Source organism: Gymnoscopelus braueri (genome assembly GCF_963280865.1).
Source record: "Gymnoscopelus braueri genome assembly, chromosome: 16".
Lineage (NCBI taxonomy): Eukaryota > Metazoa > Chordata > Actinopteri > Myctophiformes > Myctophidae > Gymnoscopelus > Gymnoscopelus braueri.
In genome coordinates, this window is record NC_137616.1 from 10,646,213 (window position 1) to 10,718,301 (window position 72,089).

A 72,089-nucleotide genomic window follows, 5' to 3' on the forward strand; every position below is an offset into this window, starting at 1 on the left:
TTTGGTGACCTTTACTCTGTAGCTCTGTACGCAGTGTGCAGACATCATGTCAAAGTGATGGATACTGTACCATAGCAGTTGTTGCGTCCATCTCCTCTGAGCCCCATCATGGCACACTGGCAGTAGTAATGTTTTCCAACTCCCGGCACACACAGAGCCTTGGGGTCACGGTAGTGACTTCCTCCACGTCATGGGTTTACCCAGCCAGGGTCCAGGAGCCCCGCTAGGGATACAAGAAAAGCCACAATGTTCGCTTTTCTGTTCAATACAGCAGGTTCCCACACAAGCTTTTCTAATATATTTTTGAGTGTTCGTTCATTACGAACATTATATCTTGAATGTAAATGCGGAACATTTTTGAGTGTTATGTTCATTATGAATATTGCAATTGCTATATGTTCAACCGACATGTATGAAGGATAGGCATAAATAAGCTTTGAGCTTCAGCCTACGCCTTTTCGATCAACCAGAAAGAAATGTTGGATTGCAGTGTGTAATGTTTTGTGATACTGTTGATGAGGATCAAAATAAACAATCTAAACAAAACTAACTCGTACTATAACACAATAACTTCTTTAAATGACTGCTTTTGTAATAAAACGCTTTACGTAGAAATTTGATGTTTTTTGTGTTGTATGTAATGGCATTAGCTTACTGTAATAACCTGTGTATTCATAATGATAATAATAATAATAATAATAATCTCACAGGTGTACTGTAAGTTCACAGTAGTTCTGTGTTAGAATGTGATTAAATTAATTCATAATATAATTGCAAATAATAATTTTACACTTTGTGCCCATATTGTGTCAATATTACACCATTACAAGCACAGAACTGAAACTATCACTCTGGAATAAGACATAAAGACCTAAAGGTTAATAAGGAACCATACCTCCAACAGGTCCCACCGTGCTGACAATGGAGTATCTCAAGGCCTGTCCCTCTTTGAAATACATCGCCAGAACCCGCTCTGCGTTCAGCTCTTGGTACTCTGGACTGGCCTGTGGTGGGTCATGTCTGCATCCCTGGAATGTGATGCGCTGCCGCAGCCGATAAGAGAACTGCTCTAATCCCCCGTTCTCAGACACCACAGAGTACACCCTGAGGGAGTTGGAGGTCACCGCTGGAAAATATGAATGCTGTCTTATCCATGGATGTATTAAAATAACGTGCTGTATTTATTATCAGTTGGGGCAAGAGGCACTGCAGACAACAGGAAACGTGATATTATCACCTATTCAGCCTGTAACGACCTTATGGGTCTTTACACTCATGGTATCACGACGACTAAACAATACAAAAATCGCTGGCGAGTATTTCTTATGGTAGAGTTTGTCAATTCAATAAAACTAACACAACTGTGGTGTTTTTTGGTGCTCGTTTTTGGCACAATTGTGGCGCTTGTCTGGGGATCAGGGTTCGTATCCTGGATAGCACCTGAATCTTACGGATTGCAGCTTTAAGTTAAGAGGTATTGTATCTGTAACATTAAGTAACCGTGCGGCCTATTGTATATATATTTTACCTGAGTGGTTGAAGTTATATGTTTCCTTGTACGGCTCCAGTTGAACCATGGCACTGGCAGGGAGATGGGGGAGTTCTCCCTGAATAGACACCTCAACCCACAGAGCCTGGTGGTAATCCAGGCCCTTGGACTTGTGGGTAATGTTGAGGTTTTCCTTTCCGGGGGAGAACAACAACTCTGCATGATGTGTGAACTCAGCACCTGACACACAAAGTGCATAATGAACATGCCAGCCCATGCTTAACCACTTCACCACTGACCTACAGTACTTAACCACCTAAACCCACAACTCGCTTATTTATTATGATGGTGTCAATCATAATGCCCATTTTATTGCATTTTGCGAATGTCACAGCTGCTGGTGTCTATTCGGTGTAATGGGTGCATATCCTAGTTTTTCTATGTTATGTCAAACTTAAACAATCGTGGCCCGGACGGTTGGCGTAACCGTCTGGGCACCTAGGCTGGTAATCCAGCCTGACAGTGTGTTGCAGGCTCGGGCCTTTGCTGCATGTCACTCCCCGTCTCTCTCCCCATTTCCTGTCAGCCTACTGTGCTATCAATAAAGGCATAAAAGCCAAAAAAGATATCTTTAAAACTTAAATAAGCGACCTGTCAGCCAAGAGACGTACCAGCGATTCTGAATCCATTATGGTGGTCTTGGCGCTCCAGAGCAAAAATCGGGGACTGACTATCGTCAGAGCCCAGCCTACCAGCTCTGGCACCGGGCCGATGGAGACGTGGGCTCGGCCCTCAGCCACCAGAACATGGCCGTGGAGGTCAACCCCGTTCAGTTTGACCTCTGACCCTCTGACTGAGAGCAGGCCACTCAGCTTCCCTTTCAACCGCTGGGGAACACCTGGGTGCGGAGACGGAGAGGTCTAATGACGGGTGTATTAGCCCATTAAGACCTGAGGCCGATTCTGCAAATGCCTTCTAAACCAGTTCTTCTCACATTTCAAGATCTTTCAAACATTGCAACACATTGCAGCAGAAGGTGACGCGCTGTGAGCTTGTATAGCTGCTATTTTTGAATAGCCAACGCTAAAATCTAAAATGATGCTTTCCCGGTTTTATGGGTTACGGTAATATGTGCACATGTGTGAGAGTGCATGCATACATGCAGGAATACATACTGATAACAATTATGTATTAGTATTTATGTTGTATGTAAGCACATAAGTTAAACACCACAAGTATAGGGCATAAGTAAGTGATGAATCCCTACACCAGATCTCTCCACCAAAAATAGCAGATCTACAAGCTTGCAATGTGTTGTGACCTTGTAAATCTGCGACAAATGTTTGTCTATCACGACATACCCAGAATCAGGAGGCTAGGGTTCATATGGATAGCTAATCTGAGTTCCCAGACGTTTTCGCCAGCTCTCGCATACAAACGGGAGGAGCGAGGAACTTCTGGGCCAGAACCCTGGTATTTGTGGACGGGACGTAACTTACGCTCAGAATCTGAGCGGACACGCCTCTTACCGGTCTGAGAGCTGTGCAACTCGTCTAAACAGTCCGAGGCAAACAGCAGTAGACAACAATGGCGGCCGCAATTTCTCAAGGAGAAATTGCTTCCCGTCGCTCCTATTTACATGCAACACCCACTGCATGTGGATCCCGCCCCCTTTTCTTCGTTGGCTGTTGATTTGAATCAGAACGCAGTGGCTGCGCCCCTGCTGTCCAGGCTCTGAGGCGAAGTCTCCCAGACTAATGGATAGCCAACCTAACCTTGTGACAAGCACTGTCTCCCATTCCCATAGTATCCAGATCTACAGTGGCAGCAGGTTAAATGACAACGGCTGTATTGCAGCTGGACCTAATTTTAACCATAACTTAGTTGAGTTGCAGCAGGTTCCTTGTTTTAAATTATGCTCTTTTTTATGGGGTGTCTAATATACAGTGCACCTGCAAAAGAGCTTTCACTTCTGCCCTTAGGGGTTGCCACAAACATGAGGTAGTTGCGTACAAACTCTATTTCCCCCGCAGCTTCCTCGTGTCCTGACAGCTGGACCCACAACTGCTCTGAAGAGAGCACTTTTCTTGTTAAACGATGTGAAATCATACTTCAGAGTTTTTCTTCGACAGTTATAGCTTTGTCAGCCTGATCGCCAGAGAATTAGTATACATTGCACGGATCCAGTGCACGTCATTCCGTGCATAGTCGCCTAGAAACCCCGAAATTCCGTGCATATGTACGGCGAGTCCCACGGTGGGCGTAACCAGTCGCAACCCGGAAAAACCCGGAAGCAGAGCAGTCCCCACAACAAAATTTACGATTCTGTGCCTATCGGTACATAACTCAAACGGCGCTGAGTAGGCACAAGGGAATGTCGCAACGTTCGGGACGGCAACTCGCTCGCTTTAGCTCGCTCGGTGGCCCCTTACGTGGCGACAATTCCCTTGAGACTGCGCGCCTCCGAAATGGTTTAGTCACAATGGGGGAGATGCGAGGCGGCTATGCACGGAATTTCGGGTTTTCCAGTTGTCTATTCACGGAATTTCAAAAACGTTCAAAGAGAACGTTTCCTCTGGCGATCGGGTTGGCTTTGTCCATGGCACTTACAACTCAGCTTTGTAGTGTTTTGCAGTGGTTTAAGTACATGTACTCAAGTACTGTACTTTACTTTACAATTTTGAAGTACTTGGACTGGAGTACTTCAAAATTTCAATACTTTTGCTTCTACTATGAATGAATGAATGAATTTTATTTGTAAAGCGCTTTTCCAAACAAAGTTACAAAGTGCTTTACATACATGATTAAAAACCGCAAACATCAGCAAGAGAAAGAATAAAATAAGATCTACAGCATTGTGAGCTTGTAGATCTGCTATTTTCAAAAATATTTTCAATATATTTAAAAAAAACATAATGAGTACTTTTACTTTTAGTACTTTGAGTATATTTTGATGGCAAAACTTTTGTACTTTTACTCAACAAAATGTTTAATACTGGACTTTCACTTGTAACAGAGTATTTCTACATGATACTGTTGATACTTTTACCCAAGTAAGAAAAATTGAATTTTTCCACCACCGGTGTTTTGTAGAATATAAAAATACATGTTTATGGGGATGTTGTACTGGTTGGTGGTGTGCAACTGATTGTGATGGGCTGATCTGTGCCAAAAATGCCAGGGCCTATTTTTCATCCCAGTCCACCTGACCTGCACTCAAGATTCAAGAGATTTATTTTCCATTTTTTCCCAAGTACCTACATTGGAATTCTTGAGCATAGCCCACTGAGTCTGTGAGACAGCTTAAAAGTACAGAAGGTATACAGGAAAAAGGCAAGAAAATAAAATAAAATTCAATTACACTGCAGACTAAACACTATTTCAAAAGCATATTGACACAGACCGGTACAATGAGGTGTGGTGTGTGGAATTGTTTTCCTGTCAACAGTGACTGGGACAAACTGTTGAGACAACGTGTAGTCTACTGATGGAGATGCTCTCTGGTCTGTGCTGTCTCAGGTTGTATTCTCCTTCCACATGAGTGTATGGTGTTTTTTGTTTGGAAAAACCAGAGATAAGGGCATAATTCAAAAACATCAGAACTGTGTTTTCCATGTGCCCATGTGTGTCCATTGTGCATCAGGGACTTATTGGTGAGAAAGTGTGTACAGTCATGTTAACCACTATAACCCCAGCATCCGTATTGTGGGGAAAGCTTTCGCTGCGACACGTTGTGAGCTTGTCGATCGGCTATTTTCAGCGAAAGCTTTCCCCACGATAACAGAAAATACCCTATCCACAAGTTTCCTAGGGAATTATGGGCATCAATTCCTGTCGTCAGCCTGTCCAGAATGACTGGAAGTGATGCCCATAATTCCGTCAATGCCCCATATGGGACACTGGAAACTCGTGGATAAAGCCCTGAGGGCTCACAGGCTTTACTCAATAGATGACATATTTCCTTGCTCAAGTGGTGTGTGCTTGTGTTTTATGATAATGATGCTCTTCTTGTGTCAGGATTTATCCTTGCCCTCGACATGCCCCCTAAATGCCCTCTACTTTTGTCATGTAATCTATTATTAGTAGTTTTTTTTAAAAAAGTGTGTTACTTCCACAATGTCTGGTGGTCTAGTGCAGGGAAACCTTTGCGACAGGTACCAACATTGGCACAGGGGAGGGTGATCACTGGCACACTGGCATAAGTGTGAGAGAGAGGTTTTTTCTTTTAAAATGTGATATTCAAAAAAGGTTTAGTCAGTTAAATTAAGTCCCCTCACATCTACAGTATTATACAAAAAATTACATCCTGCGCATAATTCTACATCATACAACCTCCTAACTCTGACTGGGGAGAGAGTCTGGGAGATAGGTGAGGTTATGATCATCATCATTACATCCTGATGTGAAAGAATTCAAAGAAAATATTTCTAAAGAAGAAGAAAACCGTAAAGGTTCTTATGTATCCACAAGTTTCCCAGGGCATTATGGGCATCACTTCCTGTCGATTTGATCAGGTATCAGCTGGGTATCAGGGATCAAATCGACAGGCAGTGATGCCCACCACCCACTAGGAAACTTGTGGATAGCCATATGGACAATCAAAATCAGATGGAAATATTACATTTTGATGTGTCATAATAAAACTTAATGTTGATATGGCACACTGACTTTCAATAAAATGAAAACTTGGCACTTCATGTCAAAAAAGGTTGCCAACCCCTGGTCTAGTGCGTCTTGGTCGAATTCTCTGGTCTTGGTGCGCAAATACTGTACGCACGAACGAGCTTCCCGATCACTTGGTGACTCATGCGTGATATCATCTCATGTACAACCATGTGGTCTTCCCCGGAAGGCACACTCGGCGTGTGTGTGGGCGTGACACCAGGCTACTTATCAGCTGTGTGCCTGTTAATCATGAAACATTTACGCACGTCGCGGTTTTAGAGCTATTGCCCACTGAGCCAGTCCCGGCCGGAGCCCATGCTGGTGGGTTTCCTTCCCAATAGCTACACACATGGAACTAAATTATTCTTCAGATCCCAACAAATGCAACGAGAGACCCAACCTGCATGAGACGGGCAGCCCCATGATGTCTGCGGTCATGTTCTCCGCGGGGGCGGCGGGCAACATCATCGCCCTGGTGCTGCTGGATCTGCGGCGCCGGAGGAGAGGCTCGTCCCTGTTCCAGATCCTACTGACGGCGCTGGTGGTGACGGATCTCCTGGGCACGGTGTCGGTCAGCCCCATAGTGCTGGCCTCTTACGCCTGGAACAGGACGCTGGTGTCGATGAGTCCCGGCGGCGAGGTGTGCAAGTACTTCGGCTTCAGCATGACCTTCTTCAGCCTCTCCACGCTGTCCGTGCTGTGCGCCATGGCCATAGAGCGCTGCGTCTCCATAGGTATGGGCTGTCACGATTCATTCCAAATTTTAAGTGGATGATTAATTGTCACGCAGATAATGGCGATTTTTTTAATAGGCTATAATCACAAATTGCGCTGGGTAGATAATGACAAATAACTTAAATAGTAATATGCAAAGAAATTACTGACATATTTGATAATATAGGCCTACTTTCAAGAAAATGATAAAAAAAAATAGCAGAAATAGCTGATCTACAAGCTTACAACACTTTCTCAAATAATTGCGATTAGACCAGGGGTCTTCAACAGGGGGTCCAGGACCCCTAGGGGGTCCTCAGAGGTAGGCTACTACTACAGGAGGGCTGCCAAATCTTTGTGTGATTTGATTTTTTTTTACATTAACCACTTGAACCCTAGCATCCCTTTTCTGAGGAGAACTTTAGCCAAAAATAGCCAATCTACAAGCTCACAATGCCGAGCCACCGAGGTGTTGTGAGCTTGTAGATCGGCTATATTTTTGGCAAAGAGGTAAAGGTGTAGAGGGAAAAAAGAGCAGACCAAGTATACAAAAAAAGTTTGATCTAAATACAATTTTACACAATATAGAGGGGGTCCCTGCTTCATTTATCTCTCTCTCATCAAACCCCTGCTTATTTAGGTAGGGTTGGATGGCTCAGGGTTGAGGACAGAGTACAACAACTTGCATTGGGCCTGTTCTACAAGATACGACACAACATTGGGATACCAGTACCTGTCCCAAAATACTTCAAAAACGTAAATGAAGTCCACAATCACAACACCAGAGGCAGCTCCACGGATCATGTTCAACCCAGATTTGGCACAACAAAGGGAATGAACTCGTTCTCATGCTATATACAACAAACAACAATACTCACTTTCAAAACTGCCCTAAAGAGACACCTTCAGGAGGTTGCAATTCCAACCTAACCCCCTTAACCTAACCCCCCCCCCCCCTCTTTTCTTGTACATATTTCTTATGTTTCATACCAGTAACCTGTAAGCTGATCGTATGACGTTCTGTATAGTAGTGTATATCTGTCTGTCTCTTATATGTCATCATGATTTGTGTGCGTGGGAACTCATTTTAAACAAGCTTAGTGCTTTTATGAGTTATCCAGTTTAGTAGTACTTCCATGTACTGTTTCTCAATCAATCAATCAACCAATCAATCAATCAATCAATCAGCTAGCGGGTCATTGGCCTTAAAAACGTTGAAGACCGCCTGGATTAGACGATTATGTGTAATAATTGTGACTGGCCTTTATCCATAGGTTCTCCCTACTTCTACGAGAGGCACTTCAACAAGAAGCACTGCGGCCACGTCGCCCTGTCGCTCATCTACGTCACCTGCTTCTTGTTCTGCGTGAGCCCCATCGCGGGCTACGGGTCCTACGTGCAGTACTGCCCCGGGACCTGGTGCTTCCTCAACATGCACCCGCTGTCGGACCGCGCGGCCAAAGTGTACACGGGACTCTACGCGTCCTTCACGCTGATCATGATCTCGGGCACCGTGGGATGCAACATGTCCGTCATCTACTGCCTGGTGAAGATGCACCGGAGGCACAACGCGCAGCGCTGCAGAGGGCGACCGCAGCAGCAGCCGGGGGTCCGCCGCAGGTCCTCCTTGTCGGAGGAAGTGGAGCATCTGTTGCTGATGAGTTTCATCACGGTGGTTTTCATCCTCTGCTCGTTTCCTATTGTGGTAAGAGGTTTTGTTCTGAGTCGAGATTTCATTTCACCTGCAGTTCCTTTAACATCCTTATCATAACCATATAGGCTAAAGATCTGACTTTAATAAGCTTTCCAGAGCTTTTGCAAGGCCATGCAATCAGTGTCTGACAATATACATATGGAAACAATGAAGCATCCTGAATCTTTGGAAAGGGATATGTATTTGGATCAATTTCCAAACCATAATATGAGTAGCCTATTAGAGTTTGGAATTATATTCATTATGTATGAATACAAACTTTTTAGACAAGAGTTCAGAACACCTTACATTTCTATAGGGCTCAATTGGTCATAATAATTGTGATTATGATTATACACAATAATGTGTGCATACAGCCTATGGATGTATGCCATTTGGTTGATATTTCAAGTCCTGTCTTACTGTGTCTGTCTGTCTGTCTCTCCATGCTTATTGAACCAACCCCATAGCTCCGAGTCTACATAAACCTCTGCAGGATGGAAGATCAGCACAAAGGCGATCTACCGGCTCTCCGCCTGCTGTCCTTGAACTCCATCATGAATCCCTGGGTTTTCATCATCCTCAGGCCTTCCGTTCAAAGGTTCATCTGGAAGAAGTTGCCCTGCAGGCGACACAAGTCCAAGCTTCCCCCAAGGATGGCTCTCACTGTTCAGCCAACACTGGCCACTAGGGGCCCACCCGTGCCTCTCCTAAATCAGGCAGGGGACAGGGGATGACACCATGTGCATCGTTCTGGCCTGTCGATGACCTGTGTTATCATCGCACCAAGTGGTGTCCAGGGACCACCAGGAGTCCAAGTGGACCATTACAGCTCTGTAACTCTGAGAGGGTACAAATGGTCCGTTCGGTTCCATTTGCACCCTCTCAGAGATGAAGTAACACTGAGGATTTTACAGTGTAGATTGGGGTCCCAGAGACCGTGGGGGTCCATGGCATAATGCATGTCAAGCTGGGGGTCCTCGAAATGGAAAAAGGTTGAGAATCACTGGTGTAGAAGATCATGGACTCATGGTCTCAGGGTGAATCTTCACAGTGTGGAAGGGAAGGAGATACTCCTTACACTGTGAAGGTGTCCATGTTCAAGCCACGTTGGCATTTTGCTCCGAACTGCTTGATGAGATGCTTTATTTAATTTACTGTTTTATTCATGGTGCTGAAGAACAGTGCAGTGAAATAAGTAATGGATAAGAAAGGACTGTTGCACAGGTGTACTACAGGGGTGGCTATAGCGGTGGAAAGTACATTTACTCAAGTACTGTACTATTTACTCAAGTACTGCACCTATTTAAACTTTGGCTATTTGAAAATAGTCAATCTACAAGCTCCCAACGTGTCGCGATGCGACGCGTTGTGAGCTTGTAGATCTGTTTTTTTTCTCCAAAAGATTTGATACATACTGTACGATACCTTGTGAAACGTAAACAAAATGTTGTACTTTTTTCACCACTGGCCGTAGCTTAGTGGTTCGACTTGCTGTCGGTCTTCGGTTCGTCCACCACGGCCTGCCCAGTATATTTGTCAACGTGTCCTTAAGCAAGACACTAAACCCCTAGTCTCGCATAGCCAGATGATCCGCCTACTGATATGTCTAGTGACATAAAAATTCAATAAATGGGCTAAAACTGGGAGCAGACAGTTTGTGAATTGAAAAAATAGCAGCTTCACAACCAATGCAAAGACATCATGATACGGGTTGGTTTTCAACGCAGTGGGCGTAGATTTGTTACAGCTCGTTTTATCTGCCACCCAAGCCCATTCATTGAATTTAGATATCCCAAGACCTCTATGTGTGAATGTGATGTGCAGTGACTTCCTTGTTGGCGAGATCAGCAAAATGTGTGTAAACATTTGCAAGCTTGTTGTTGAAGCTCAGAGAAACAGCACTCCTTGCTGTTGATAGCTTATTCTGCTCATTTGTACTCAATGTATATATCACTCTGGAAAAGACCTTAAGGAAAATGTATACATTGTAAATGTGATTTATGCATACGACACATGCTGTGTTTATGAAGTTGTCCTGTTTGCATCCCGTTTACTTCAAGCTCTGAAATGCTATGTCCCAGAACGTGAAATGATGCTTAATTTATATTCCGTCGTACTATGGTGTCGCTCACCGAAATAGCAGATCTACAAGCTAAGCTTGTGCATTGGCTATTTTTGGAAAGTGACACACCATGCCACAAAGTAAATTAGTCAGGCTTAATTGAGTCAGTCAGATCAGTGAAAAAGGCCACAAATGCAGGACTAACTGAGAGGTTAGCTGGTCATAGGCCAATTTTTGTCAAGTGGCACTGATTCATGGCATAACACAGTACATCACCTAGCATGGCTTTCCAACTTAAGGATATCCATGAAATTGTATTCATTCAGGATCCCAGAAACTTATTTTTTATCAGCCTGACTGATATATCGTTTGGCAGGCATATCACAGATGCAGAATACCATTATCGTGTACAGAATATGTCCTGATCGATATGCGCTTTTTTACATAATGCAGAAAAAAATGCTTGGGGTAATTCAGAAAGGATTGTGTGTGTTTTAATTTTATTTATAGTTATTTATAAGGATTTAATTGAAGTTTACTGTTTCAGTGCACTGATATCATTTTGAACAATAAAGTGTATTGTTAAACTGTAAAATATTCTGCCCCAGGCTCCATTACATAACTTGGTCATGGTCACAAGTGTTTATATAAAGAATATTGGACAATATATTGATTTTTTACTCCTAGTATCAGTATTGGCATCGCCCCAAAAAAATCCTATACAGTAATACATATTTTTAAGTAATATGACCTTTGTTGGTAATTCATGAGTATATTTAGCTTAAACCGTTTCACCCTTGTTCTTGCATTCAATCCAACAACAGGATGTAACAGACGTCTGTTCACAATGCACCCATTATAGGGGATAGTAGGACTAGTGCCACTTCCTATGGCCTTTCACATGCAGCTGAATCCTCAGGTGGCATACTGGCTTGGAAAAAAGAAAAAGCATAGTAATCTTTACAGATGTCAGAAACTTGACAGAAAACGTATGTGATTGCACCGACATTTTAGCATGTTCTATTAAGTTACGAAACAGACAATGAAAAGCCTGTTTTGTCTACTTTATTTTACCAAATGGACACTCCTATTTGGGTCAATCTCTGAGGATTTTACAATGTACTGCCAGATATTTCTGGTTTACTTAGTCTCAAATCCTTTGCCTGGGAGCATCAGATAGCAACGCCTCTGTGTATCTATAAATATAGACTCCAAAACCGCTTGACGAGAACAGTTTTGATGTTGTAGGATCACACCATGCTCTGACAGTATACTTTGTTGACCCCCCAGGCCAGGGGTCTACTTGGGCCCCTCCTATTTTCCCACTACACCAAATCTTCTGTGTTGAAATTAGCCGATCTACAAGCTCACAATGCGTTGTTACAATGTTGTGACATGTGCTTGTAGATCAACTACTTTCGCTGAATGTTCAGATGTTCTATGGCTGCACTTGAAAATAGCTCTGAATGAGAAAATCTGTGAAATTCCTAAGACGTGAATCTAAGACTGTGACAAACTCAGTGATGGACTCACATGTTTTACTTAAGTAAAAGTATCAATACTGCAATGTAGATTTACTCTGTTACAAGTAAAAGTCCTGTATTAAAAATGTACTTGAGTCAGTAGTACAAAATGATTGGCATCAAAATATACTTAAAATACCAAAGTAGAAGTACTCATTGTGCGGAATGTCCCATTTCACAAGTTAAAAATGTATACAAATCTTTTGAAAATAGCCGATATACAGGCTCACAATCCGTCGCATCGCGACGGATTGTGAGCTTGTGGATTGGCTATTTTCAAATAGCTGTAATATATATAGGGCTGAAGTGGATAATGTATGTTTTGAAATAATGATCAAAATCTACAAAATAACTAGTAACTAGTTTTCATATAATTGCAATGGAGTAAAAAGTACAATATTTGCCTCTGAGGTGTAGTGGAGTAGAAGTAAAAGTATTGAAACATTAAAGTGAAAATACCTCAACATTTTGCTTAAGTACAGTAGCCTACTTGAGTAAATGTTACTATACACCAATGGACAAACTGCCCACATGGAGGGGATAACAATAGATAACTAACTAAATAAATGTCTTAGGATGAACTCCCGCTGGAGTTTTCCTTCTGCACTTCCTCCTACTCAACTTTCAACTACTGGAGGAAAAAAAGACTTACTGAAAGTTTGATATGAGACAAAGCAATTACTGCCATCAATCTATTTAAGTAACAAACAATGTTATTCTTTCTGTTATTACATTGTCACAATGAAAATAAAAAAATAATTCGTTATATTATTGTGTGTGCATGTAAATTGAGGCTTTTTACATAATTCCACTTCGGCCCTATAAATTTCTTAGCAAAAATAGCCTACTTTTATTTTTCACATTATTTTTTTGAAAATGTTCACCTATAATGACATGCAGTGGTGTAAAGTAACTAAGTACATTTACTCAAGTACTGTACTTAAGTACAATTTTGAGGTATTTTTTTTAACCTATTTCCAGTTTTCAGTACTTTTATCTCTACTCCACATCTCAGAGACAAATATTGTACTTTTACTCCACTACAATTATTTGAAAACTTTAGTCACTGGTTACTTTGTAGATTTTGATTATTATTACAAAACTTACATTAACCACTTCAGCCCTATATACATTTCGGCCATTTGAAAATAGCCGATCTACACGACGCATTGTGAGCTTGTAGAACTGCTATTTTCATAGGATATATATTTTTTTTTAAACTTGTGAAATGGAACATTCTCATAACGAGTACTTTTACTTTTGGTACTTAAAATAAATTTTGATGCCAGTTCTTTTGTACTTTTTCTCAAGTACATTTTGAATTCCAGACTTCTACTTGTAACAAAGCATTTCTACATTGCAGTATCGATACTTTTACTTTAGTAAAACGTTTGATTCATCTTTCCACCACTGATGACATGCCCAAAATAGGGACGCCAGATTGAAAGTGGCTACTGAGGGAGCAAGGGTTGCATAACAGTCAGCCACTGCAAGACGGTTTGCATCATCGGGACGTCAGTTCTCTTGCTATCTTGTCTGGGTGAAGAGGCAACATCCTACTAGCTTTGTTCCCAGGCTCTCAGAGAGCACTGGAGGTTTGATGAGAACAAGGTCTTCTTAGTCAACCCCAAAGCAGCTTACTGGAGTATCAACTGATTCAAGTGTTTATGTGACATGACACAGATGGTCTTCCTGGCAGCCCATTACTTATACTTGAGGAGAACGTCCAAAGTGTTGTTATGGATGACCGGGGCTGTTTGTTTTAACTCATTTTCCCAGTTCCTGGGACATGGCTGCGTAGTGGTGGGGTGGGTGGTAAGATAAACAAGGTTGAGATTGAAGTTTCCTTTCGCCCACTTTGTTCGATCCACGACATTTGGAACAATAACACTCATGTTGAAACACACAAGTCTGTCATTCAAATTATTCTACTGACCTTCCCTCTACATTCCTCATCCCTGATGATGTCTTTTCTCCAGAAACATTGCACCTATTCATCAACGGAATGAAATCACCCTGTATTATCTGGCAGAGAGAGAATGGGAGAAAAGAACACTTTCCCAGTGTGCTTTGTGGGTTATGTTTAGTTTCATAGGATGCTATTTTCCACCATAACACAATTGTGCTCCTAACCAAGATCCTATTGGAAAAGTGAGACTGTGAGTTACTACTGTGCAAGTAAGCTATGAATCACATCCATGAGGAAGTGGCCCAAAGTCCCACTTCTCTGTTGTTTCACCTTTTATCCAGTTTCAATGTGACATGTTGTGACCTTATAGATTGGCTATTTTTGCTATTTAAAAATGTTTTGGCTTAGTGGTTAACCTTGACCAATACTCACTTGTGCTAGTGTGATGCCCACTAAAGTGCAATCACATTAGTGCAGATATAGGTAATTAGTTTAGTTTCACTGTGTTTTGAGAGTAATTGTCATTTCTTTTTGCCTTCTGTATTTCTATGGTGATTTATCTTGGTTTCACACCAAAAGAACAGTTTGGTCACTAGGGTGGCAGTAACCATGGTTCATCCGTGATTCACCTTCTGGGACTGGTTCTCAATCTTTTCTGGATCAGGGGCCAGGGCCCTCTTGAAAACCTTGAAAGTGTTTGCGGGCCACGTGCATTTTCAAAGCCTCTTTATTGTAATGATCAATCAATCGATTGTGGCTCCGGCCCACAGGTTGAGAACCATTGGTCTAGACTAGAGCGCAAGCGCCTCTCTTTTCTTCTGAGGAGACTTGGTAAATGAGAGCCACGTTTCCCCTGGCTGTCTCACATTTGTTCACATTTTAACCTGTCTTCCATACTGTAGCTGCCATTAGGTGCTTTAGCCTGGTAGGCTACTTGTAACACTAGCATACAGTAGGCTGGCTGTGTTTCTGTGCAAGTAGAATGTTTTTCCTGTAGTATTATTTTAGGCCTATTTTATCCAGAGCTTTCCAAATGAGAGCACATCATGTCCATGCTGTCACTGTTTGGCAAGTTTGACTGTGTTATGTGCAAAAGGTGGGTTAATGATCAGAGAGGTGGAAAGAAAAGGCAAGGCAAGTTTATTTGTTGCTAGCCTACACCATAGGCTATTACAAAGGCACAATAATCAGTATTTAGGTAGGTTGAAATGTGAATAAAAGACAGTTGGAAACTGTTTTTTGTTTGCTTTTTTTTTTACATTGGTCACCATTTGTTTGACCTCTGGGAACAGTTAGACCATGCAGTCCCACATGATCTGAGACTTCTTCAAGTGTTTTATTTCTTGTGGGTTAAAGACGTAAAAACAAGCCAGAGATGTGTTTTACTTCTTGAGGGTTAAAGCTGTAAAAAAAAGCTGTAACCCCCATTAATGTCTTTGTTCATGACCCTGTCAGACCAACTCATGACCCAGTTTGTTTTTTATATCTATTTATAGCATCCTGGCATATCTCAATAATGAGGAAATACTGTACCAAGGGACATGGTCAGAACATTTGGATTCTTGCAAAAATATTAATTTATTGTTGAAATGACAGTTTTGCTTCACCACTGACTGAGTGGTTTAAATGGTGGTTACAGCAAGATAGCATGTATGCTTTCCAAAACATTATGGCAGGTTTTGTTACATTGGAGTGGACATAATTGTATATCTTACGGTTGTGTCCAATCATCATATACAATACATACTGATGTATTTATTGGGTATATACTGATACCCAAATCCAACCTTTGATGCTGAGTGACAAGCAGTGCACTGGTATGACCCGGCAGGGTATCGAACTCTAACCTCCTAGTCTCAGGGCGGACACTCTAACCACAAGGCTACAGAGTTACTGCTGTAAGCATACATTATTGTTGCCATACTGTATACTTCTGTGATTTTCAGAGGAAATAACATACATTTCTGGAGGTCAGTCTGAGTAGTAGTTGTAGTGGTGGTAATAATAATAATAATAATAATAATAATAATAATAATAATAATAATAATATCATTATTATTATTATTATTATTATTATTATTATTATTATTATTATTATTATTATATAGTAATAATATAAAGTCAACAATTCAGTGTGCTGTCTGAAAAGGATAGACAGTGCGTTTTATATTAGTATAATATCTAAAAACTATACAGACTTGATTAATTTAACTTGACTGTCAAAATTGTAAACAGCAATGTGGGCGGAGACTTCAAGCAAAACACAATGTGACGTCACCAGCGTGCGACCCATCATCATACAGTGCGGCGTCAACATGGCGGTGGTGGTGGCAGACAGCAGGGACAAGGGTCTTCAAGACTACAGGAAGAAACTACTGGAACATAAAGAGATAGACGGGCGGTTAAAAGAACGTAAGAAACCAACTGTGTTCCGATAAGAGGAACAACTTTCAGAACTGTCTTTATTTTTTTCAGAGGACGTGCTGACTGTACGTTATAGCAGCTAGCCGAGGTAGCTATAGCAATTGTGCTTTGTCATGCTAGTGGGCATCTCCATAGAATGAATGGGTCAGCGATGCTAGCTTAATGCTAACGATGACAAGTGCAGCAGCGTTGGTGTGACAATCTTTCTTAAAGGGTAAGACCACTTTAGTAGAGGTTTGGGTTGTGTAGTTACCTTGCCATGATGTAACTCCAAAGTTGGGCAAGAAATAAAAAATAATTGCTCCATTGATTAGAAATTGATAATTCAAAATATGCTCCTCATTGACTTACATTGTACGGTAAAACAGCTCTCAAAGTCACTCTTTTAGCACATAAATGAACCCAAACATAGCTGGTTCAGACAACATAGAGCATCACCAAACCCAGTACTGTTTGTTTTTTTAATAAAAATGTCAACTTCCTGTTGATTTTACTATTTGAAGATCTGGATCCGGATCCGCCGATCCAGTCCGGGTTTTCTACTTATTAAAAATGGCAAAATCAACAGGAAGTTGACATTTTTATTAAAAAAAAAAACTGTACTGGGTTTGGTGATGTTCTATATTGTCTGAATCAACTTTGTTTGCGTTCGTTTTTGTGCTAAAAGAGTGACTTTGAGAGCAGTTTTACCGTACAATGTAAGTCAATGAGGAGCATATTTTGAATTATCAATTTCTAATCAATGGAGCAATTCTTTTTTATTTCTTGCCCAACTTTGGAGTTACATCATGGCAAAGTAAATACACAACCCAAACCTCTACCAAAGTGGTCTTGCCCTTTAAGCCTAAATACAGTAGTTTTCAAACGTTTTGGTTTCAGGGAGAGGACATAAATGGAATTTGGTCCATTTGTACTACGCTCTCAGAGTTACAGACCTGTAAGGGTCCATTTAGAACCCCCTCAAGTAGCCTTGAAACATGACTTGTCATGTGAACCATGGCTACCCCTCAGACAAGTAGCTCAAGTGTCCCACTGGTGGTTCTCAAATTGGGGTCCGGGCCTCTACGGGGACCCCCCAGGGGCCCTTGAGGGGGTTCCAGGGTGTCCCCAGCTAAATGATAGTTAGGAACCAAATGGACCCTTGCTAAATGCCAAATGGGGGTCCGCTTGCTAATGTGTGTCAATGTGGGGGTCCTTGACACGAAAAAGTTTGAGAACCAGTGACTTAAAGAACCAGTGGCCTAATCATTTACCTGTCAGTGTTCTTGTCGGTAAGAGACACTGTCCTATAAAATTGTTAAGTTAGTATTAAAAGGGGTAGGAATAAATAAGCATTGCTTCTTCTGTGAAATTATTGGGTAATGTTGGCATGTTTTGTTGAATTATTAGTTATTGGAATGTTTTTGTTTTAAATAAATGGTATTCTTAAAGTTGTAGTTAAATACATAATAAAGTGTCACTTGCAGTGTCATGTTGATCAGTTCATGCAATGAGATTTTGACTGGTTTATTGGTATATGATTATGTTGCTTTTGTTTTATAGTTAATGTGTTGTGTCTTATAGTGATGTTTAATTCCCTGTATTTGATAGTTTTTTTTAGATTGTTGTTGAAAATTTGCACTTGTGCTAGAACACTCAAGCAATGCATCTGGTCTTTCCAATGCGATTGTGAAATGAAATAAACATTTGACAATTCAATGTTGAAATTCTGTTTACAGTACGAGAACAGCTCAGAGAACAGAACAAGCTGTATGAGAAGTCAGAGAATGACCTGAAAGCTCTTCAAAGTGTTGGACAGGTAAGCCTCCCTATGAAGAGTTAAAATAAGAAAGATATACTAACTCATATTTGATCTCTGTACCGTCTCTGACATTGTCCTCTGTCTTATAGATTGTTGGAGAAGTGCTCAAACAACTGACTGATGAGAAATGTAAGCTTTTGCAACCTTTTTAAAGATGAATATGTTTGGCTTTGGGTTCACTTAGTCCCATCTGTTGACCTCACCTCGGACAGCGTTATCATCCAGGAGTTGCTGGTGGTATAGAGTTTTTTTTTAAAATACCTATTTTCCAACGTATCGCAAATTGGAAGGTGGTGACATCATGACAGGGTTTTTTACAGCCTGTGCAGATGCAGAATTTCCAATAAAAAAAAACTGCTGCTGTTAAATTCTGGATATCCCAATTTAAAAAGCTGTTTCATATCCTATCGTAATATCATTTTACTGACCAGTTGTTGTTACTACAGACATCCGTAGGACCATGTCGGTAGATTCAAATTTGCAATATGACGTTGAAAAATACGTTAAAAGTACCTGTTTGCTCCCGGCACCCCAAGAACTGGAGGCTAATGCTAATGTGACCGAGTCCCGAGCTACAGCAATGGATGAGGCCACAGATGGGGCTAGGGTTCACTGTGCTCTTGTACTGTATATACTGCAGATTGAAACTGAAGGTAAATTGATTGGAAGATGTTGTTTAATCGATGGTTCTCCGTACAGTCATCGTCAAGGCTACAAATGGACCTCGGTATGTGGTTGGATGTCGCAGACAGGTGTGTAGATTAATGGAAGATGTTAGTTCTAAAGTGTTCCTGTTTCTGTACTCGAGGTATTTGTACATTTTCAATGATGCTGTATCTGATCTGATATACTCTTCTTCACAGCTGGATAAGTCACAGCTCAAGCCAGGCACCAGAGTGGCACTGGATATGACTACACTCACTATAATGAGGTAGGTGGGGGGGGGGGGCAACGATAATGTGACACGTTTTACTAACTCTTGCCCATTGGGAACCTGTACAATTGCTTTGAATTGTCATTATGAGCCACAAAGTGATGTGCGAGACTATTGTAGTGTTCTTATTTGATTGCTTTAGGATGGTGTACTCTGCTGTTCTGTACTAGACTCACTGTGCATTACACTTAACTCATTCACTGCCACAATTATTGCTGGCCGCGTTTGCCCACTGCCAGAGATTTTTCATTTAAAAAAAAAAGTACTCAGGAGCCGAGATACAGAATTTTTAAGTTTTAAGTTAACAAGGAAGTGGATGGGAGTGTAGATCTTTAACAAATCATATCTCCTTGGTCTTTGGGTCAAATTTGAAAAAAAAACTAAAAAAGAAAAAAAAAAAAAAAAATTAATTTTTTTCAAAAAAAAAAAATTACGTTTTTTACGTCAGTGGCAGGATTGGTAAACGGGACAAATTACGTTTTTTACGTCAGTGGCAGTGAATGAGTTAAGATGGTTTCAAATTGACAACAATAACAACAGTGAACATTCCTACCCAACTTCTGTTCTGTCTTCTAGATATGAACCTAATTTAAAAAAGATGTCCACCAGTAGTTAATTAGTGAGAAAAAGATGATACTGGAAGAAAAGGCTTCTCCCTTCCCCGACCCTTTCCATTGTTGTCTAACATTATGTTAAAGTGGTTGATGATAGCATTCTCTCTTGATAAGATGACCTTAACCACTTCAGCTCTCTATACTTTGTTGTATGATGAATAGCAAAAATAGCCGTTTGATCTACATGATCACAACGTGTCGCATCATGGTGCGTTTTGAGCTTGTAATGACATGGGTCAAACCGGGACGCCAGGTTGAAATTGGTTAACCAACGGCTGGCCAGATGTGTGTTCAAGGGTTTTGAAGGCAGCTCTCCTACCGGATAATACCGTCAGGAGAAGGCGTGCTCTAGAGTCTTGAGAAGTAGTCTCTTGAGATTAATTGGGTGCAGATTCTTGAGAATACATACAATAAAGGATTATCCGCACTCTCTTCAGTTATATTCTTGATTTATTTTTAAAGATGAACAGCCGCAGCAGGACAGTCTATATAGAGAACGGATGCGTTTCGGCACGTCGGCCTTCCTCAGCGTTTCAAACTAGAATACATCAAACAGGAAGTGACATGTATAGCTATGCGATAGTGTACAGCTGATTCTCATTGGTGAATATAATTCACTTACAGTTCATAATACTATCAATGTTTACATTAAGCATTAAACATAGTATTTTTTTTTTTAAAGATTCTTAAAGTTTCCACATACACCACAACCAAAACAAATGATTCATAGAAAACGCTTCATAAAAAACAATTCAATAATAATTCTTCATTCAATCCCTTTGGGAACTCTGTATTTAGGGAATGGATCCAATAAGCCTCCCTTTGTAATAGAACCCGGTCTCTGTCCCCACCTCTTCTCAGTGGGTTGACTACTTCTAAACCTTGAAATCTCAGTGTACTCCTTATGCTCCGTAATTCTGGTTTTCAATTCTCTTTTGGTCTTTCTACGAAAAAAAGATTTCAAGGTTTTGAATTATATTCACCAATAAGAATCAGCTGTACACTGTCGCATAGCTATATATATGTCACGTCCTGTTTGATGTATTCTAGTTTGAAACGCTGAGGAAGGCCGACGTGCCGAAACCCGTCCGTTTCTCTAGATAGACTGTCGGCTGCGGCTGTTCATCTTTAATACAAATAAATCAAGACTATAACTGAAGAGTGCGGATAATCCTTTATTGTATGTCTTAGGGTTTTGTCTTGTCTCATAAGCAACATGATTGGATGAAACTCTTCATTTACTGTTTGTGATCGCTGTGTTCATATAAAATGAGTTCCCTCATCTTTCCCCAGGTACCTGCCCAGAGAGGTAGACCCCCTGGTCTACAACATGTCTCATGAGGACCCTGGCGTAATCTCGTACTCAGAGATTGGAGGCTTGTCTGAACAGATCCGTGAGCTCAGAGAGGTATGTCATCAAGTAGTAATGAGCTTAGAGCAGGGGTCTTCAGTGTTTTTTCAGGCCAAGGACCCCTTAGCTGAGACAGAGATGAAGCAGGGAGTGGACCGCCCCACTACATATTGTATAAATTGTGTTGTAGATTAAACTTTTTCATAGATTTCATAGATGGCTCCATAGACTTGTTTGACAGCACTGTCAATGTATGGCGTTGTGTTGGATTCGTGTTAATATGTATTTTCAGACAGTTAACCACTTAAACCATCACTACTTAAAAAACATATATTTGGTCTGCTCTTTCCACCAAACTTTTTTGCTGAAAATAGACGATCTACAAGCTCACAACGTTTTAATCTTGTAGATCTGCTATTTACGTCTAATGTTTCCCTCAGAATAGGGATGCCAGGGTTCAAGTGGTTAATATAAAAAAGAAAGTTCCTATGACACAAAGATTTGGCGGCCCCCCTGTAGTAAATCTGAGGATCCCCTAGGGGTCCCGGACCCCCTGTTGAAGACCCCTGGTTTAGAGATATGCCCAAAGCTGAACCAAATAGACAACTGGATTTTGGGTCAAGTTGTATATCTAAGAGAACTTGTCCTTCCAAACATGGTGATTTAGAACAATCTTAATTTCCATGTTAGGTGATTGAACTGCCTCTAACCAACCCCGAGCTGTTCCTGAGGGTGGGAATCATCCCTCCAAAGGGCTGTCTGCTCTACGGACCTCCAGGTGAGACGATGCATGCCAGCCATTTATAGACGTGCGCAGCTCAAATAAGAAGAGTAAAACCCTAGTACTGCCTGCATTATGGGTTTCATTCTCTCCAGTGGGTTTAGAGTACTGTAGCAAAGTAAAAATAACATGCCTTCTATTGAAAGGTATTGTATATGTGTCCACTAAATGATGTATGAGTCATAAGCTAATTAGATATGGGTCTCTACAGCTGTCTCCAGCTGGTGCAGAATGCGGCTGCTAAACTTTTAAGTAATGCATATAGAAGGTCACATATCACACCTGTGCTTGCTGCATTACATTGGCTGCCAATTGACTGCAGAATTGTTTTTAAATTTATTTTAATCACATATAAAGCTCTCCACGGGCTGGCCCCAAATTATTTAACCGAACTACTGCACCCCTAGGTCAATGTGAGATTACTTAGATCTTCAGACAAAGGCCTTCTCAATGTCTCTACAACGAGGCTGAAAACAAAAGGGCAGTGGAATGACTTACCACTGCCCTTAACTCTTTAACTGCCAAAAACGGGAATTCCCGTCCGATGGCTCTATGGCTATCATGGCCAATGACGGAATGACGAAAATATGAAAAGAAATTGAAAAAATAATTTTTTTTTTGTTTATCTCAAAGGAACTAGGAGATAACGCTATCCAAAAAATTGCTGCTCCATTCACTTCAATGTTAAAAAACAAACAGAGGAAAAATGCACCTTTTTCCTGGCACTGGGACGACACAGTCTGAAATAAGTCTGGCAGTGAAAGAGTTAATAAATGCGTCAGTCGATGTCTTGAAAAAGCTGCTAAAAACGAATTTGTTTCGCAAACATTTTTTCAATTAACCTTACCTTACCTTATAGTGTACTGTATCTATTACCTCTTCTGTGTCCTTTCTCTATGATTGATCTCTTATGTTATCAAACAATTCTTTCCATAGGCACTGGGAAGACTCTTCTAGCCAGAGCTGTGGCCAGTCAACTGGACTGCAATTTCCTAAAGGTGAAGAGCATCACCTATATATACATATATTCGTATGATCCGAGTTACTTTGAAGCACTGAATTGTTTTTCTTTGCACTCTACTTGCATGACCATTTACCCTGTCATTTGTTGACTAGGGTTCATGATGTTGTTTTACTCTTGCACTTTATAAATCGCTCTGGATAAGAGCACCTGCTAAATACCTGCATTTTAAATGGTATAATGTATTGAAATGACCTGAAAAAAATTGGCATGAGATATCCACAATGACTGCAGACAAAAAATAATCAAAATTAATATTGAGCAATAGCACACTATTCATTATATTGGCTCCTGACCTCACGGACAACGCAAAAATCAAGTCCAGTTGATAAAGTTTTTGGAAAACCACTGCCCTGCCTTATGCGAGCAGTGATGACTAAATATGACCCTCAGACGATGTTCTATTGTTACTTAATTGTTTTTGATGATGTATTGTTTACAGCAGGGGTTCTCAAAATGGGGTCCGGGGACCCCCAGGGGTCAGTGTTCCATTGCTCCGAGTTTTTTTACTTTACAGTATAGATTGGGGTCCCAGAGATAGAAAATGGCATCAAATAGGGGTTTGTGGCCTAATGCGTATCATACTGGGGGACCTTGAAATTAAAAGGTTTGAGAATCATTTGTGTGTGTGTGTGTGTGTGTGTGTGTTGCAGGTGGTGTCCAGCTCCATTGTGGATAAGTACATTGGTGAGAGTGCACGGTTGATCAGAGAGATGTTCAACTACGCCAGAGACCACCAGCCCTGCATCATCTTCATGGATGAGATCGATGCCATTGGTGAGTTAGTTCACTTAGATTGCTTTGAGGTCGGGATGTTTTAGAAGGCTCATTTCTTTCATGTCACCAGTAGAAATGAGTAATTGTTTCTTTCATGTTCATGTGTTTTGGGTTGATTATTGTATCACTGTGAAACTAAAATGAAACAAACCATGGATGTGTTATTTATTTATTTGCTGTTTGCAAGACATTCCATTTAATGTTCCTGCTCCCACAGTTCTATATACTGCTTTTTTATCCCTCTACGGTCGACAGCCGTGGCCCGAGGCATTATGTTTTCGGATTGTCCATCCCACCGTCCGTTTTTGTCCACCTTGAGGGAATTTCATTACCTCTGGCACAAACATCCACTTGGATTCAAGGATGAACTGATTAGAATTTGGTGGTCAAGGTCACTGGGACTTCAGAATTCACAAGTGAATTATGACCACATTTCACACAAATGTCTTAATTGAATAAAATGATGAAGTGAGGATTTTGGTGGTCAAGATCACTGTGACCTCGCATCCACCCCATTCATGAATGCATTATCTCAGGAACGCCTGGAGGGAAATTTAATTTGGCACAAACGCCCACTTGGACACCCGGATGAACTAATTTACAGGTTACTGTGACCTCACCCAACATGTTTCATACATGTCAAAATAGTGATAGTCGGCCCGGACCACTGGCGTAGCGGTCCGGGCGCCAAAGTAGCCTGACAGCGACGTTCTTTGCTGCATGTCACTCCCCATCTCTCTCCCCGGCGCATTTCCTGTCAACCTACTATCCAATCAATAAAGGCATAAAAAAGCCCCCAAAAAATCAAAAGAAAATACAATAGTGATAGCCGACATTTTTCTACAAAATATATAACACCCTTTATTATCTTCAATATTATTTGAATGTAGACACACATGGATGTGAACTGCAACTGGTTGGCGGAGGCATACAAACTGCAATGCAGTGTTTCTAAAGTTTTTTTTTCAGTGAATGATCACCATCACTCTTTGCTCCTCTCTCAGTCTGTCAGTCTGTGTGAAATCAATCCTTCAGTTTCCCTCCTCAATAGTTATTTCTCTTTTTTTCACTTGGATTTATTTCATCTTCTAGTATCATTTTACATTCAGGTCCACTGGCTCTTTCCTTGATTGATCTCACAGCTGTTTGCTTGTAGAATCGAAGTTTATTTTATGGTTTCAGTTCTGCTCTGCTGAATGGTAAAGCTTCATCCCTTGAAGGTCAAATGAATGTGTGATCATGATTAAATGTGTTTCTTCCTTCATGTCTTTCAGGTGGCCGTCGTTTCTCAGAGGGAACTTCAGCAGACAGAGAGATTCAGAGAACTCTTATGGAGGTACTGTCTGTGTCTCGCTTCCATTTACTGTTAAGATTTAGAAGACCGCTTGAGGGAGAACAGGTTTTAGTCATCGGTAAACCACTTTGAACCTGGCATTCCTGTTTTGCATGTCAAAACATTTCCAAACATTTTCAAAGATAGCAAACATTGCGGATATATACAAGTGTGTAGATCTGCTATTTTTGCTACTTTTGCGCCACACTGGGCATACAATAAGGTATAAACTAGGAGGACATTGATGAAAAAACGTAAAAAATATGAAATATGGAGGTTACAAGGTTTTTGCCCGACGGCGAAGATATGTAACAGTCATGCAGCCCTAACAATAAACATGTATTCCACATCGCTCATTTGAATCCTCTGTGCGATCCTCAGCTGCTGAACCAGATGGACGGTTTTGACACCCTGCACAGAGTAAAGATGATCATGGCCACTAACAGACCTGACACTTTGGATCCTGCTCTGCTGCGTCCTGGCAGGCTGGACCGCAAAATACGTAAGCTCACCGCTTCTCACTAGGCCTGTCACAATTGTTACATAATCACAATTATTTTTTGCATTAATCGTGTCCATGCTGAAAGACGTTCATACATTTTCCAGAAATAGTGTAAATGGCAGACCTACATATATATGGGTCGGGTTCATGCTATGCCTATCTGATTTTACTGTACTTGTTGCTCGTCGTTTTCTTGCATTTTGTCTTTTCTGCTTCTAGGTGTGATATTTATATGAACACTCATTGTACCGCTGTGTTTTCATGAAGGTGGACTAAAAGAACGTTTATATGTTTATTCTGTTTGTACAGATATCGAGCTGCCCAATGAGCAGGCTCGTCTAGACATTCTGAAGATCCACGCGGGTCCAATCACCAAACATGGAGAAACAGGTTTGTTAAAACGCTGCATGACACATCTCTTTCCACAATGAGACATTGTTGTAACTTTACGTTCCTCAGTGTTGCCTGTCAAAATTATCGCCATATCGCAATTGTTGGAGCTACAGTAATCACAATTATTTTACATATCTCTAGAATCATTTTCATTCAATGGAAGCTTGCATTGACTTTATAAGGTTTTAAAAAAAACCATATTATTTATTTTGATTATTAGTACTGGTCATTGTTGATTTGTATATTTCAGAAATAGGCTTTGTGTGTTTAAGTTATTTGTCATATCTACCCTTTGGAAGTTTTGTTTACAAAACCTAAAAGGCCAATAGAAATATATTTTTTATTTATATATTCCATATGTTGTACAATGCCAAAAAAACTATTAAATCATTAATGTTTATGTCGGCAACTAAAATGATCATGACCGCCCTACTCAGTGGGGGCCAAATATTTCTCCATTAGTCTACTTTAAACACATTGCTCATTATTACTGTCTCATCAGATTATGAAGCCATCGTGAAGCTGTCGGATGGATTCAATGGAGCCGATCTAAGGAATGTGTGCACAGAAGCAGGTAGGGTTGGGATTGTTTTTCAAAACGAATCTGAATCCATTATTAAATCTGTCAGCTTATTGAATCCAAGAGAGAATCTCTTAGATAAATAAACGAAATAGTTTTTATTGCACTCGGTGCAGCAGCAAAATGACTTTTGCCCGAGATGGTGTAATAAACATGATTTGCAGATATTAACATGCTGCTTTTATTCATCATTAGGGTCAACTATATAAATTGCAGCCTTTGTAAATTGCTGCCTTAACTACATCAGTGTTTTAATTAACCAAATGGCCTAGCCCTAGATCCTCTCTACATAAAGTTTAAAAAAAATATGGCACTCTTACTTCTATTTGATTCTGCATGTGACATGTATAAACACATTTACTCTGACCCTGTCGTATCACGAATACTGCATTTCCCCAGTAGTTTGTTCAGGTGTGCCCACACTAATTACAACATTTGCAAAAATGTGTAAAATAGAGAGGATTAAGAGAATCTGTTAGACTGAGCTGAACAAATCATACTTATTTAACAATCATAGTTTATACTGTATGATCATATGTTGTGATTGGATCGGTAGGTGCAGATTTTATATTGGCCGCCAACACCAGACTAGCATTTGAGTTATTTTCATTTAGAATATAATTTGTGGTTGAATAGTCGAGGTGTTTTCATTTACAAAAGCATAAAGTGCAATAGTATTCCCCAAATCATCAGTTAATAGTGATCACAATATATCTAACAAAATAATTATTACCAAATGAATCAGTTGCATATCTCTAACCATAGGTAATTTGACTTTATTTACCTCATCAACAATATATCCACAGATGCAGGGCTGTCGATTATTTTTTTTGTATTTATTCATTTGATTACTTTTTTTGATTAATCAAGTTCAACAAATTGACACAAAAACATTTTTTGTGTCAATCTAGTAGTCGATTAATCATTTACACACTGTTTTATACTTCGTCATACAACAGTGCCACCAAATATAGCCGATCTACAAGCTCGATTAGGCATGTTGAGCTTGTAGATCTGCATTTTTTTGCTATTGTTCACTATTCTTTGTCATCCATGACCCCAAAATCAAATATCTTATTAAAATATTAGTTTTTCTATTTGTTCCATTAACTGTTGACCTCTACACAGATGTCTCTTAATTTATGTTGACTTTGTGTTTGTCTGTAGGTTTGTTTGCCATCCGTGCGGACCGTGAGTACGTCACTCAGGAGGACTTTATGAAAGCTGTGCGCAAGGTGGCAGATGGCAAGAAACTGGAGTCCAAGTTGGACTATAAGCCTTTATAAGCCTGTATAAATGCTTCTCTGTGTCTGTTTTTATTTTCTTTAACCACGTGAACCCTAGTGTCCCCATTGTGGGGGGGGGGGCGAACATTCGCCGAAAATAGCAGATCTACAAGCTCACAATATGGCATCACAATATGACCGTTGTGAGCTTGTAGATTGGGGGGAAAGGATAGATCCCGGAGGGACTGAATTATATAGGGTTTAGGTGGTTAAGTTGCAAGTTTTTAAGGTGGGATATGCCTTTTGCTGTGTTGTATCTATCCCATATCTCAAGGCCAGAAAAAGAAAACAATTTCTTACTTATTTTGTATGTTTGTGGAAAGCGACATTATTATAGTACCATTTATTTACAGTTGCCAACAAAGTGACCTCAAGTAGTACATTCACATACATAATATACATTTACTTCATGCTCTTAGGTCTCAAGTCTGACTTTCCTGCTATGTATCTGAGATACTGGCATTCATCATTACATTTGTATAAAATATAATAAAATTAAGCCCTACATTATAACACCATTGTTGTCTTATTTTGTTTCAGTAGATATGGCTGTTAATCACCGCTTTATAACATTTATCAGACATAAGCTGGGGCCTATTACACAAAAGGAGAATTAAATAAGCCTGGATTTAAGTCAAATCCAGGTTTGACAAAGTCTGGTCCGTACAGCCTGGTTTATTCCGTTCCATGAACGCCAAGCCAGGCTGAAAAGGAGCGACTTTGTTGAGCTAGACCTTGTCAAGCCAGGCTGTGTCGAGCCATTCTTCAGCGGTGGTCTCTTCATGTTGTAGTTTAGTAATGAATGGCTCAAGCTGCTCTCAGAGCCCCTTTTATGCCAGGTGAGTACAGGCCAAGAGGGAAATAGCAAGAGTCGCATTCTCCGGTTTACTTCCCGTTTCTGCGTGACGTAGGCGGGCGCCTTTTTAGGAGACAGGAAGCAAGTTGGAGTATTGATCCCAATGGGAGAGTGAACGTGAACACAGCTTCTGAACCATTCTTTAGCTCCATGGTTACTGAACTAAATATTGGACCCAATCATCACAAGACACAAAATATGTACAAGATTTTCATACTAAAATTGCTTTTTTTAGATACACAAATGACACAACTTTGTTATCGACTTTTCTCTATCCCAGCAACACACTCTCGCGAGATTTCTAGGGAGAAAGCGTGGCAAAGAATTGCCGTCAAATTAAATGCACAAGTCGTCCAAAAATATATACAATTTATATACAAGTCCATAAATATATAATTCAGTTAGGCTTAAACATGAGGAGTGTACAGTGAATATTGGAATTATCGCCTACTAATCTACAATGCGATAGCCTATTATATGCGCCATGCATCCAACCAATATGTCTTGAGTCAGTGCTCAGGAATGTGTCAAAAACAAAAAAATCTCCATGAATTCAAGGCTTCATGGAGTGTGTAATTGATAGAAAATAAGTATTTTTTGGGTGAACTATTCTTTTAAGTGTCTTGTTCAGGGATCCTTTGACACATTGTTGAGGCCTGAGATCGTACCTGGGATGTATGGCTTGCCAGGCAGGCTCTCTAACCATTCAGCTATGGCCACATTATCAGCAGAGATTCTAAGGCATTTCTACTCTGTAACAGTAAAGGGGTTTCAGGGGAAACCAGCAAAATGAGGAATAATATAATAAAAGACTGTCTTGCTAATAAAGCGTCATGTCTCTCATTGTTTTATATTGTTTAATAAATTATGCATTTCATCCTCAACATTTTGTCCAGCAAGCTTTATGATAAAGGCGAAAAAATATACTAGACCGGGACCATGGGAGCCAGATTGCTCAGATGCCAAAGTTCCTGTGCTGGGATTCGATCCCACTATTTCAGTAATATCATTAAATTGATTATATCTTATTGTATTTATTTCATTTTATTTGAATGCAGGGTCATTAAAATGAGTCCATATACAAACACATGTGTTGAATTAACTGTGGAAAAACTTGAAGAACAAGGCACTGGATTAAATAAACTTGGCTGTTAGCTTGGTCCCTATCAACTTCACAGCTACATTTCCATGGTAACTAAAGTAGGATTGCGTAAATTTTCTTTAGTGAAATCGAGTCATGGATACATTTATCCAGGGTGCTCTGGCTAAGATAATTCAGCTTTCATGAAACCGATTCATCGCTAATCCAGGCTTAACCCCTAATTCTGCTTTTGTGAAATAGGCCCCAGGTCTCCTGGTCTTGTTTTGATCTCTGAAGTTGCCTAGAACCCCTTTAAAAAAGAACAAATACCTATTATATTGTGGTATTTTGACGATATACTTTTTTTACATGACTGAACAAATATATAGCAGCGAGGAACAGAAACTTCAGAAAATCAATTTATTCACAGACTTTTTTAGGAAAAAAATGTGACTTCCAATGTGTGATAAGAATCACTATCACTGGTAACCATTGTTGCATATGATGATCAAAGCCCTTCATAACTTTGCTCACTTGAATTGCTTGAAATAGGTCCTACCATGAGTGAGATTGCATCATCTCTTGAAATACTGTGACTACATTCAGAGTGAATCAAAAAGCATTTTTAAGCGACGAGTACGAATGTACACATCACTTTGTGCATTGCATACACATTCCAAAGACAAAGTTCCATTTAGAATTCTTGCTTCTTCTTTTCAGAATTCGACAACCTTCATTTCAACAGGAGTTTGTTATAAACATGAATCCAATACTCGGCTACATATTCTGAAAGAAATTATACTTAACTCCATGGAATAAATATGTACATAACATAAAACAATATATACATAGAATATTCTGTTATTTGGTCTAATAAACTAATAATAATCCAGTGTTAATAAATAATATTAACTTGTTAAATACAGCTCATGGACTCATTCCTCCTCTAATAAAACCGGCCCGTGTAACAGAGCAAAGGACTCCAGAACGAAGGCTCTGCATATGGGACAGTGCTGAAAGCGCGACACGCAGCTGTCACACACACATGCGTGTCTGCACGGCAGCAGCACGCGGTTCACGGGTGCGTTCTGGCAAATAACGCAGTCTTTGCCTTTTTTCTCCTCACAGCAGTCGTCTTCGTTATCGTCCTCTAGTTCGGGTTGGTCCGGGGCCTCACTGGGCACCGTGTCGCTGTGCTGTGGCTCCTCTGGGTGCTCTGTGCTTTGGTCCGCGTCTGATGGTACAGATGACTCGCCGTCCTCTGCTGACATGAACAGAGGCTGTGGGAAATGAGAGACATCACGCTGGTGTCATTGTTTTGTTATAAAAGCCAGTAAAAAATCCATTCATCCACTTAATTGGCAGCATTAGGGCAGCAACTATCGATATTTCTTGGCGATTACTCTATCGATTAACTGAATAATCAAGAAGTATTTTTTTTATATACTGTAAATATATTTTTAAATATATCAACGTGTTTAGCCCCTTCTGGTGAAGCACATTGAGTGAAATGTGCACTGCAAGTGAAGTTGTTTATTACTTTGTTCACTTGAATTGCTTGAAATAGGTCCTACCATGAGCGAGATTGCATCATCTCTTGAAATACTGTGACTACATTCAGAGTGATTGACACGTGTTGAGAAATGCAATCAAAAAGCATTTTTAAGTACTTGACGGACCTATCCAACATGCAAAGTTTTCAGAAAATGAAGGAATATTCCCGATATAAACCCGCCAGTGGTTACATCCCCCACATGCCATACCTTTAGCTCGTACATGTTCCCCTGTGAGGTGAGAAGGTATTGAAACAGGATGCGTGCAGAAAGGCCATATTTGTCATCAGGTACATGGACGACTGTCACACTGGCCACCTGGACAGGAGAGCAAGTAACAGAGGCATGAATATACGGTACTGTAGCAACAAAAAACAGCAGTACAAGAGTCACAAACAGGCTTTTCACACACTTCAACTGATCATATTAACCCATTAATACCTGGAACGCATCTGTGTCACTTTTAGATTTCTTTAGGCTATTCAAAAATAGCAGATATACAAGCTCATAGCGCGGCACCGAGTGCCGCGCTACAAGCTTGTAGATCTGCTATTTTTAAAAAATCGTGAAAATTATTTTTTTACATTTTTTCCCCAAAAACTGTTAGGATTTAGAAAATGTTTAGAAGCGGCCTCAGGTCTTAAAGGGTTAACCCACCATATTCACATGGTGGGCATTTAGCTCTTATGTAATACTCCCCCGAGTATGACCAAAGACAGTATGATGAAACCAAGACACTGCAACTTTGATTTCCTGTATCTGTGCCAGAAGCATATTTTAATTCCAATGGAGAAGTGACCCTTTTTTTTTTATGTGCTACAATGCCAAGCCCAATATAGGGCCACCAGGTTTAAAGTGGTTAAGGTGCAGCGGTAGGTAGGTAGTGTCGTGCTCATTACTGGGACTCACAATGTTGTACGCCTCCCTGGCTTCTGGCTCTGCCAGAGTCAACACCGCCACTAGAGGGTAGCGATCTCTTGGCAATGGGCCAAAGTCTGTGATTCCCATATCAGCTGGTATGACCATGCGAACCTCTTCTTCATCTTCACTGCCAATTCTGAGTGGTTGGTGAAGGGATTTATCACATACTTTGACATGGACTTATTGGATATAACTATAACACAGATTCCCAAATATTAGAAAGACATGAATAACATGGATAATTACATATTTTTTTGTTAAAACAAAATGTTTTTTTGTTAGAAGTTTAAAGCACTATATTCTGATAGCAATCATTGCTATAGAGTGTTTGTTCAGTAACATGGGTTTCCATGTCTCTCCAGCTCTTTAATAAACAGAAAATAAATGTTCAGGTAGGTGACAAAATGTCAGCCAATCAGGAGAGAGTACCCATTTATAAGCTTCATTCTTATAGAGTTCCAGTTCCAATTGTGTCTGCTCATTTCTTTGTCATCACTTCCAATTTCACTTGTTTAATCTGTATCCTGTCTTGAGTTCTCTATCCTGATTGGATAAAATTGGTACCCTGACCTGAAAATACATTTTCTGTTTAACACATTGGGTGCCAGAGGTTTATTAAAATATTATACGTTGAGTGCCTGCATTTCTTCCATCCACTTGCGTTATACGTTTCGTGCTGTAGAAGCCCCGACGCGGAAGTGCATGTAAACAAAGCGTGCGTGCGAGACGGCGGAGGGTCCCGACTAACGCCTGGAACAATAATATTTCTAACGCGATCCTCCATTGCAGCGTGATCGCCGATCGAAAACGGCTCGTTTTCACCACGTTAAAAAGAAATGGAGATATTAAGCTTTTAGTCAAGGAGATAACATTGAAAACGCCGACCGGAAGGATTTTTGACATGGAGCCAGATCCAGCCTCTTCTTCTCAGAAACTCCTTGGGTGATGTCAAAGTTTCGTTTTAGCGCCCCACGTGGCCCACATGTATAAAAATAGAATTGGGTCAAAAACGGTCCGGACCGTTTTCGGCACTTCTCGTTTGGATCCTCAAAAACGGTCCGGACCGTTTTTGGCATTCAATGTGTTAATAAAGAGCTGGAGAGACGTGGAGACTCGATGTTACTGAACAAACACTCTATAGCAATGATTACTATCAGAATATAGAGCTATTTAACACTTATTTTAACCAAAGAAAATCACTTACCCTACCTTTAAATAATTAAAATACCTGTATGCGTCTCTCTCTCTAAGAATACTTTATCTCTTCCAAATACTCCAGTGGTTGTCAAAGTGGGATCCAGGGACCCTCGGGGTTCCAGGGGGTTCTAAATGGACCCTGTACAGGTCTGTAACCCTTAAACTCTCAGACTTATGGGGGTCCGACTCCTTGAAATTAAAAACGTTTGAGAACCACTGCTCTACTCTCTCTACTGAGTCACAAAGGATACTGGAAGCTGTGGCCGTACTGGTACTGGAGGGTGTGCTGGAACTGCTGTGGGGTGCTGAGTCTGTGGCCATATTGGTGCGCCTGGAGAGCCCCCTGGAGGGCATGGACCCCACAACCCCAGAAACAGGTCAACACGCATGGTTCCAGGCAGCAAGGTCTCAGAGATACACCCTCTAGAAGGAATGGAGATGTATTATGTGGTGAGCAGAGGAACCAAAGCCACATGTTTGTTTATTTCTAGCTTTGGCTAGTAAGCTTAGAGCTGGCTAGCCCCCACTGGGAAATCCAGCTCTATTGTAGAAGAAATCTGGAAAGTGGCTAGTAGATAGTCAAAGTGAGTCTTTGGAATTTACCAAACAGATAGTTTATTCATTTTATTTTAGATTTATATTACATAGACCTCTTTGGAGTTTCACTCATTCCCCTTCAATAGCAGATATTAACCACGTATTATTATTATTAGTAACCCCTGTACTTCATCATACGACGATTAGCGGATTAGCCAATCTACAAGCGGTAGAACAGCTATTTTACGTGTATATATAGTGCATATTTCACCTATAATGACACCCCCAATTTCCTATCAATTGCTCACCCTGTGAAGCCTTGAAATTGACCATTTTTGTTTCTGTTTCACCTTTACAGTGAATGAAGAGTCTAAAAATGAAGAAAATACTTGATGAATTCTAATAAAATATGGGTCCGGGACCAGGATTAACAACAGAAAAACATATACTGTATACAAAATCTGTTCATAAACTACAACACAGCTCTCACAGTATAATCAAGTGTCCTGTATCCTGTCTCTGTCCTCATTACTTCCAAAGCAAAGCATTTTCGCTCTACTTTACTATTTAACACTTCAGGGATAAACAGTCTGTGTTTGTTCACATGCACTCACTCACCCAGAAGCATTCCTTGTTCGTGCACGTGAACTCAGCTCGCGTGAACCTCACGTGCACGCCCAGACGCGCGCCTCGTTCATGCATGAGACTGATTACACCAGAAGTGTTTAAATAGTTCAAGTTTGAGGGAAAATGGGTGTTTTGGAAGTAATGAGGACACAGACTGGATACAGGACACTTGGATTACACTCAGAGCTGTGTTGGAGTTTATAAACTGATTTCTATAGCAGCTTTGCTGTTGTTAATCCTGCCCTCAGCTTTCGTCAATTCATGAAGTATTCTCTTCGTTTTTGGATTCTTCATTCACCGCAAAGGAATGCGACGCAAACTAAAATGATCCATGATGAATTCAAGGATTCAAGGTCATTTTTGGGGTGAAGTTTTACTTAAAGGAGTAGTTCACCCAAAAGATTACTCATTTTCTATCAATTGCACACCCCATGAAGCCTTGATTTTTTTGTTTTTGTCGCATCCCTGAGCCAATAATTTGATGACCAGCGGAGTCTCCCATTGACCGATGACCCGTCATCAAATTATTGGCTTAGGAATGTGACAAAAACAAAACAATTTCCATGAATTCAAGGTTTCATCGGGTGTGTAATTGATAGATTTTTTTTTTTTTGGGGTGAAACATTACTGGTGGCACAATGCACATCACTGGTTCACTGGCCAGCACAGATTCTCACGTCAATATTTAACCACTTGAACCCTAGCATCCCTATGTTGGGGGAGCATTTGCCCAAAAATAGCAGCACAATACAACGTGCTGTGTGCTTGTAAATCCGATCGGCTATTTTTGTCAAAGACATTTGGTCAACTACTGTAAGCATTTGTTTAGTAGCTGAACCACCATCATCCCTTCAGCAACAAGCTGGTCCCATTTGAATTAGGCGTGAAAAAAAACCCAGTGAAACCTGGGTACCTAAGTCTCAGAGGTGAGTGAATGTGTTCTTACCAGTAATGGAGGCTGGCCCAGAGCCCACCTCCAGGGCAAAGGGGTTGGTCACCTGAACCATCCTCTTCTCTGGTACTCGTAACACCGATTCTGACTCATCAGAACTCCGTAGGATCACTGGCACATCAAAGCCAAACCTACAGGGCACAGTATGGAGCAATGAATGAAAAGTCTAGGACAGTGTGCTCAAAAACCAGGGAATCCTGGCTAATCTCACAAAAACACTACACCGGCCAAGTCAATACCTGAATATTTTTCAAGTTGTTCAAAGACAACTATGCTATTTGTGTTAATAAACTCAGTTCCAACATCTCTGCAGTAGGGATGGGACGATAATCGTTATTATCGTTTATCGTGATAAGAAATTCTAACAATAATCGTATTGCAGAGGTTTTAATTTATCGTGAAATTGTCCTCCGTCACAAACTAGGATGAACTGGCTTTTGTTGAGCTGCAAATTCAGGACCACTTAAACCCTCTATGCTTGATAAAACATTTGGTACGCTCTTATTTCATGCCAAAAATAGCCGATCTACAAGCTTGTTGCAACGTGTTGTGAGCTTGTAGATCGGCAATTTCCCCCAGAATAGGGATGCTGGGGGTTCAATGGCAACAAAAGTGGCATTTTAAGTTTGAAGCATATTTTGATTATCGCGATAATATCGTTAATCACAATTATTTTTGCCACAATAATCGTGACTTGTAATTTTCATATCGCCCCATCCCTACTCTGCAGGCTGTGGCCAGTCTGGAGCTATACTTGGAGGCCAGTTTGTACTGTATGACTGTCCCAAAGTCCCTTAGGGCTGATGTCATCAGTATGAAGACAGAGCAGACCATTATTATTAGACCCAGTCTTTTTTTTTCTTTCTTTTTTATGGGCTTGCTGGCAGCAATGCCAAAGAAAGCCATGATGTACTTGCCAAAAACTGATTTAATTTATTGCCTACATTAATTGACAATCACAGAAAAAATATGTATTAACTTAAAGTGCACAGAACACTGAATTCACGCCAAGCCAACAACAGTGATTCGTTGGCATGATGCGGACAATAATTATAGCCCCGTCACCCACATAGATTAAAAGCCTAATTTATACTCCGTAGTACGGCGGTGTCGCTTGCCAAAGAAAATAAGGAAAAAAAGAACTGATCGGCAGCTCTTTTTGGCAAGCGACACCGATGCAGCAGTGTCTTGTTGTGACATCCTTTTGGCTATTTTGTCCAAAATGTAAAGTAATTTAATACTTGATAAATGTAATGTAAAGTATACATGCACAGTAAATCATTATCAGACTTAATTTTATCCTTCAACTTCTTGTTTATGCCCCAAAATGACTGGATATACAGCTTTGGCAGCAATTTGTAGCAATTGTAGAAATATTAGACCTTAATTGTTGAATTTTTAAGCATGTTCTAATCATGTTTCTCTGCTGCCGAGAGCTCCAAGAAGCTCCAATGCAAGCCAGATGTTAGTGTTGTCGCAGCACAGCAGACCCACCTGCTCTGCTGTGCTGCGCAATCTTATGTATCGATTTATTGATTGATTGATTGGATACTTTACTAACAGTTTGCAAAGGCAAGCACAGGGAAGTACAGTTCAACACAAGGTCTGTTAAGACGATTTTAAACCCAAGAAAGCACTATGGCTTGTTTCCATTGGGGTCCTTTGTGCTCAATTCAATCGAAACATTTAATGACAGACAAATATACACTACTATGCAAAAACATCATATAAAGTACACGGAAAAAATCTAAATATGTATAGTAAACATCATATAAACGGGTAGAGATCGATAATTAAAAATATGTACTGGGTTGAACGTGATTAGAGGAGCTCCCTCTGGTGTGATTGTGGACGTCATTGACGTTCTTGAGGTAGTTTGACAGGTACATGGGTGTCTTTGTGGTGTAGTGTATATCTTGTAGACCAGGCCTAGCCGTAGATTACGACTCTCGTAGATGTATTTTATCGATTCTGACATTTTCAATCTTGAAAATGTCAGAATCGATAAAATACATCTATGAGGGTCGTAATCTATGGCTGGACCAGGCCCATTGCAAGTTGCTGTACTCTGTCATCTACCCTGAGCCATCCCACCCTTGCAAAGTGAGCAGCGGTTAAATGAGTTAAAACTGGTCAAGCAGTAGCCTGACCAGTTTATTTTGGGATGTGTGGAGCCTTGTTTTTAAGGCCTCTGTGGTGCTATGGTACCGTGAGGTGCATGCCTAGTCGAAGTGACATTGGATGAGTGCTCCTGCTAGAGTCCTCAATGTATTCTTACTGACCAGAGAGGACAACCTGTACAAAACTCTTGTTCTTTGGTTGACTTTTTTGATTACTGCTGATATATTGCACTTTTACTTTCGCGCTAGGTATGCTCTTAGTTGCTTGTTTTAGAAGAGAATGCACTTAAGACTTCTGGTGATTAGTAGTTTTCTTGCCTACCTATTGAATGCAATTATTGTAAGTCACTTTGGATAAAAGCGTCTGTAATGTAATGTAACTTTTGTTGCCTTTTTTTCACTGGAAAGATTTGCCTCTAAAATGCAACCCAGGTAGGTAATTTACTCTTTTCTTGTGATCACATTGTCACCCACTTTTACTGTGAATGCGTCGGCCTTGCAGAGGTTTGTTTTGGACCCAGAGAGAATGGATTCAGTTTTATCCAGGTGTATGATAGTTTGTTATCAGCGAGCCAGGTGCAGATTTTACCGAGTTCAGAGCTATAAGGGCTTTTTCAGCCTGCAATTTGTCCCTGTCTGAGACCAGCAGAGCTAGCATCTGAGTCAGTAAATGACATCATTGCTGTCATAACTAACCCTATTACGTAGTTCTGTCAGGTTCTCCTCTAGACTGTGGAACCATTGGCGAACCTGTCTGTATGTTCGAAACTGAACACACTTTTTTATTGTGTATTTTATTCTTATTTGTGTTGTGTGTTTATCGTGCTATGGATATCCCTTGGGTCTGAAATAAAGATTGAATTGAATTGAATGTATACTTCCCTTTTTAAAAACATTTTCCAAATATTATATTAAGCATTTTGGGGAAAATAGCCAATTTAACACCGAGGTGACCTCTCTTCCTTGGTGCCCAGTCTGCCCACCTGTCCTGTTACCGAGGTGGTGACACTGACAAGGCACTAAATATTAGATGCATTATAGCCTTGGATCAAGACTATCATATGTTGTATTTTATAAAATACATCTATAATAGTCTTGATCCCAGGCTATAGATGCATTACAAATATAATGCTGATCCCAAAACGAGGCGGTATGGTATGTAACCTTAAAGTGTATTTAATTAACATTACAACACCACATTGTTGTTGACAAATGACAACATTTACCACATCATTGTAGTTGTTGTTGTTGTTATTATTATGTGACACAACAGTAACTCACCAGCCCAGGACCATGGCGGCGGTGACAAGGAAACATAACGACACGACGCTAATGTAAAACAACGGGGAGTATTCATACAACGTCACTAGAAACACGGCGACCATCTCAGATGGATACTAAGCCGATTTTTGTCCTAAAATCCGAGGATAAACAACAACATCCATCGACTGACATCATCATCAACATCAACAACTCACACACACTTCCGCAATCCGGACTCGGACGGTGGCCCGTGAGCGGTGTTGCCATATCTTGTGAGTGACATAAGCAACCAGGTCTATAAAAACAAGGCCAAAAGAAGCCACTCTGACACTGTCACTTTCAACCTATACATCGGCTTTTTGAAAATAGCAGATCTACAAGATCTACAATGCGACGCGTTGTGAGCTTGTAGATCTGCTATTTTCTAAAACATTCTTGAAAAAAAGTGACAACAACCAGGGCAGGAATTTCAGGGAGGCCACGAAGGCCATGGCCGTCATTGCCCCTCAGTTTGGCCTTGTGCCCCTCAAAAAAATGGCATGCCCTGAGGAGTAGCCTTAATGCCCCATACCAGCTGACTGTACTACTTTTTCCTCTGTCTCTGTCTCTTTCTTGTCATGTAGACACCAGTGAGTGTCTCTTTCTTTCCAGTGTCTTTTGTTGAGATTCTGAATTCTTAACTCCTGAGTCCCCATCTTTAAACCAATCTAGTAACTTTGATTGGTGCAGGGCTGCTGAGCATGGATCAGATTGTAAATACCATAATTTATTTATTTCATTGAAGATAGTCTACATATTACATTTAAAATCATCCTCTTAACCCTTAAATTCAATTAATTCTTTCAATGGACTTAAATCTTGTTTAATTTGATGGCCTTCCTGCCCTGGCATTTGGCCTTTGTGCCCTAAAAAAATGGACAACACCAAAGGCCAAGTGGCCTTGCCCCTAAAATGAAAACACAAATCTGGTACAGGGGTCCCATGGCACAAAATATTTTCAGATGTGGGTCCATGGACAAATTCATTTTAATTTGGGGTCCTTGACATGAAAATGTTTGAGAAACACTGGTTTAAACAACATTAGGAAACAAGCCTAAATAAGCAACTACACTTTAGAAACTATATTTGTATTCATATTTACAAGAAACTTCACATGACACAAGCCGAAAGTCGCTTAAAATAAGCAGACATGGCAACACTGATCCGTACTCGGACGGTGGCCCGTGAGGGGGGTCGCGGTTATGCATTCGGGGCAAAAGTAGCCGATCTACAAGCTCATAGCGCGACACGAAGTGACGCGCTATGAGCTTGTAGATCGGCCACTTTCTAGCATAAATCGCGCTTGTTCCATTGATGCGTATTTTACACGCATTTTGGGAGGAGCACGTATATAGCTTCTATCATCCACTGAGCGCTCTAGTAAAATGCAGTGTTTTGTAGGCTATTATTATTAATAATAATAATCAGATAGAACACCATCCTCAAAGGGCAAATGGAACGTTTAATTGTATTAAGGTTAATAACGGTTATTTGAAGAGCTTTGTGATGTTGAGCATTACGTGCGTTACTTGGCGCACAGATGGTGCCAGATGCTGAGGCAGGGAAAGTGCTTATAATAAACCCCCCTGTAACGGTTTATATAGGCTACACGCTACAGTCTTCATCATGATGGTAGCCCTGGTGATGATGGAAGAAGAAGAAGGGACATATAACTGACTGATCTTTTTCTATATGTAGGCCTATTGAACTACAAGGATTTTTTTTTTATTATTTCTTTTTTACAATTTTATTTAATTTCTTTTTTCGTAGATTGTAAATTTAATTTAACATTTTTTTTTTACGATTGACTGCGAGAACATCGCGTTTCGACAAGACAAGAGAAGATGAGCAATCTAAAGGATAACCCGCTATTCATCCGTCAACAGAGCTCCGAGAACAACTCCGTCAGCAGCAGTGACTGGGACATGGCCAACGACGTGTCCTCCTGCTACGAGGACCCGATGGTGGACATCATCGTCCAGGGATCGGAGCCGATGATGATGCCGGGCGGGGGGATCGACAGCAGACACCTGCCGCTGCTGGTGGGGGACCCCCGCTTCGCCCATCAGGATCCGGACGGCATGATCCTGGGCCTGGGGGAGGAAGCCTATTACCACCACCACCACCACCATCACCACCACCTCCATCACTCTCATCATCTGCTCCATCACCATCATCATCATCATGATGCCACCGATGATCCGGGAGGAGGGGGGGCATCCTATCTGGACGTCCCCCTCCACCCCGACGACTACACGGAGAGTGACGGGAACGTCTCCTGCAAGAAGTATGGCCTGTCACAATTGTTGCATAAATTGCCTGCTCGAGATTCTTTTGAGAATTAAATTGCGATTGTTATTATTTTTGCATAACCGTCATCATCGTCACAATCGTTTCCATGTTTAAAAATGTTCATAGCCTACATTTTTCAAATATTTAAAAAACAATTGTGGAAATATCAGATCTACAAGTTCACAGTGCTTTGCAATGCCATGCGTTGTGAGCTTGTAGGTCGACCAATTCACTATATTTTTTAAAAGTATAAAATTATAAAATTTAGGCTATTTCAGTTATTTCTTTGTATATTTAAAGCGGCACTATGAAACTTTTTTTTAATGAAAAAAAAGGATGTTAATACAATATAACTTTATACAATCGGGGTGGTTGCATGTTGTCTCCTGCTCTTCTTGAAACATTTAGATTGTGTCAAAGGTCATGTCTCACCTAGACACAGGATCTGACACGAATTTTGACCCAATGGTCGAAATTGTATTTATCAAGCAAGCAGGCTTGCTCTATAGCTCAATATGGTAAAATGTCAGCACTTGCGCAGGAAACCGGGTTAAAATCTGAGGTAGAAGAGCAAAGTTACATAATACAGCTTTAAGTTATTTATCATATGCCTTGTGCAATCTTTTACCTAAAAGAAAGCCAAACAGAAATGTATTTTTTATTTATAGCCTATATGTTCCAATGTTCAATGCCCAAAAAAACACAAATAAATCGTTAATAGCAAATATTTGTGTGACAATTAATCGACAAGTAAAGTGTCATGATCGTGACAGCCTTACCAAGAAGCGGAACCGCTCAACTGGCTCGCGGCACCGTGGCGAGGTGGTGACGGAACTGGGGCCGGAGGAGCTGCGCTGGTTCTACAAGGAGGACAAGCGGACGTGGAAGCCGTTCATCGGACACGACTCGCTGAAGATCGAGATGGTCTACCTGCGCTTCTGTGAGCAGTATCCAGAGAGGGTACGGGACTACGGACTATGTCCATGATTATCTGATTATTTTATAAGCTCCTTTTCCCCCCGATTAGTCGAATAATCGAGAAGGACGTTTTTATTTATTTATAGGCTATCAATGAATAGATTAACCCCTCAAGTGTTATTTTATAGGACTAGATTTTCAGGGCACTACGCGGCCTTCAAACCTAGTCCTATGTTGCGCTGATAAGAGCAATGGTCACCGAAGTACGGCCATTTGAAGTCTTAAACACTGCTATAACACTGCTGGCGAGCATTGGTGCACTTGCAGCACTCACGTCCACTGTCATACCTGTGCGATCTTGTGTTCGGGAGGTAGGCTGGGCTTCAGCAATAACAGCCCGTCCCATAAGACAACCTACCAATTTTGAAGCCTTTAGCATACTGGGAACTGTAGTTACAACCAATAGGAACACAAAGGGGGTGGGGCATCAGCAAATTAAAGCCCATCCCTATTGGCCGTCTAAGAGCACCCACTAAGTCTGGGGCATTTAGCATGCTGGGAACTGGAGTTATGGCTGTTTAAAGCCCAGCCAATTGGAACACAGAGGAGGCGGGGCTTAGTAAATTACAGCCTGTTCATATTGGCCGTCTAAGAACACCTACCAAGTTTGGGGCGTTTAGCATGCTGAGAACTGGAGTTATGGCTGTTTAAAGCCCAGCCAATAGGAACACAGGGTGGGGGGGCGGAGGAATTGTGCTATTCTGATGGCAGACCCGTGACCAGTGTTGGTGCCAAGTTTGGTGCGGATCAGAGCAACGGTGCGCCTCGCAGGTCCGCATGTTACGTTTGTGACGTCCATCCACCCACAGTCGACCCACCGTCGGTCGGTTGACCCTCTGGGCAATTTTAATATAGGATAAAATAACACTTGAGGGGTTAATCTATTCATTGATAGCCTATAGAAAACTAAAAAACGTACTTCCTGATTATTCGACTAATCGGGAATATTTAGTTTAGAAAAAATATTTCTGCACAGTGCAACAAAGTAGCCTATAAAATGTATAGGCTACTTTGTTGCACCGTGCAGAAATATTGAAAATAGCCAATATAGGCCTATGAGCTATTCTTTTTCCCTTGACATGCCCAAATTAGGGATCAATTATTCATCGATAAACAAACTGTTGCACCCCTATAGGTGAAACGGCGAGGACCGACTCCTCTTCGCCTTCCCAGCGAAGAGGGCGACGACACGTTTGGCCCCGGCGGGGAGCTCCAGGCGGAGAGTGTCACCGTGGCCGCTGTTCCCGCCGCCGAGGTCGCGGCGGAGCGGGGGCATCGCGGGTCCTCTGTGTCATCTGACTGGGAGCCGGATGCAGGTAGCATCAACAACGTGGAGGCTGTGTGTGTACGAGGAGGTCTATATGAAGTGGACATCAAAGAGAAGGAATGCTACCCTGTGTACTGGAACCGTGAGCAGCCTTACTCTTATATTTGGTTAATGATAATAATAATATATTGTAGTAGTAGTAGTAGTAGGCCTAGTAATACTACTACTATTACTACCACTGCTGCTGCTACTACTACTACTACTACTACTACTACTAGCCTATTGAACAGATTAATTGCCCTGAAGTCTCACTCACAACTCATGTTGTGTATATGCAGTATGCAGTAATAACATCATCATTAATATTATTTATTACCATTCCCCAATTTACAACAGGATCACGAATATAAACGCAAGCAAAGCAGGCGCACAGACATAATTAATCACCTTTTCGGTTGTTGTTTTCCTCTTTTTATTCAGTCTCATTAGTATTGAGCTTTTATGACACCTTGAATGGTGTCAACAGGGAGCAGATGAACAGCCTTGTTTTTGCTTTTCCCATCCCAGAACAAGACCGTATCCCTGTGATGAGGGGCCAGTGGTTCATAGATGGAACCTGGCTTCCCCTGGAGGAGGACGAGAGTGACCTCATTGAAATCGAGCACCTGGCCCGTTTCCGCGGGCAACAGATGAGGGACACCTACGAGACGGAGGTGGTCACCGCCAACGTGGACAGAATGGACGGTGCGGATCTCACACTGTGTGTGTGTGTGTGTGCTTGCGTGCGTGCGTGCGTGCGTGTGTGTACTTGTATTACTATCATTGTGAGGGCTAAATGTCCTCACAAGTATAGTAGTATAGTAAAAAAACATTTCAATTATGTTTTTATTGACATTTATATTTTATGACAAAGACAAAACAAATCAAACACAAACAGCTCAGCTCAGACACGTTACAAAACAAAGGACACAGATACAAATATAGACTCAGACCATAAAATACAGCATTATATACCCACATTGTTTGGTGCTTGACAGTCTGTAGATGGGTGAATAACTACACCAAGTATAACACAATAACAGTGCTAATATCCACAGCAACAAACAATAAAATAAAATAAAAAATATATGATAAATACAAAATAAACAAGGATTAATGATTTTATCCATCACGGTTAGTGTTATCGCTTCGTTAAGGAACCCTATTGTTAAAGTGTCAGCTAATTGAGGGCCAATAAAATGCAAATATGGGTGTAGTATAGTAATTTAAGAAATAGACATTGTGAAGACGTCATTCCTGGTCCTCACAACTGAAATGGTTGTTTTATGGTTAAAATATTTTTCCGAGCTAGGCTTACCAATGGGAAAAGATTCAGGTTGGGATTATGGTTAGGATTAAACATTTAGAGGTTACAGTATGTTTAGGTTAGGTTGGAGCTATGACTGATGTATACTCAGCTAGACCTCCCCCATCCATACGGGGGAGGGGGGGGGGGTCAATTTAAGCCTAAAGGGAGTTAGGCTTACAAATGGGAAAAGATTCATGTTGGGATTAGGGTTAGGATTAGACATTAAGAGGTTACATTATACTTAGGTTAGGTTGGAGCTATATGCCTGATTTATACTCACCAAAATTTAGCTCACAACGCATTGCAGCGCGGTGCGTTGTGAGCTTGTAGATCGGCTATTTTTGGCATCAGGGTTATGGTTACAAATTAAACATGAAAAAGTTGGCATCCATAAAATCGCCGTCCTAAAATGTATAGTAGTACAAGTATAATAGTCCAAACGTGTGTGTGTGTGTGTGTGTGTGTGTGTGTGTGTGTGTGTGTGTGTGTGTGAGAGAGAGAGAACAGACAGAGAAGAATGTGTTTATAGGACAGCAAGAAACAGATAGGGGGAGACAAATGAGAAAACGATAAGCAGACTGCAACGAGGGAGAGAGAAAAAGAAGGGTCAAGTTAGAGATAACTATAACAAATGATGAAGAAATATATCTGGAGGGACATCGGGGAGGCAGCGAGGGTGTAAGCGAGGTAAAAAGAAACCCAGAGACATAAAAGGAGATGGAGAGCTAGAGGGAGGGTGCTTTTAAAGAGAGAGAGAGAGAGAGAGAGGGGGAGAGGGAGTTCTACAGCATGACAGAATTAGGACCTCGTCTATTCAAAACCGGGAGACAAAAAAAACATAGTCAGGTGACCCTGTTTTTTGGCTGACTACAGCAGAACCAATAGGACGTTTGGAAGCACCTGAGAGGACATGCATGGAATGCCGTCCCCTGTAGACAGCTCAATGACTTACATATACTGGAGTGAAAGGCTCACACACACACACACGCACACACACACACACACACACACACACACACACACACACACATACACACACACACACACACACACACACACACACACACACACACACACACACACACACACACACACACACACACACACACACACACACACACACACACACACACACACACACACACACACACACACACATACTGTACACACACACACACACACACACACACACACACACACACACACACACACACACACACACACACACACACACACACACACACACACACACACACACACACACACACACACACACACACACACACACACACACAGTACTGTGCTTCTAAATCCACCAGAGATATTATTCACATTAATTATTCTGGATGATTTACATGACTGTGTGTTAATTAAAACTCCATCTCTCGCAGCCATTCTCAGTCTGAAGCTGAGTCGGAGTCACGTGGATTGGCACAGCGTGGACGAGGTCTACCTCTACAGCGACGCCACCACCTCGAAAATCGCACGGACCGTCTCACAGAAACTGGGGTTCTCGAAAGGTATGGATGGACATGAGCGACAACTTCAACTTCACGTTTTGTTATCACATCACAAGTTTACACCAGGTATAAAGGAGCGGGCGAACATTCTTTCAAAGACGGGGTGCCGTGATTTTCAGTGATTTCCCCCCCCCCTAAAACATAATCATCAGGTATTATGGTTATACTAGGAGGAAGATTTTTTTCAAAAAAGTATACAGAAATTGTAAAAATTATGTTTTATGTGGACACGCCTCCAGTTCATTAAGTATACCTGGTTCTCACCTTAGCACCTCCTCCACCACCTTAGCACCACCCACCTGTCCTAGTCCCTCCTCCTCCTCATGCCCACACCTGTTGTGTTATGATAATGAGGGGGAGGGTATATTTTTACTATGTCACTAAAGGGCTGTTTTTCTATTGGCACGTTTGACCCTCAAGGTTTCAGCCTCCAGGTAGAAACTCAAATTAGTCAGAGAAGACATAAAACACCATAAAAACACCACCAGGGGGCTTAATGAAGTTCTATCAACCTCATAGACACAGGAAAAACTGAAAAAGTGCAAAACCATGGCACCACCTCTTTAAGAATAGAAGTGAAAAATGAGAGTGAAAGTATCAAATAACGAAAACAAAGCACAGTGAACGCATGTACAGTAAAACACATGTAGAATGTGTGTTGTGGTTTGTACATGCTCGTTTGGATAATACAAGAACTGCAGTGGTTTGTTTCGGGAAACAGCACGCCTTCTCACATATGGTACTGCATTTATTTAAGAGCAAGAAAATTACCTTGACATTGTCATATTGCCCCTAAATAAATAAACGTCGTGAGAAATTGTGCATGTTAGGGCGCTCGGGTGGCGCAGTGGTAAAGTCCCTGCCCACCACCACGGAGGTTGTGGGTTTGAATCCACCGTGGTGCATCCGGCTTTGACGGGCGTCGATGCGAAGACAATTGGCCTTTGTTTGGGGCGAGGGAAGCCGGGCGGGGAGGGTGATAATGGTCATTGCACGTACTCCTACAGGCTGAGGCGGCACCTGTCAGCAGGGAGTGTTGGGGCGGGAGGAGTAGCACGAAGGCCCCATTTTCTCCCGGTGGGGGCTCCTCACTGGCAGGTGAGTCAGTAGGATACAACAGCAGTGACAACACAGAAATGTGTGTGTGGGGAGGAATTAATTGGCATAACAACTCAATTGGGGAGAAAAAGTTGGTAAAAAATAATCGGCTACTCAACATTTTTAAAACAATATAACAATTAAATAAATTGTGCAGGTACTTGTACTTGTAACCCAACCCGACACCTTCTAAAGATGTGCGTGTGACTACAAGACTTTATTTCTGCGTATTGATCTTTTAATCCCCCTCGTGTACTCAGCTTCTAGCAGCCGTACCCGTCTCCATCGAGGGTATGTGGAGGAGGCCGCCCCCGAGGACACCCCGCCCGAAACCACTCACATCGTGTTTGTGGTTCACGGCATCGGTCAGAAAATGGACCAGGGGCGTATTATCAGGAACACAAGCATGTGAGTTCATTTCCACTACTGTCTAGAATCACTCAGTACAAAAGCTGCTCGTCTTAAATCACTCAATATAATAGATACTCATCTTAGACCTAAGATAAGATAAATCAATCATCACATGTTCGTCATTGTGCAAGGATGGGACGTCTCGTCGCGCCAAACATCTGACGCATGGTCAAATACGCCCGTTTGACGAAATGGGTGTGACACTGCGTTGCTTAGATCACTCAATACAATATTTACTCATCTTAAATCCATCACTTCATCTTGGTGCACCCGAGTAGTTAGGGCGTATACCACATCTCCCTGGTTCGATTCGCGGCTGGCTGGACCTTTTGCTGCAAGTCACTCCCCTACGCTCTCTCCGCTCCAGCTATAACATTAGGGATAAAAACAGCCCACAAAACTACTTGAAAAAAGTCATCTTAAATTAGAGGGGTTATCAGCATTCACGAAAATGTCCTTTAGGCACTTTAATTTAGTTGGCACGAGCAGCAACACGTTCTGTAACACATTGCTCTGTATACTGCCCCGTGCCAGCAAAATAAAAGTGCTTGAAGGACATTTATCGTCACTGTCCGGTGGAAACCTTGTATGTCCAAAACCATTTTTAAATTTGTATGTTTTTTAATTAAAATTGTGAAAATAGCCGATCTACAAGCTCACAGAGCTTTTTTCACTACTTTTGTAGGACATTCATTTACAAAAAAACTATGGAGATAATAAATCGCCGACAGCGATGTTATATGAGTGCTGGTAATCCTTAGGGATGCACCGATATATCGGCCACATATCGGACGATATTTGCCCTTATTCGTCAATATCGGTATCTGTAAATAAAGTTGACATCAATGGCAGTAGCCGATATCTTTCTGTTGTTGATCAGCATCAATTTTGCGCTGGCTATGTTGGTGTGTTGGTTATCTGCAACCTACCAATCTGTAGATTCTGAACAGTTATGTCTTATAACAAATATTTATTTGTTTCCCTGGTACAAAAGGGGAAATAATAACACCAAAAATGAAATACACAAATATCGGTATCGACTATCGGCTAAATTGTTATTTTAAACATCGGTATCGGCCAAGAACTTTCATTTGTAGTGCTCTCATAACGCATCCTTTTAACTCATCTGAAATCAATCAGTGCTATAGGTACTCATAGCAACTAAAAAGTATTACAGTTAGAGTTTTGTTGTCTTTGTTCAGGATGAGAGACGCAGCCAGGAAGATGGAGGAGAAGCACTTTGCTGATCGGACCACAGAACATGTGGAGTTCCTCCCTGTGGAGTGGAGGTCCAAACTGGCTCTTGATGGAGGTATTCTGTGTGTGTGTGTGTGTGTGTGTGTGTGTGTGTGTGTGTGTGTGTGTGTGTGTGTGTGTGTGTGTGTGTGTGTGTGTGTGTGTGTGTGTGTGTGTGTGTGTGTGTGTGTGTGTGTGTGTGTGTGTGTGTGTGTGTGTGTGTACTATATACATACAGTCATATACATTGTGAGGACAATTTTCCTGATCCTCACAATGGATGTTTTCAAAAGATCTTAGGCCTACATTTAGGAAAAGATAAAGGTTCGAGTTAGGATTTTAGGTTAGGTTTAAGGGTTGGGGTTGGAGTTCTGCCTGATTCTGCCTGCGCACCAGTGTTGTGCACAGAAACCAGCAGATCTCTAAGCTCACAACACATCGCAGCGTTTGTATAATAATACAAACGTGTGTGTTTGTGTGTGCGTGTGTGTGTTTGTTATACTTGCAGACACGGTGGACTCTATCACCCCAGACAAAGTAAGGGGTCTCAGAGACATGCTGAACAGCAGTGCCATGGACATCATGTACTACTCCAGTCCTCTGTACAGAGACGAGGTGAGACTGTCTAACTGCACTCATCTCACCCATCCTGGCTCAGCACACATGTAAATACACTCTCCATTGACACATACTGTATACAGTATGTACGTATACTGTACATACATGCATGCATGCATGCATACATACATACATACATACATACATACATACATACATACATACATACATACATACATACATACATACATACATACATACATACGTACATACGTACATACGTACATACATACATACATACATACATACATACATACATACATACATACATACATACATACATACATACATATACAAGACAGGACAGTCTAATGCACTAATGGATGGATGTATGTCTTGGCAGATAGCCTACAGCTATAAGCAGAATTAAATGTGCATATCAGGACAGATTTTTTTAAACTAACATCCAAGGTGCTTTTACTGGAATTAGATTTGTATTAGTGTGTGTGTGTGCCGGGTTTGGCCACCACTGCAACATCCCTCCACTTGTCAATGTGTGTGTGTGTGTGTGTGTGTGTGTGTGTGTGTGTGTGTGTGTGTGTGTGCGTGTGCGTGTGCGTGTGTGTGTGTGTGTGCGTGTGTGTGTTTGTGGTGAGGTTTTCTGTATCACAAACTATCATTGAAGGACCTGCCATGTTTAGCCCATTGACTGATTCTCCTGTAGTACCGACTATTTTCCTAATCAGACTGTGTGATTTGTTAAATTGTTTGCCTTTCGAAGAAGCCATTGGATTGCATACATTGTACAGTATGAAAATCATCTTGAAGAGACTTTTAAGCCCAGTCCACACCTAGGCAATTAGTTGCAAGAAATTGCAGCGGTCTGGACTGATGCGTGCATGTGTGTGTGTGTGTGTATGTGTGTGTGTGTGTGTGTGTGTGTGTGTGTGTGTGTGTGTGTGTGTGTGTGTGTGTGTGTGTGTGTGTGTGTGTGTGTGTGTGTGTGTGTGTGTGTGTGTAGATCACCAGGGGTCTGACCCAGGAGCTGAACCGTCTCTACACGTTGTTCTGCAAACGGAACCCTGAGTTTGAGGAGAACGGCAAAGTGTCCATCGTGTCCCACTCGCTGGGCTGCGTCATCACCTTTGACATCATGACGGGCTGGGATCCCGTCCGCTTCCATCACCTGGACGTCCCCACGCCGGACGAGAGCGAGGCCCGATGGCCCAGCTCCGAAGAGCGATACGTGCAGGAGGAGCTGAGACAAACCAGACTCAGGTACTGTGGTGATCAATAGATCAGATCAGAATGGTTTAATGTTTGTAAACAAACAGGTATTTTTCACAATATAAAATGCAGTGTCCAGAACATTAGCTACTGTATGTCCTGTTTGTCAACCTGTGGATATTTAGAGAAAAATAATATATTTCTAATAATATCATAAGTGTCAGAAATAAGGTTAATGAATAATACTGCTCCAATGCTACGCTCCTGGCCTTATCTACCCGGAAATGCATTTTGGTGTTGTGGTGATGTCACGATGATTCGGTCTATAGTCTTATGTATTTGGGTAGCGCAGTGGTTCTCAAACGTTTTAATTTGAAGGATCCCCAATTTGGTATGCATTAAACCACGGACCGCTTTAACCCCTGTGGAACCCCCTCAAGGACTCTGACTCTGGGTGTCCTCGGCCGGACCCCACTTTGAGAACCACTGAGGTAGTGCAGTTTTTCTCAAATTGGGGACAATTAAAGTAAAATAAAATACATAAAAAACCATCCATAAGATTTTTGTGCCAGTTTTACCTCTTTCAACCCATCCCTATTTTGGTCATGTCATTATCCTATATTGAATTGCCTAATGGGTTGTCGGTGGACCACCGCGGCACTTTGGGGCCCCAGGGTACCCTCCCGGCGCGGTCAAATGCACTATATGGAGATCAACATGCACTGATGTCAGACACAGCATAAACCAAATACACATATATGGAGATTAGATTTTCAACATGCACTGATGTCAGAATATCAGAATAATCTGTTAACCTCTATTACAGGTTGAGGGACTTAGAGGAACAATTCGAAGGTTTACATTCCCCTTCATGTGCCACCGGGCCGGCACTGAAATTCAAGGTAAGGCTTTTATTTTTATTTTTAATGGCCACCACTTTATGTTAGGCAAAATGACCAGTCACTCACCATCAACATTCACCAGCATTAAACTGGTGGACATAAATTCCTACCCACTCTAGGGGTGCGTTCGGAAATTGCGCACCGGAGCGCACTCGCCTATTAGTTTGTATTGGCCAGTGCGCTCAGTGCTATATTTCCGAACGCAACCTAGATGGGCTGTGGGCTGTGGGCTGTGTCTGAAGCATTCTGATTCCTGGAAACTGAGACTCAACCCAGAATCAGAATGACAACTTATTGTCACATCACACGATTACAGGTGTAAACCAAACGAGTGGGGTGAAAATATTTTTTGTGCAAGCTCTCAACATTTGCAGTTACAAGGAAGACTTTAGAATATAGAAATAAAGCTTAGAGAAGAAAGGAACAAAGACAAATAACAGGAAGGCACGGAGTCAAATCAAACATATAATGCCCAATATACATATGGCACAAGATTAAAAATAGCGATGGATAAATAGCAAAGAAATGCTTCTTGTGCCGATGGGACTCTTTAACCACTCAAACCCCAACATCCTTATTGTGGGGAAAGCTTTCGCAGAAAATGGCAGATCAACAAGCTCACAACGAGACGCGTTGTGAGCTTGTCGATCTGCTATTTTCAGCGAAAGCTTTCACCACAATAACAGAAAACAGAAAAGACACTATAGCATAGAGACCTGACCCTGAACCATAGTGGTTAACTAACAGACATCCTTATTTCGAATGATCTCATCTTTGGAACAAATCTCTTCCTCTGTGTGCCAGGTGGAGAACTTCTTCTGCATGGGCTCCCCTCTGGCGGTGTTCCTGGCCCTGCGGGGGGTCCGTCCTGGAAACAATGGCGCTCAGGACCACATCCTGCCCAAGGCTATCTGCCAGCGTCTCTTTAACATCTTCCACCCTACGGACCCTGTGGTAAGCCCCTCTGAATATAGACTACAATGTGATCACCGTATTTAACGCTTTGTTCAGACTGCAGGCAAATCCGATTTATCTCTCAAATCTTTACGACTGACTGTCCACACTGTTATTTGCGTCTAAGTGATTAAGTCGGATTTCTGCACTCAGACATCGTTGACCTATCTGCATTGGTTGCTGTTGTAATGATGTAATGACTGAAGGTGTGAGTAATGCTTAATTTATACTCTACAAAAATAGCTGATCTATTAGGTCTTATTATTAGATGTAATATTTTCGCGAGTTTGAATCAGGCCTCAGTGTCCGAGTGTCCAGACGGAGACACGTCTTTAGAAATCAGATTTGAATCACATACAAAACCACCGAGGCATGTGGTTCAAACCTGATTCGCACGAATAAGTTTCCACGTGGTATTTTGTTTTGCTGTTCAGATGTGATGAAACTAATCTCACTCCAATATGGATAGGCCAAAAACCTGATTTGGGCTGCCAGTCTGAACATAGCCACGGCCACCTATAATGATATTTGTTTACTTGCCGCAGCTGTCAGGAGAAAACCGACTTCTTCTCAACAACTTAAATCAAGTCACATCTATTTGTACAGCTCTTTAATCACTGTTACAGTCGCAAAAAGGTCTTTACAGGCTCTTGGTGTGGACCAGGGCTTCCCATACCTTTTCAGCTTGGGACCCAAAAGAGAAATGTGGTGTCTCCCCAGGACCCAACTTTACAAAAATACATTATGAATGAACAACTTATTTCCAATTAAAGGTGGGGTAGGTGATATCTTTTGGTTAAAACAAAAAAAAAAGTTAAAAGGTTAAAGCACTATTTTCTGATTGTAGACAGCTCTTCAATAAACAGAAAATACTTTTTCAGGTGGGTTGCATCCTGTCTGAGTTCTCTATCCTGATTTGATAACATTGGTATCCCAACCTGAAAATGCATTTTCTGTTAATAAAGAGCTGGAGAAACAAACACTATAGCAATGAGTACCGGTACTATCATTGTATATTTAACTCTTATTTTAACCAAAGAAAACCACTTACCCTACCTTTAATAGTGAAAATAGCAGATCTAGTTCAGCTATTTTAATTTATTTAAAAAAAATAAGGTTTGAAAAGTTTTTGGGAAAAAAAGACAATATATTTTTGAAAATATTTTCAAATAATAATGAAAATGAATTGTAGGAAACTTAAAAAAAACCAAATGGGATATTTACTCGGGACCCATAAAAATGGGTCCGCCCAAACACTGATTATGGACGACCCATTTTTCTATTCTTTATGTTCAGGCGTACAGGCTGGAGCCGCTCATCTTGAAGCACTACAGTAACATATCCCCTGTCCAAATCCACTGGTGAGAAATTGCTTTATACTGCATGTGTATGTGAGCATGACTGACGAATCGCTGGGGGACGTGACCTATGAATCAGTCATTGATGGTTGGAGCATGTTCATTGTTTTAAAAACCTTCCCACCATTTCTGCTCTTTGTCTGGTCCACCCCCTCTAGTTGTCTGAGTACTGTGTCCCTCCTTATCATGTTGTTTTTCTGTTTCACTCCTTCTCTCTGTCACTCTTCTTTTTCTCTTCCGATGTGATGCAGTTTCTTTTAAATCTTTGTTTTTATTGTTCTGCCTGCAACTTAACCACTTAAACCCTATGTACATCGTTGACCAGGGTCCCCCAGAGGTCTAACCTTGACCCCTCCTTTTTTCCTTCTAACAGAAAATCATCTCTTTGCAGAAAATAGACCATCTCACTACGCATCGTGTTGTGACGCATTGCGTGCTTGTAGAGCGGCTATTTTCAATGAACGTTCACCGATTTTTAAAGAATGTTTGACTGTTATGAAATGCCCAGAATATGGACGTTAGTGTTCATGTGGTTAACCATTTACCCCTATTTTATTTATTCTATTTTATACTTTGTTGTGCAGCAGCGTAGCCGATCTACAAGCTCACAATGTGTCATGATGCAATGCATTGTGAGCTTTGCGAACATTAAAAAAAGGAAAAAGATGCCAGGTTGAAACTTAGCAGTTACAAAGATGGTATCAACAACATGACTAATCTTGTCCTATTATTCATGTTTCATATATATGTCTTGTCTTGCCTATATTATCATGTTGACCATTTTCATCCTCTTCCTCACTGCTGCGATGATCTAACTCCCGCTCTCGGGGGTTGATGTAGTCGATCTCATTTTTATTTCAAAACAAAACCCTTTTACCATTCAAGTCACGGTTTTGATTCCCCCAGGTACAACACCACCGATCGCACGCTGTACGACCAGATCCGGCCCACGCTGCTGAACCCTCTGAAGGAGAGTCAGAGTGCACCCATGGTGGATATCGACAACCTCCCCAGCCCCCCCTGCACCTCCCCTTTGCAGGCCCGCAGGCACTACGGAGAGTCCATCGCCAGCTATGGCAAGGCCAGCATCATGGGTGAGTAGACTGAGGACATGGCGGATGGGTTATGGTTCTATGGATGGATGGATGGATGGAGAGGCATAGGATATGGATGGATGGATGGATGGATGGATGGATGGATGGATGGATGGATGGATGGATGGATGGATGGATGGATGGATGGATGGACGGATACTGTAGGTATCCATGATGTATCGATGTAGACAAGCAGACCAACGTTGTTTCATGTTAACTTTTACTCAACTGGTGTTTTCATGGACAGACGATGTGTTACAGTATACAGTGAGAGTGATAATCTTTGAGTGTGTGTTAGGGTACTGCACTCAGTAGGGCCCTTGCCTTTGGGACCACGAGGTCATGGGTTCGATACCGGGCACTCAGAGTATGATGATGATGGGTGTGGCAAGTCGTGCAGTAAGTACTGGTGAGCTGATGGTCCTCAGCAATCCATCTCCCAGGTGTCTTGCACATTGTGACGGGGATAGCCTCCCGCGTTCTCGGCTGCTACCCACAATAAGCCCCTCCGACTTACTTACAGTGTTTGCTTTAAAGTTATACATCAGGAATATTATCATCACGTTTTACTGCTAGAGAAGATATTTAAAACCATTTAAACCCTATCTTCTTTAACCCCAATCCCCCAGGGGTCTATACTAGCCTAGGCCCCCTCCTTTTATACCTCTACTCCATATCTTCGCTGAAAACAGCCGCTCTACACATGTTGCAACACAATGTGTTATGAGCTAAGTAAGTAGCCGTGGTAACCAAAGGTTCCCATAGGGGCAGAAGCCTATCAACTGTTTCTGTAGTGGTTTCTGTAGCTGCCATGATGTGCAAGACAGAACACCCCCTGGACATGACGCTAGTATGTCACAGGGACTAGCGTCCAACCTTTGATGTTGAGTGCCAAGCAGGGAGGCATTGGCTCCCAGTTTTATAATCGTTAGTATGACCCGGCCAGGGAAATGACCCCGATCTGCCAATCTCAGGGCAGACACTGAGCTGGTTGTGAGCTTGTAGATTCTGCTATTTTCTGTGAATGTTTGCCGTAGAATAGGGACACTATTAAGGGTTCATGTGGTTAAATTCAATTTACAAACTCGCTCAAGTTTTGTTTAAGCTTGGTGGAAAGGGAGCGTGAGAAAGAAGTTGCTTGCGGAGCTGATAAAGTAGCAAGGCAAGCAGCGGACAGCCCTGCACAGGCCCAACAAATCAATAGAGAGCAAATTACCCCCTGTCTCTAGACTGACAGCGCAGGGCCAATGAGGTTTCCTCTGTGCATTAGATGTTGAACAAGAAATAAAAAAAGTGCCCTGAACAGCACTTTAGAATGATGACAATCTATTTGTTGTGGGATGGTAATGCTGGTGTTTTATGCGGTGATGAACTGTGGTATTACTGCCCACTGTCGTGAAGGTGTCCCATGCGGTGAAGGTGTGTGACAGCACAGGTGACCACCCTTTGTAGAGATAACGCTAAATTAAAAAAACTACAGAAAAACTAAACAGGAGTGCAATCTGTAGCTAACGATTGTAAGTTACTACTTATGCAGTTTGTGAACAAAGAAGCACAAACCACTGTCTGCTTGTGGGTCCCCTTTGGCCAAATGGAATTAACAATCTTTATAGATACCTTCACCTATAATTACAAAGGTTCTACAAAAGAGCAATGGTGGTGTAACTTATAGGGTGGTCCAGGGATGATTTATTTCTGTAGTCAGAAAACTGGCAGAAAAAGACTCGCTCGCCGCATAAAATATTAAGAAAAACTCCTTAGACTTAAGAAAATAGTATTTATTTTATTATTATATGCTCATAAAGTGCTCTGTGCTCATAGTTTGGGGTGAATAAAATTAGCAAACGTTTTGGTCCTGAGACCTTCGTCAGTGCTGACGAAGGTCCCAGGATATAGCAGAAAGGATTTGATTCGCCCAGTGCAGTAGCTGTTAAGGAATTAATCTCTGCAAGACTAGAGCAGAAACATATTGACACTCACATAGTGATGTGTGACTTATGTTTATACTCACAAACAAGTTACAGGAACAACAGGGCAACAGAGCTGGACAATCATCTCATACATATCGCTCTTAGTCGGCTGTGGCTCAGGAGGTAGAGCGGTCATTTGGGAATCGGAAGGTACCCTGTTCGATCCTCGGCTCTTGCAGGCTTCATGTCGCCTGGTTACGTGTCCCTGAGCACCACACGTAACCCCTAACTGCTCCCCTATGCGCTCACTTGGAAAAGCACACTGCTGATTCAAATGCAGATGCTGAAATAATTTCCCTTTGGGGATAACTAGAAATATCCTTTTTTCCACATACAGTGTACATTTTTCTTGCCAGTAAGCTGACTTGTATCTAGACATAGAACCAGGTTTCCTATGATTAGTGGATTATTTAAGTTTTTTTTTCTCCCCCCCCGTTTTGAGCAGTTTCAGACATTTATAGACTTTAAAACTCCTAGACTCAGTCCTTAGATTCATCACAGGTAATAGATACTCACCCCTGCCTCCTGTATGATAAGGTTGCGTTGCCTTCTCTCCTGACTGGATAAAATGGGTATCCCGTCTTAGAAATTTATTTTCTGTTTACTGAAGACTGGAGAGATGGGGACACTCCTGTTACTGAACAAACACTCCATAGCAGTGATTGCTATTGGAATATACAGCTATCTCTAACATGTAGTTTAACAACAACAACAACAACAAAATAAGAATAAAATAAAATCACTTACACTCCCTTTAATGCCAATTGTAACCTTTCCCACTAAAGACAAAAGCGAGGGTTTTGTACACTGGGAAACCGGAGTTCCCCAGGGGTCTATGCTAGGCCCCCTGGGGCCTATAAAATAAGGGTTAGTGGTTAATGTATATTTTTGGTAATAATACTCTAAAGGTCCTTACACACCGGGGCGATTTTTTTCATGCGAATAATACGTTTTTTTTTAAAACCTTATAAAGTCAATGCAAGCTTCCACATCAGTTTCGCGAATTGTTCGTATATTCGCATATTCGCCGGTGTGTAACCGCCTTAAATCTTCAAAGTAAGTAAGTCTGCAAAGTAACTAGTTACAGTATAGTTGTCAAATAATTGTAGTGGAGTAAAAAGTACAATATTTGTCTCACTTATAAAGCATAAAAAAATTTAAACATTCAAGTAAAATAAAAGTACCTCAAAACTGTACTAAAGTACAGTAAGTAAATGTACTTAGTTACTTGACACGACTACTCTCTTCCAGGTGCTGCGAGTATCGGGAAGGGCATCGGTGGAATGTTCTTCTCCCGCTTCTCGCGCTCCACCAGCGGCCACGTGGCCGAAGTGGAGGAGGAGTCATTGGATTCTGAGGGCGGGGCCTCTGAAGTGGAGACCGTCGGGGACGGGGAGGAGGGAGGCGTGATGGAAGGAGGCGTGATGGAAGGAGGCGAGGAGAGGGAGAGACAGAATGAGGAGGAGAGGGAGAGGGAGAGGGAGGTGGAGGTGGAAGAGCCCTTCATGTCCGCGTCTGCCTCCTCCATCTTGGACCATGCCACAGGTAAGTCCAGTCATGGGCTGCAACTCTCCGTTATTTTCTTAGCGATTTATCTATCGATTACCTTTTCAATTTATCAAGGAGCACGTTTTTTATGAATCAGTGAATCGATGCAGAAAAATGTACTATAGATTTTTTACAATTTACTAAATCGATTAGTCTGATTAACGACTTAAACCCTATTTTATACTTTGTCATATAACGGTGTCACGCAAGGTTGCAAAAATAGCTGATCTACAAGCTCACATCGCATTTTTTTGATACTGTATTTAAAGTCATCCTACAACTTTTTCTATAAAACATGGTCTTTTTTATATAATCTTTCACTGATATAGGTTTCACAATAACAATTTTACATATTTCATTTTTGTCGAGACTTGCGAGTGTCTGCTCCAGACACTCACTGCAAAATAACGAAGGCATAGTAAATGTAACGGAAATGTATTAATTTATATATTTTTAAGTTCTGACGTACATGACGTTTCTGACAGTGTTCTTGTTGCTTTCCAAACTAACTGGTGCTAGCCTAGGACCCTGCATCATTTGTTTGGAGTGGTAGAGCCTACTTGCTGTTTTTGTTTTGAACTGAATTCTGGGAATCACACTTCTAACAGACAACGGAGCTACTGGAGCTGGAGGTGTTGCAAAAAAGACTAATAGATAAAACAAATGATAATCAATTAAATCAATTAGTTTGATTAACTATTGCACCTAGTCCAGTCTTCAACGGAAGTAATTTATAGATACTGGTTGATAGCCAGTATCAACCAGTTTTAGTAGAAATTTGTCTCAGTGTGCTCTGGAAAAATACAGAACAAGAGTTTACATTTGAAATAGTTGGTCTGCACAATCTGTTACATAAAAAAAAACCTGACACTGTAATTGTGAGTATAACATGACATGGCAAAAGAAAATATTTCTCCTGCTTCAAACAAAGAAAAACGTAAGCATATTAAGCTGGGGGCAAAGTCCAATTCACTCCTTTTTTATTATGCCAAAAAGCAATTTCCACATAGAGTGTGCATTATGAACATGTCACTCACAGACAGCCACACACCCACACACACACACACACACACACACACACACACACACACACACACACACACACACACACACACACACACACACACACACACACACACACACACACACACACACACACACACACACACACACACACACACACGCACAAGCACACGCAATGGGACATTCGTACTTTCTACTTTTGGTACTTTAAGTACATTTTGATGCCAATACTTTTGTACTTTTACTCATAAGTACATTTTCTATTACAGACTTTTACTTGTAATAGAGTATTTCCACATTGCAGTATTGAAACTTTTACTTAAGTAAGAAATGTGAGTACTTCTTCCACCACTGACGGTTATCACAGTTTCTAATGTATTTGTTGTTCCAGTGGAGTTGGAGAGACGCGTCGACTTTGAGCTGCGAGAGGGCATGGTGGAGAGCCGCTATTGGTCAGCTGTGACCTCGCACACGGCCTATTGGTGCTCTCACGACGTGGCGCTATTCCTGCTCACCTTCATGTACAGACAGTACGAAACCCCCCCCGAGCAGACGGAGGACCACCCTGAGTCATCATAACGCACGCACGCACGCACACACACACACACACACACACACACACACACACACACACACACACACACACACACACACACACACACACACACACACACACACAAACGACCGCTCACCTTGCCTGACTATTGAACTCGACTGAGGAGACATACTGTGGATCTGGGATCACTTCAGCCCCCCCACAGTGGTACAGTTCTCCACACTATCGAAGCCTGCTCCCTGTTCCTATAGTGCTACTAATGTTAACCACCCTGGCGTCCCTATTTTGGGCATGTCATTGTAGGTGAAAACTTTCAAACCTTTTCAAAGATCTTAAAAACCTTTCAAAAATATCCGATCTACGATGCATCGCCATGCGTTGTGAGCTTGTATATTGGCTATTTTTGAATAGGACTTGGACTGTTATAATTTCTTTACTTTGTTGTCCAAAATCCAATCTGTCATCAACCACTCACCTGACCTGTGACTGTACCAGTGGCTGTCTCGTCTGTCAAGGCCCTGAATGGGATGCTTACCAACCGTTGAGAGAGACATGCAATGATTGTTGGTGGAGTGACTGCAAAAGATTAGGACAGTGGTTCCCAACTTTTGTGGATCAGGGGCCCACTTGAAAGTCTAGTTGAAAGCGTTCGCGGCCCACCCACCTGTTTTGGGGGCCCACTTGCAATGCTCTAGCGGGCAATTGCAAGTGTGTTGGCAATTGCTGGATTAGCGATTGCCTCTTGCAGTAAAACACACACAAAATGGTTATGTCTGACTACAGTAACTTGACTCCATGGTACAGGGATCAGTCCAGAATCGTGTTAACCAAGCTTGGAAAAAGCTATGATTTGATGATACCATTATGATCCTTGCTTTTGTTTTCACTCCCCGACATGGTGGCATCATGTCTCTTATCAACAGATTACAGCAGTGGGTTGGCTTATCTGGGACTGCTGTGCAGTGGTTTACATACTAATTTGACAAATTGTGTGTTTTTTTTGTGTCAATTGGCGACCATGTTTCGATCCCTTTTTCCTTATGTACGCTTCCCCTTGGCAACTTTATACATTTAGATTAGTCACGGGTCACGACATCTCTCACTACTGCTGTCAGGGCTCCTTGTCTCTGGAACGACCTCACTGAGGAGCTTGATAATTCAGTGTCTTCTTTTCAATCACTTAAAACATACATACCTTTATTGAAAGGCCTTCCATAATTTTACATTTTGAAAATGTAGTTTGATTCTCGTACTTTATATTTTTCTCACCGCACTTTATATTTTATACGTTATGATTTTATATTTAAATTTGTTTGGGGGGGGGGGTTATTTCTTACATTTATTTAAAGTACTTTGCAACCTTGCTTTATAAATATAGTCATTATTATCATTATTATTATCATTATTATTATTATTATTATTATTATTATTATCTTTTTTTTTTTAAATATATTATTATGACATGGTATCCACTCCGCAAAAAGACCATGACAGGTCCCAACTATCCCTTTAACCCATTAAAACCGGGAAAGCATCTGTGTCATTTTAGATTTTTGCGTTGGCTATTCAAAAATAGGAAATATACAGCTTGTACATCTGCTATTTTTGAAAAATCTTGGAAGTGTTTAGTGTAATTTAGAATTACGAAAAAAGTTTGAGAACTACTGATTTAGAAAGGTCTTAATGGGTTAATGACAGTGCTCACAATGCATGGCATCGTGATGCATTGTGAGCTTGTAAATTGCCTATTTTCGGTGTGCGAATCTATCGTATTGCAGAGTATAAATTAAGCAGCATACAGAACAGTACATCTGATAGTGTTGTAGAATTTTGTTGATATGAAATCGAAACTTCTGACAGAAATTGTGAAATATTTTGAAAATTAGATAGAGCTGTTTATTTGGAAGGGCAGTCTGGTTCAGCCTAGTTTAGAAGCATGAGAAGTCATTCATCTAATCAACACCTCAGAGATACTGTAGTGTAAACAGTCTTAAGGCCATATACATTTTGAAACAAACAAATCATATCCTGATTGGTTCAATATCTCCAAAATACTAGGGCATCCAGGCTGTAAGGATTGACCTTGAACTTGATAAGGACTTCAATGACTTGCTAACTTTAAAAATATATATTATGATTTGCTTTTAATGTTATGCTATCAATCATTTTGTCACTTTTTTTCAAATGGCGCATACTGTATCATTTTGGAATGAAAGGCTTCATTACTTGCATTGTTTATAAAAGGGATAATTTTATTTTTTGCAAGGCTGCAACTGCAAAGCTATTGAATTCTCAAACTAGTGTACATAACAGAGAATCAAACCAGCCTTATGAGATTATGTTTACATCACCATTAAGGCTGTTTTATGAATTATGGAAAACAATACACATATTATTTAGCCTTCTCTCAAACCTGGTGGCCAAATGTCTACCTGTTGCCAAGTGACAAGGTTGGTCTCGTTGCTATAACCATACACATCCACCCAACCACTGAGACACATACAAAAAAAAGAAGAAAAAAAAAGAAGACACATTACAATTCAACACTTTGGAATGTTTAGTTTGCTCCAAAATAATAACAAAAAAAAAAGCGCACCGGAAATATATTTTGTTTTCATCATGCACTGTTGACAACCGACAGGTATACCTCAAATTCATTTTGGAACAATTATTGTAACTATTTGTTTTACTGTTATGATTTTTTTATACTGTATATGCTACAGTATAATTGGAAAACCAGTCAGATTGAAAAAGGTGCACTCGTATTCACCGACGGGGGTCGGTGAGAGGGGGTGTGAAGGGGACTTGAGCCACGAGAGGCACGCAGAGCGAGCTTAGGCTAGCGAGTCGTCGTGCCGAGCGTTGCGAAGTCACCGTCAGCCGACTCAGCGCCGTCCGAGTTATGTTCCGATGGGGACAGAATCGTAATCATCGTCCCCCCTAGTTTCGTCACCTCCGAGACGTCATTTCTTTTTTTGACAGGGGGGAGGTTAACACGAAGAAAACGAGCACTCCTTTTTCATACTGTAACATATACAGTATACTGTGTATATATACATATATACACATATATATATATATATATATATATATATATATATATATATACACTAGCCATTTCATTTCATACTCAATTTTATATTTTACTGCACTTTCTTTCACAACTAAGCCAAATGATCAGATATCCGTCAGAGCTGAATGTGTTTTGGGCGGGAACCTTGTACAGTATGTAAAAAACCGTTACTTTTCAGGTAGAGTCAAAAGATGTTGTGTAGATCAGCTACTTTCGCTGCTTTTGTGCGACACCAATATACGACGAGGTATGAAATAGGGCATTAATTTATGAAAAAAATGAGATTAAATATGGAGATACAAGGTTTATGCCAAACAGCAACGATGTGTAAGATAATTGTTACTGTTTGTATTTACCTATTTACTTGCAAAGCCCAGATGGGTGGAGTTAGACAATCGTGTGAAAGTAATTGAAAATCACCATAAGTGTGCATTTTTCTGTTACTTTTCGGTTAACCTATCCTGGTTAACTTGTCCTGAAGTGGCAAATCCCATCCATCTGGTATTCCATGCAGGGTGAAATGAATGCTGGGAATTATTTGTATTTGACACAACATTAATATCCTGGAAGCATGAAAGATCCAAATGCAGCTGTTATATTATTTCTCATCAGAGCAAGAAACCAATTTGAGGATATTTTATACACATTTTCACAATTATGAGTCTAACTTTAGGCACTTGGAAAATCCCAATTACCTTCTTTGAGAAATGAAAGTCAAGTCACTGAATGATTTGGGTTCAACTGAAGCATGACGTGGATATTTGCATATATGTACATAGACTTGGGCTTTTTGCTTTGATTTAAATGAAGCATGCTGAGTGGCATTTCAAACCCACATGCAATCTACTGTATGAGATGAGATTTTAAATCTAAAGATTTACCTAAACACAAACTCTTTACCTTCACATTGAGTGACACCACAAACCAGGAGAAAATCAAACATGCCATAAATGATGTATACTAGAATGTATGTATTTCTTTCTCATTTTTTATTTTTCATTATTTGTCCTAATATTTCTTGCTCTGCTGTTAGATTTGCCATGTTGTGTTTGTGTGCCTCTCCTCGGTCTCTATGGTCATCCTCAATCTCATGCTTGATTTACTGTATATTTAGTAGTTGTATACAGTATATAAATCAAGCCTTAGGGCTTAGGAGCTTAATATTAACATGGAGGCCATAGTAACATGGCCCCAACCCTGTTGGGATGAAAAATGGCCATGTGATTAGGGTCAATTGCAATTTAGGTCTTTCTGGGCCTGAGCTATTGAGAGAGAGTGAGAGAGTTAAGACACTCCAGTAGACTTCCGTTGTAAGTGAAGAATTCAATATACATATAATATTCAATATTCAATCATTTATTGCCAAAACCAATTTATGGTTGATTCGGAAATTGTTTCAGTGTGCTCAGAGATAACAACAAGAACAAGAAGAATTTGTGGAAGTAATGATGCTATCGGGCGACCAATAGTTCCAAACCCACTAATAGTTCCAATCATTGAATACTATACTGGGGTGTTGATGAAGCTACACACGATACATGAGATCAAATAGCGTCTTCGTAACTCTCTCTTTCAACAGGTCCAGGCCTAACATGAACATCACTATCGTTACGTGTCGTTTAGCCGTGTTTGTCAACTGGATTGTTACAGAGAACTGCGTTTTTACAGCTGATCGTGAAATCAGGATCCAGTATATTAAACCAAACAATGTCTCTTTGTTATAGGCCAATAGTTCTTTGATAGTGCATTGGTTGAGAAACACTGGCGTAGAGTACAAACGATACCTCCTTCATGTGAAACAGCTTAGAATACATGTGCCATATTGAAGTGACATAGATGTGTTCTCTTAGTTTTCTTGTTTCTCATAGAGGTCTTATTATGCTAGGGCACTGGTTCTCAACGTGCGGTCCCAGGACCTCCAGGGGTCCTTGAGGGGTTACGAGTCTGTAACTCTGAGAGTGTACAAATGGACCAAATGGTTCCATTTGTACACTCTCAGATATAAATTAACACTGAGGATTTTACAGTGTATATTTGGGTCCCAGAGGTAAAAATAAATAAATAATAATCAAATGGGGGTCCGAAGTCTAATGCACATCAAACTGGGGGTCCTCAATGACATTCAAAATGTTGAGAATCGGTGCTTGCGAAATGACAGAAGTGTGAAAGTGATAGAAGTTGTCGGCCCTTTTGTATTTCACTTCCTTCTCTCACTGCTTTTTAGACACGGGTTACACAGTGAAATCCTCTGTGTTCGTTTAACTCTGAGAATGTGCACTCTACATGTGTAGTGTCAATAGACTTTCACCCATACTCAATTGCCACTCTGCATAACCGTAGTTATGGGTTTACAGAAAGGTGGCACATATATACCCATTTCCTGTTCTGTCTCAGCAGCAGATTTGAAAGGGAAACATACATGAAAGTGTCATTTTGTGTTTCCCGGTCAAATCTGCTGCCGAGACAATCAGGAAACAGGTATGCTACCTTTTTGGAAACCTGGGACTACAGTTATGCATGAAGACAATTCAGGAGTTCTTTTGTAAAAGGCTACATATTGATCTAGGATTAACCACATGAACCCCAGCATCCCTGTTTTGGGGCGAACAAGTGGCAAATCTACAAGTTCACAAGCTTGTGAGCTTTTAGATCAGCTATTTTCGGCAAAAATATTTCATGTATGGGGGTAAAAGGAGGAGGCCTAGTATAGACCACTGGGGGACTCCGGGCAACAAAGTGTATAAGGGTTAAGTGGTTAAAACGTTCCACTCTGTAAAGAGGTTGCCAATACATAATCCAAAACGAGGACAAAAACTTACTATAATCCAGTTACTAGCCTATATACTTTACACTATATAATTTTGTGCTGTTGCCATGAATTTGTATTTATTTAAAATGGTTGGATATCTCTTTTTGGAACAAATCTTCAAATTTCTGTTTATGATCAAGTCTTCATTTAGAAATGTCTTGATCCCTTATGTATGACTGGGATGACCAAACGAAACGTATCCCTGTTTTGAAATGGATTGAATGAATTGAAAGTGTATTGATTGATCCCACGCCTGCCTTACACAAAAGGACTCACTGTGTTTTAAGCTCTCATGTTCTCGCTCCCTGTCTGCCCCCTGCTGGAGGATGTGGTGCTTTACCCCTTGGTAAACTTTCCCCTTTGGTTTTTCATTAAAGCAAGTCTCTGCACTTCACGTGTCGTGTCCCTGTCTGTATATTGATTAACATGTTAAAACACATACAGGAATATAACAAAATGTCCAAAATCAGTATACTCGACATGGGGACCAGAGGTGCAAATGGACCTTTTACGGGTCTGTAACTATATGAGAGTGTACATTTGGAAGCAAATGCCAAATGGGTCCATTAATGTGTTTACATTTTTATATCAAATATAGGCTACTATATCTATCTATCTATCTATCTATATATCTATCTATCTATCTATCTATCTATCTATATATAGATATACATATAGATATATAGATATATAGATATATTTATATATAAAAATAAAAAATAAATAAATATATATATATATATATATATATATATATATATATATATATATATATATATATATATATATATATATATATATATATATATATATATATATATATATATATATCCCTGGACGAAGGGCTAAAATAATAATCTGTGACTTTTGTCATCCTCTCAGTCAGTCAGTTAGTTCAATTATAGCCTATGTCTTTTCTTTTTTTCATCATTTCGTCAGGTTGATTTACAGTTGGTCGTATCACAGCCTAGGCTTTCTTTCACTGAATTAGAGATCTTGTCCCTCACAGACAGTGAGATCGATGACACTGTCATTATTTCTCTGCCTGTCACCCGTATGAATGAGATCCTATCACGGTGCGTCTCACCACGTGACCGTCAACTTGTTCAAAAAGGACGGACAGTGATATATCAGCTGCCTTCACCGCAAGGCACGCCGTCTGGTGTGCAGTAGGAGATCCTAATAAATATACAACCGTCATTTTTCATTCATTTACTTACCTAGCTACACGACACGTAGATCTTTTTTTTGTACAGAGCGCACTAGTTACAAATTCCAAGGTCCGTGTTGTTTTCTGGTGGAGAAGAAGACAGAAGCAGGTAGGTAGGCTAATTTAAGCCGACTTTAAAGTTCCGAGGCTCAACTGAATTGTTATGAATAGTATTGGTACAGATTCAGAACATTGATGTTGAAACCTATCTATAGCCTATATTAGAAAATGATATTGCATCTTCGCCTGCAGGTGCACACAGGTGCAAGCCTGTGCCTCTCACCTGTGATAGGACAATTCATAATTCTGATGAATACCAGTGGTGTAAAGTAACTAAGTACATTTACTTGACTTAAGTACTGTACTTGAGTACAATTTTTCCTTTTCTTTTTTCTTTTACTTTACTGGAGTATTTCCAATTTTCTGCACTTTTACTTACTTCACATCTCAGAGGCAAATATTATACTTTTACTCCACTACAATTATTTGAAAACTTTAGTTACTAGTTACTAATTAATTATTACAAAACATACATTAATCACTTCAGCCCTATAAACATTTCGGCCAATAGCCAATCTACAAGCTCACAATGCAATGCCACACATTGTGAGCTTGTAGATCTGCTATTTTCAAAAGATTTTTATACATTTGAAAACTTTTTAAATGGGAACTTTTTACTTTTGGTACTTAAAGTACATTTTGATACCAATACTTTTGTACTTCTACTTAAGTCAATTTTGAATTCCAGACTTTTACTTGTAACGGAGTATTTCTATATAGCAGTATTGATACTTTTACTTAAGTAAAAAAATATGTACTTTTTCCACCACTGATGAATACAGGAAGAGTGGGCATTAGGAAATCTGATAGACAATGTTTTTTAATTTGAACACACAGCCTAGTTATTGCCAGGGAATAATAATAATTTAGATCTGATTAACTTTAGCCCCTGAGAGTAAATTGACTCTTGCAAGAGAAAAGTGGTGAAAAATAAACTAAGATGAATATTATAGTTACAGATTTCTTTTTTATTTTGACTGTAGGTAGGTTTCATTTATGCCTTTTTTTGTGCCATGGATTGCTGTGATCTTTTATTAGATTACGAAGCTGTAACTTGGTTTTGAAAAGTGCTATATAAATAAAGATACAGATGATGATGATTATTATTATTATACTTTAAGTGTTTACATAGATTATGTAAATCCTAGTTCTATTTCAGTTCACCATGGTAACCTAAATGGACATAATGCAGTGTATCAGCAATTCAGAATGACTCCTAGTCAGTTCTCCTGTTCATCGTTCACCTGTTTAGGTCTTTTAGACAACAATGAACATTCAGTCTGCCATCAACAAAGAGGTCTTCATCCCTCGTGATGAGCGCATGCTGGTTGCAGTGGAGGTGCGGAGGAGAAAGAAGAAGAGAATGTCCTTCATGCCCACTGCCGGTGGCAAAGGGGAATATGCAACATTCTTATGTCTTTCAGGTAACACTTTTTAACCCGTTCATATAATGTCCATTCAAGGAAGATTTGCAGAGCGTGATTCCCACACATACCTACACAGTACACACTCACTTGTGCATATTATGCATGCCCAGTAGCTACCACCCGGCAGCGAAAATAGCTGATCTACAAGCTCACAATCATATTGCGAGCTCACGCATCACGATCGTGGTGCGTCGTGAGCTTGTAGATCGGCTATTTTAGCTACTTTTGAAACGGGGCTTCAGTGCTTTCAAACCAGTGGATTCGACCAGGAACGCCACAGTTCAAATTCCATGTCTGCTGCTGTATCATTCTTTTTTTAGGTCGTTTTGCCATTTTAGAAATGTTAATTTGGTAATTCAGTCCTGTCACTCTCTGTAGGCAGAATGCAGTGTGTTGCTGTTGTTGTGAACAGAAGCATTGTTAAGTGATCCATCACAGGAGGCCTTGTTTGGGCAGAACACAGGGGAGGCAGTGTGGTTTGGGAAGAGCTACAGGACTAGTCGACTCTGACGCTGTCATTGAACCTAAAGTATTGTAGCCTACCGATCTCATACTGTGGAACCTATTAGGCATAGATGAGTGCGTGGAGGGGCGTCTGGGAGTTGGGTGGGAGTTGGGAAGGCGGTTGGTGTCACCCAGTCGAATATACTGTAAATTCCTGAGTTAATTTCAGATTGAATTTTCAATTTTATTTTAGTGCCAAATCACAACAACCTGTGTCAAGACACTTTTAGAGAAGAGAGACCCGACATTGTCCCAACAGGGACAAAGAGAAAGTGAGACAGAGAGAGGGAGAAAGAGAAAGACAAAACACAAAAACACAAAAGATTTTCTACTAGGTATTTTGTGGTTATAATATTCTTCTTGATAGCCTGAGTCCACTCCACACCAGTAAAGACATCTTTGGTACTAATCATCACTAACATTAGGAGATGTATTTGACAGCTCCCATGTGCACACATGCTCCCATGTGCACACATTTCAAACTGTAAACTTGCCTCGCTGAAAAATAGGCACTCCGTCCACCCTCCCAGGATGTTGAATGTGTTAACATTCCAGGAATTTTACTCTTGCTGCTTTTTTCCCTTAATACCAAGGGACCCTGCATCGATTGAAACCTTGATCCCAAACTTGGTGAGGTCTGACCTTGTGTATATATCCTCGTCTCCCCAGTGACCAATAAGACACCTCCTCAGCTCCTCATCACAAAGGTCAAGCGGTTTGGTGGCTCCACCTCCTTCACCAGGAGGTCCCAGTGGAAGGTGGACCAGCTCAAACAGGTCAATGGCGTCAACCCCAACAAGGTCAGGAACACTCTTTCGACTGGGAAGGAAATGTCTACTGGGTCTCATTTAATTTAATAGTGTTTTTTTTATTTTATTACAGAATGGCTCTTATTTCTTTACAGAGTACTCCACTGTCTATGTTGTCAATATCTGACTTGTTTGAATGGACACCAGAGTATCTATTACATCCACTGTCCGGGTGGTTGGCGACTTTGTATTGTTTACTATCGGTTGCTTCTATGTCAGCACACTTAAGCTTGTTCTACTGTTGTACCTGATACTCACATGAGCATCAGCTAAAACGTAAACACATAATGAGTTTTTAAAAAATGCCTTTTTGTGGTTAGTAAGGGGAACATATCTTATATCTTAACCCCCCGCTTCGCTTCCTCCGACCATGGTATTGACCCAGCCTCTTCTGTCTTGTCTTCCAGGATTCCGCAGAGTTCGACCTGATCTTTGACAATGCCTCAGACGAGTGGGTGGCGTGCTCATCTGCTGAGAAATGTATCTTTGTCCAGATCCTGTACCATGCCTGTCAGACTTACTGGGAGGGCAGTCTGGGCACCAAGGTGCCAGACAAGAGGGCTAGAAGGAGTCCTAGCCTCGATGAGCAGCTAGCCAAAGGTGGCCCAAGTAAAGAGCCGACATCACCAAAGAAGCCCAGATCACAGACCCTGCAGGCAAGACGGAAGAGCTACTCCCCCCCCAGACAGACCGAGTTTGTTAACTGTCAGTCCAAACTCACAGCAGGTACTGTCTGGTGATTTTTGTAAAGATAAGGGAATACCTGTCATTGTCAACAAAAAATAATTGCCTCGGACATAGATTGTTCATGGACCATGCTTCCATTAAAGGCTTTGTTTTTTAGATTTTTCAAATGTTCTCAAGTCATTTAAAATGTTACCAAACTTATACCTGAATAATTGACTCAAAGTTGGCTAGACGGCTAATGCAGTCAAGACATTTTGCTTTTCTCCAGGGACTATAGATGAGTGGTTAGTGAGCCTGGCTGGGGAGCCAGAGGCCCTGGTTGTCCCAGGTACGATTCCACATAGACATATAAAGGTAGACGCCTCCTCCGGCTCTGAGGCGTCTGTATCTCGGGCGCACACCAGCTTCCGCAGGGCAAGCAGGAAGCTTCCGCGTGCGTCACAGAAGGGGACGTTCGGTAGGCCAATCAGAGGCAGGTGGCGGCGGGTCTTTTCGTAACCCAGCCCATAACCCTTTAAGAGGCAGCCGTGCAGCAACTAGTCAGTTAGACGCGCTGTGATTGACCAGTAGTCAAAGCGCTGTGATTGGCCAGTAGTCACTTTGAGTGGCATCTTGCCTTCTCTAAAATGGCGCCCGCGATACAGGTCGCTCCAATGAACTGCAGAGGCCAATGAGGTATCTAGGTTTCTATATCTATGCGATTCCAGGCCAGGCCAGCAATGTGTCGATGTGTGTCCCTGAGCAAGACCCTCTTAACTCCTAATTGCTCCCCGAGCGCTGCACAATGGCTGCTCACTGCTTGTTATAAATTTTATTTATTTTAAATAAAATTTACTTACTTATAGGATGGGTAAATGCAGAGGACAAATTTCACGTATGTGCAAATATACTGTGACAAAAAACACCCCAAGGCGTGGGGCCTATATTAAATATTAAATTAAACTGAAATGTTCAAATGGCCTTTTCAAATAATCCGCGCTCATAATGCATTAAAACACAACAATAATAATTAAGGGGCACGGTGGCGCAGTCGGTAGCGCTGTCGCCTCACAGCTAGAAGGTCCTGGGTTCGATTCCCGCCGGGGACGCTGTGGGCACTGGGGGCGTGTCTTCTCCTCCGCGTCATCAGCGCCCATACCCTAGGTGGGGTTGGCGAAAGGGCCTACTCT

General features: G+C 41.0%; 5 protein-coding genes across 5 annotated transcripts in view; 4 read left to right on the forward strand and 1 right to left on the reverse strand.

The window, feature by feature from the left end:
* Positions 1–6,503: 6,503 nt before the first annotated feature.
* Positions 6,504–9,298, forward strand: ptger2b (prostaglandin E receptor 2b (subtype EP2); the record flags this gene model as incomplete). The annotated part of the gene is made up of 3 exons (XM_080452658.1): positions 6,504–6,888; positions 8,143–8,573; positions 9,032–9,298. The coding sequence occupies 3 exons, from the start codon at positions 6,504–6,506 to the stop codon at positions 9,296–9,298; spliced, it is 1,083 nt and encodes a 360-aa protein (XP_080308784.1).
* Positions 9,299–16,366: 7,068 nt separating this feature from the next.
* On the forward strand, positions 16,367–28,368 carry LOC308103386 (26S proteasome regulatory subunit 10B-like). The gene is made up of 14 exons (XM_080453338.1): positions 16,367–16,470; positions 18,201–18,280; positions 18,373–18,412; positions 18,983–19,035; positions 19,147–19,214; positions 21,125–21,239; positions 21,873–21,960; positions 22,900–22,961; positions 23,638–23,761; positions 25,036–25,097; positions 25,476–25,596; positions 25,906–25,986; positions 26,492–26,563; positions 27,737–28,368. The coding sequence occupies exons 1-14, from the start codon at positions 16,374–16,376 to the stop codon at positions 27,853–27,855; spliced, it is 1,182 nt and encodes a 393-aa protein (XP_080309464.1). The 5' UTR covers positions 16,367–16,373; the 3' UTR covers positions 27,856–28,368.
* Positions 28,369–30,195: 1,827 nt separating this feature from the next.
* cgrrf1 (cell growth regulator with ring finger domain 1) lies at positions 30,196–39,168 on the reverse strand. Its single transcript, XM_080453440.1, has 6 exons — positions 38,981–39,168; positions 35,574–35,710; positions 33,715–33,886; positions 32,255–32,402; positions 31,556–31,663; positions 30,196–31,072 (listed from the first exon to the last, which is right to left on the reverse strand). Exons 1-6 carry the CDS (start codon positions 39,082–39,084, stop codon positions 30,728–30,730), a joined length of 1,014 nt encoding a protein of 337 aa, XP_080309566.1. The 5' UTR covers positions 39,085–39,168; the 3' UTR covers positions 30,196–30,727.
* Positions 39,169–40,845: 1,677 nt separating this feature from the next.
* Positions 40,846–60,364, forward strand: ddhd1b (DDHD domain containing 1b; the record flags this gene model as incomplete). Its single annotated transcript, XM_080452660.1, has 15 exons — positions 40,846–41,288; positions 42,067–42,253; positions 43,578–43,680; positions 44,106–44,282; positions 46,278–46,406; positions 47,765–47,912; positions 49,118–49,227; positions 49,660–49,766; positions 50,731–50,987; positions 51,763–51,838; positions 52,643–52,792; positions 54,089–54,153; positions 55,057–55,244; positions 58,466–58,648; positions 60,177–60,364. The coding sequence occupies 15 exons, from the start codon at positions 40,846–40,848 to the stop codon at positions 60,362–60,364; spliced, it is 2,511 nt and encodes an 836-aa protein (XP_080308786.1).
* An 8,396-nt stretch (positions 60,365–68,760) lies between these two features.
* stxbp6l (syntaxin binding protein 6 (amisyn), like) overlaps positions 68,761–72,089 on the forward strand; it is a gene marked incomplete at both ends in the record, with an annotated part of 8,242 nt that continues 4,913 nt past the window's right edge. The window contains 3 exons of the mRNA XM_080452661.1: positions 68,761–68,917; positions 70,094–70,224; positions 70,641–70,959. Of these exons, the coding sequence (XP_080308787.1) occupies positions 68,761–68,917; positions 70,094–70,224; positions 70,641–70,959 (607 nt within the window). The remainder of the gene's footprint in view (positions 68,918–70,093; positions 70,225–70,640; positions 70,960–72,089) is intronic.

Coding starts and splice junctions, on each gene's coding strand:
- LOC308103386 (XM_080453338.1), top strand. CDS start 16,374: ATGGCGGTGGTGGTGGCAGACAGCAGGGACAAGGGTCTTCAAGACTAC. Junction 19,036..19,146: donor TGGTTGGATGTCGCAGACAG/GTGTGTAGATTA, acceptor TCTTCTTCACAG/CTGGATAAGTCACAGCTCAA. Junction 22,962..23,637: donor TGGACTGCAATTTCCTAAAG/GTGAAGAGCATC, acceptor TGTGTGTTGCAG/GTGGTGTCCAGCTCCATTGT.
- cgrrf1 (XM_080453440.1), bottom strand. CDS start 39,084: ATGGTCGCCGTGTTTCTAGTGACGTTGTATGAATACTCCCCGTTGTTT. Junction 33,887..35,573: donor TGGGCCAGCCTCCATTACTG/GTAAGAACACAT, acceptor CATTCCTTCTAG/AGGGTGTATCTCTGAGACCT. Junction 31,664..32,254: donor CCAGGGAGGCGTACAACATT/GTGAGTCCCAGT, acceptor TCTCCTGTCCAG/GTGGCCAGTGTGACAGTCGT.